At 44.1% G+C, this 60,948-nt stretch overlaps 1 protein-coding gene and 1 long non-coding RNA gene across 3 annotated transcripts; one reads left to right on the top strand and one right to left on the bottom strand.

The window, feature by feature from the left end:
• Positions 1-1,692: 1,692 nt before the first annotated feature.
• Positions 1,693-26,509, bottom strand: LOC114232369 (sperm acrosome-associated protein 7). Of its 2 annotated transcripts, none has more exons than XM_054720298.1 (7): positions 26,345-26,509; positions 22,259-22,461; positions 16,451-16,552; positions 15,482-15,574; positions 11,789-11,836; positions 2,771-2,851; positions 1,693-1,856 (listed from the first exon to the last, which is right to left on the bottom strand). In XM_054720298.1, exons 2-7 carry the CDS (start codon positions 22,368-22,370, stop codon positions 1,744-1,746), a joined length of 549 nt encoding a protein of 182 aa, XP_054576273.1. In that variant the 5' UTR covers positions 22,371-22,461; positions 26,345-26,509; the 3' UTR covers positions 1,693-1,743. The 2 variants fall into 2 exon arrangements, with proteins under 2 accessions (XP_054576273.1, XP_054576275.1); XM_054720300.1 differs by having other exon boundaries at positions 22,286-22,461; positions 26,345-26,508.
• A 215-nt stretch (positions 26,510-26,724) lies between these two features.
• Positions 26,725-37,719, top strand: LOC129150107 (uncharacterized). The gene is made up of 3 exons (XR_008556835.1): positions 26,725-26,913; positions 32,292-32,489; positions 37,528-37,719. It is a non-coding gene; the product is annotated as an uncharacterized LOC129150107 (long non-coding RNA).
• Positions 37,720-60,948: the final 23,229 nt, after the last annotated feature.

Below are 60,948 nucleotides of genomic sequence, written 5' to 3'. Positions count from 1 at the left end.
CTGTGGTACAACTGAGTGGACACATCCAAGACGTGCCAGGCAGGAACATGATGGTTTCTGTGCACGGCAGCTCTAGCACATGACACAGAATGTGCTGAGTGGTAGGTGTAAGGACACATGCCTCATGTGTGCATGAACATGTGCATGCATGCATGTTCACACGTGTGGTGTGTTCACATGTGTGCACACATGTGATGTGCAGGTGAGTGTGTTTGCATGAGTGCACGTGTGTGCGTGTTATGGGGTATGCATCCAGCCAGATTGTAAGCTTCTGTGGGTGGTGGCCCTGGGGCTGCCTGACACTATTTCCATATCCAAGGCAGAACGAGAGATAGGACCACACAGAGCAGAAACTACTCCCTCCCTCCCCCCCCCCCGTATTTTTAAAATAAGGAAAAGGCCACCAGATTATTTTTCAGAGAGACTGTGGGAATAATAGGTCTGCTGGTTCACTCTCCTTCCTGCTCCCCCGGGGAAAGAAGCGCTTTATTCCTGATCACACCAGGAGACATATTTCTCTCTGCAGGGCTGTTTCTAGAAAATGCAGTTCCCTGTAGCAGCACAATCTCTGGAAGAAGAGAAAGCTGACTCTTAGAATCAAAGTGATGACAATGGTGCCCAACACTGATAGCAAAGTCCTCCAGACCAATGGACACACGCGGCGACATGCTGGGTTTGGGGCCAACACGGGGCTGGGAAGGGCTTGTGTTAGTCACTTGGAGGCTGGACTCAAGAGAGAAGCTGCCAGGCCAGTGAGAGACTCGGTGGACCATCGCATTCAATCCTCCCTGCAGGAAAGCCTTCGTGAGGGGTATACTGAGGAGTTCACAAGCAGCAACTGGGTCCTTCAAGGCTCTGGTGTGGGAATTACACAAAAGCAGCATCTTTTGGAAAGATGAGTGAAATTCCTGCAGCGGGTTTAGCTGCAGAGCATATGCTTTTGAGACTACATTAAAGGGGTGTGCTGATGGGTATTCAGTTAAAATACTAGTGAAGACAGAGGGTCTAGAGTCAACTACATGTAAGCATATTGTCTAGATTCTTTAAATGACTACTTGAACTACTTACCTTTTCTAGTTTTTTATTTTATCTTATTTTTCATCTGGCGTTTTAAGTTTCTCGGTAGTATCACTACAGGTGAGAAGATGCTTTGGGTCCCTTGGCCTCAGAAGATGCAGGATTGAAATCAGTTCTTTTAAGCACAACCATTGGCCTATGATGCTGACTTATTGATGGAGGTACCTTCATTTGGAATTAAAGTGAAAAGTAGGGGAGATGTTGGGGGAAAGTTCGAATGTATGACTATCCATCAACATTTCAGCTTGTTTTATGATTTAGAACAAGCATGTCAAACTGGCAGCCTGCAGGCCGCATACCTCATTTATTTGGCCCGTGTTAGCCTTTGAGTTTGACATGCTTGGTTTAGAATATAACAGCCAGAGACAGTAGCTCTCCAGTTATGCAGGCGCCAGAATTGCTTGGAGTAATGTCGCAGAGCAGGGCCCTGGTAATTTTGCTCCTAACAATTTCTCTGGAGTTGTGGATGCTACTCATCCAGGAACCTTATTTTGAGAGCCACCAATCTGAGAGACAGAGCTGCGAGCTACATCCTGACACCTGCAAAGAAGGCACTGGGCCTCTAGTACATGAATAAAAGAACTTTCCTTCTACCAAATGGTTAACCAATACATATGTGTACACATATGTTCTTTATTCCTAAGAATGGGGTGGATGGATGTGTTCTCATTCAGTCAGGATTTCATTCTTTACGGAGATCTCTCGGAGCTGATGGCCACGCTGACCACTCTCTGCTCTTTGAGCTTTGCTTGTCCTCTTCAATTTACTGGAAAGATTTCCTGTTTGGAGAAATGAGGTTTCCTTGAGAAATTTGAGGTGTTCCACTCATTTCCATGAGCATGCAGTTCAGAGCCTCTCATGGAGGTCCCCCAGCTGCAGACACTAAGGAAGCCTGAAACCAGCTTCAAGCATCCCTGGTGCAGTGTGAACTGGAAGGAGATGGTGAGAAGGAGGAGTCCTGGGTGGGGGAATGAGGCCAGTTGGGGGCAGTCTTAGGGTGTGTGGACCGATGTGTGGGATGTAGAATGTTGGAGATAATGAATCATCGATGTGACTACAAAGTCTAACTCAGAGATGCTGGGAGGACAGGAGGAGGACTGGCCTGGATAAAAGGCTCAGAGATGATCTGGAAAGTTCCAGGGAGAGCATGGGGCCAAGAAAAGAAGCCATGGGGAATATGTGTGGACCAACTTAGCAGTTAGGAAGTCATATCAGAAAAGGCAGTGGGAAGGGGAGGAGATAAGGGACCCTCAGAAATATGAGACTCAGCCCCAAGCAGGAGGCTGCCTGCAGTGAGGGGAAGATGTGACCGGTGGTTTGGACCTTCTTGGATCTGGTCACAAGGGACAGCAACAGCTGCAATGTATATGTTTGATAGCAGCTTCACCTGCCCCAGTTATTCCTGAGAAAGAGGGACAGCCTCTTGCTCAGTTAGGTTGAGGAGGAGAGGAAATACCCATATGTGGCCCATGACTCCTCAAATCTGGACTTGATGGACCAGGTGTCCCTGCATTGACAACCACCAGGAAACTCCTGTGGGGCTCACAGCTGGTCTGCCCTGGAACTGCGTCACCTGCCCTTTCAGAGAGCTGTTCACAAGGCATGTGCATCCGTTGAGTAGATGTTTTACTTCTCTTCATACTAAGATAATAATCCCAGAACTGGGGTCCACTTATCTATTATTCCAGTTTACCTGAAAATTTTCCAATTTTTTTGAGGATTTTGTCCAGAACTGATAAACTTTCATAGGGATCATTTTTTGAGTTCTTTTTGTCTGTGGGAAAAAAAATAAAATACAATGATTAAGCTTTGGTAAATAAGTAAGGCATAATTCCAAAAGTCTTTTCTTTAAAACTTCTGAGCAAGCAGCATCCTGTTCACAGAGTCGTGATGGTCACATAGCCTCAGGTGAGGCCCTCAAAACATCCTTTTCTTCCATGAGCCCAGAACCAAGAATGTGTGGCTTGTGCTCAAGCCTGGGTGGACACGTACACCTTCATACTTTCTCTCTACACTCAGTAGCACAAAACTACGTTGTCACTCGGGTGTAGGAAGGGCCCTCGTTCCCAGTGGTGAGGACCAGTTCTTCCTATGGAGCTAATGCTCCTGAGTGATTGGACCTGTCCTTGGACCTGGACACAGTTCACAAATGGGTAATTTCCCGCCCTTCCTTCTGTCAAGCCCTTTCTACCAATAATTGTGTGGGACTGGTCCTGTTGCTAGGGAAGAGGAACAGTGTGGGGTTGCACAGGGCTGGGAGGGACTCTGCATGTGCCTGGTCCCAGGGCTGACTCCAGCCTGACAGAGTCAGGGTGGAGGTAGGCTCACTTTAGAGTCAGAGTCACTCCCTTTCTGGGCACAACCTTCACTGTGCCCTGCAGCGCATGCTCATTCTTCTCCTTCCCTACCCTTCTACTCTCAAAGGGTATCAAGAAGATCCACCTCCCTTCAGTTTTCCCAAAAAATCCGTGTGAGTACAACTTGGAACATTTAAGAAAAACTTTTAAGTTTAGCACATTTATATTTGTTGGACACATGAATAACAACTAGTTGGGTCTTCCATTGGCCTGTGGGTTCTTGGAATAGAACAACCCCTTGTTTATCTATCAGCACTGAGATGCTCACTCACTATTGAGTGAGTGAATCTTTTGTTAAAGCTAATGTTAGTAGAAAATTAATGATTATGGCATAAAATTGCATATGCTTCATGAGACACTTAAATTTTAACAGAGCCCAAAGTCTTTTTTTTTTAATCCTCACTTGAGGATATTTGTCCATTGATTTTAAAAGAGAGTGGAAGAGAGAAAGACCGAGAGAAACATCAATGTGAGAGAAACACATCGATTGGTTGCCTCTTGCATGCGCCCTGACCAGGGCTTGGGCTGGGGAGGAGCCTGCAACCGAGGTACCTGCCCTTAACCCAAATCAAACCCAGGAACCTTTGGTCCACAGCCCGACACTCTATCCACTGAGCCAAATCAGATAGGGCAAGCCCAAAGTCTTAAACTAAAGTTTAGGCACAGTCAGGATTTCAGGAATGGTGTTATGGACCATGAGGACTTCTCAGATATGCTGGGAATCACACAGGGGAAGTTGGCTGTTTTGGCAATCAGAGCATCCTCGTGCTTAGGTTGTCCATTATTTTCCACTCTATATTTGCCCCTAATCCTCCTTATGTCCAAGTAGAAGTGGACATAAAACAAATAGCAACACTTAAAATCTGTGATGTAATCACTGGACCACAAACCTCTCCAGGACAGGCACCAGGAAGAATTAACTTAATGTTCCGCCCTCGGACCTAGAAGCTTTTATCTGGCACACAGTAGTTGCTGACTAATATCTATTAAATAACTTCATTATTATCATTGTCATCACGGTATACAGCCACATGTGGCCCAAGGGTAGTCACAGATCCATGGATTTGTTTCTCTTAATACAAAGCACTGAAAGGTGCATTGAGACAGCATTATTATCATTATTATTATTACTACTATTACTTGCAACAATGTGCTACTTGAATTCCTGTATACATTTTTCTGTCTAGAACAGTTAGATTCAAGGCAAAAAACCCCACTTTCAGCCCACGAATGAGAAAACAGAGTGCTCCGGTGTTACAGCATAGAGGCAACCTGACAAAATTGAACAGGCATCAATCTTGGCCACAAGAGAGAAGAGTCTGAAATGTCATTTTATCTCCCAGACCACAGCCTCTTCAGAGATAGGCTCAAATGATGGATTTTATATTCTAATGGGTTCTGGATACTGACCACTCAAAAACGACCTTTTGACCAAGAAGGTGGGTCCTTCCTGTGGCAGCAGCTGCCTCCACCACCACCATGGGAACCATGTTTTTAGTCTCCTCAAAAACATGGGTACCACCCTCACTATCCAGGGCCTGGGGTTCAGGGGCCACATCTGACCACAAGAAACAACAACACAGGAAAAATAAGGCTGTCCTGGGTTCTTTCTTTTTTAAAAATAAATCTTTGTTGTTCAAATTATTACAGTTGTTCCTCTTCGCCGCCCCCCCCCCCCAATAGCTCCCCTCCACCCAGTTCCCACTCCACCCTCTGCCCTTACCACCCCCCCCACTGTCCTCATCCATAGGTGTACGATTTTTGTCCAGTCTCTTCCTGCACCCCCCACACCTCTTTCCCCCCGAGGATTGTCAGTCCACTCCCCTTCTATGCCCCTGATTCCATTATATTCACCAGTTTATTCAGTTCATCAGATTTTTAGATTCACTTGTTGATAGATATGTATTTGTTGTTCATAATTTTTATCTTTACCTTTTTCTTTTTCTTCCTCTTCTTAAAGAATACCTTTCAGCATTTCATATAATACTGGTTTGGCAGTGATGAACTCCTTTAGCTTTTTCTTCTCTGTGAAGCTCTTTATCTGACCTTCAATTCTGAATGATAGCTTTGCTGGGTAGAGTAATCTTGATTGTAGGTTCTTGCTATTCATCACTTTGAATATTTCTTGCCATTCCCGTCTGGCCTGCATAGTTTCTGTTGAGAAATCAGCTGACAATCGTATGGGTGCTCCCTTGTAGGTAACTAACTGTTTTTCTCTTGCTGCTTTTAATATTCTCTCTTTGTCTTTTGCTCTTAGCATTTTAATTATGATGGGTCTTGGTGTGGTCCTCTTTGGATTCCTTTTGATGGGGTTCTGTGCACTTCCTGGACTTGTAATTCTATTTCTTTCACCAGGTGGGGGAAGTTTTCTGCCATTGTTTTTCAAATAGGTTTTCAATATCTTGCTCTCTCTCTTCTTCTGGCACCCCCATAATTCTGATGTTGGTATGCTTGAAGTTGTCCCAGAGGCTCCTTACACTATCTTCATATTTTTGGATTCTTTTTTCTTTTTGCTTTTCAGGTTGGGTGTTTTTTGCTTCTTTGTATTTCAAATCTTTGACTTGATTCTTGTGATCCTCTAGTCTGCTGTTGGATCTCTGTATATTATTCTTTATTTCAGTCAGTGTATGCTTAATTTCTAGTTGGTCCTTTTTCATATCTTTGAGGGTCTCACTACATTTATCGGCCTTTTCTAGAAAATTCTTGAAAAACCTTATAACCGTGGTTTTGAACTCTATATCCAGTCATTTGCTTTCCTCCATTTCTTTCATTTGTGACCTGTTTCTTTGTCTCCGCATTTTGGCTGCTTCCCTGTATTGATAGAGTGGCTTTGTGTGCTAGGTGTCCTATAGGGCCCAATGGCTCAGCCTCTCCAGTTACCTGAGATGGACACTCTTGCACTCTTGGTGCATCCCTTTGTGGGCTGTGTGCACAGTCTTGTTGTAGTTAAGCCTTGATTGCTGTTGGTATCCTCACTCTACTTCTTAATTAAAATAAAATGGCAAAGTACTTACTTTTATTTTTTTTTAAGGCAGTCAAGCCCTGGCCTGGTGGCTTAGTTGGTTAGAGCATTGTCCTGTACAATAAAGGTTACTGATTTGATTCCCAGTCAGGGCACATACCTAGGTTTGGGGTTCAATCGCAAGTGGGGGTGTGTATGGGAGGCACAGATTAATGTTTCTCTCACTCCCTCACTCACTTTCTCTCTCTCCCTTCTTCTCTCTAAACATATCCTCAGATGAGGATTTTAAAAAATGTAGCCAACATTCAGCAGGGAAGCACCCAACTATTTCCCAGGTACTGCTGGTCTGAAGATCTTTGCAGGCAAGTGGTGTTATGGGTCACCCTGAAGTTCATGTTGAAGTCCTGCCTCCCGCTACCTCAGAATGCCACCTAATTTGGAAATAAGGTAATTGCAGATGTGACTAGTTAAGATGAGATCATACTGGAGTAGGGTAGTCGTAATCCAATATGACTGGTGTACTTATTAGAGGGGGAATTTAGACATAGAGACAGATATACACAGGGAGAACACCACATGATGACAGGGGCAGACTTCAGATGATGCATCTACTAGTACAAACCACGGAACATCAAAGACTGTGGGAAAGCCTCAGAAGCCAAGGACAACATGGAACAGATTCTCCCTCACAGCCTTGAAGGAACCAACCTGCCCTTGATCTCAGACTTGTGCCTCCAGAACTGAGAAACAATTGATTCCTCTTGTTCAAACCACCCAGGCTGAGGTTCTTTGTTATGGCAGCCCCAGGAAACAAACACAGATGGATGATCTGGTTTCCACTTCGGGTGATGGGTCTCATTTTTACTGAAAGCTAGCAGTTCCCTGGGAGCCTGATCATCTGGCAAGGAAGAAAGCCCTCTGTGTAGGTAGAACACCGCTGAGTGTGCCCTCCAAGAAGTCGGCCCAGCTCCAGCTCCAGCACAATGAGGAGACCCCTGAGCAACATGCAGGAAACCTAATTTCCAGATCTCAGGACTTTCAGAGATGAGGGAATCACCTGAAGCAGCAGCTGCATATCCGTTAGCTCTTCACCCACGGGAAGGAAGCTGCATTATATCATGACCAAGTTTCTCTCTCTCTCTCTCAACAAAAGTTTCATCAACACATGCACTCTATTTTTACTCTTCTTCTGTTTTAAAGGTTGGTGCCAACCCAACACATTGATTTCATAATCCACTCACAGGTAACCACCCCAGTTTGAAAGCCACTGGCTTGAAGGTGCCCCTCCTTTCTTTGAAAAGGGATCTAACTAACCAGGTCAGGCTGAGGGGAAGCCAGCTGGTGTCCTATTTCCCAGGAAGAGGATAGATTCCTCTCTAGTTGTAGCCATTTCTTGGTCTGATCTCTTCTCTGTTTCTGCCAAAGTTTATCTTTGTCATTTGCCTTCAGTGGACGTGGAGAAAACATGTCCTTATATTTTCTTCGACTGCTTTTCCAGTTCAATTTCTCCATAATCATCTCTTCCTAGTGTATTTCCCTGGCCCATTTCCCAGGCCAAATTCTAAGCACCTGGGGGTGAGGACCTCAGAACTCAGCACTTTTTGCAAAGCAGAGCAACACTGTCAAATTGTGTTTGAGTTGCTTGTATATACTATAGTCTGTAGAATATTATGGAATTTAGCCTTTTCTCTGTGTTATTGAACCTAAGTTATTGCCACACATTTCCATAGAAACATCTTTGCCAATCCCAAGATTGTGACACTTCATTCATTCATTTATTCATTCACCCATTCATTCATTCATTCATTTATTCAATCAGCAGACACCTGCTCTCTATAAAATGCTGGGTGGCATGGAGGACGCAGTATTTCCCCAGGAGGCCACATTCTACTGGGGGTGGCAGTGGACATGCAAAGGGACTCGTGCAACCCAATGAGGTAGGCACTGATACCAAGCATGAAGGTGCTGTTCTCTCAGGAAACCAAGGTCCCACCAGCTACACCTTACATCTTTCCCTTCATTTTTAGGAACCAAGCTAAATTGGGAGCTGTCTTAACACATCCATTTAGCTTTTTCTAAAAATTAAAAGATCTGACTCAGGCTGTAGGAGGAAATAAGAGGAAGCAAAGCACTAATTGCAGATAAGGCTCCCAGGGATGCCTTTTGCCAAGGCTCAGACTCTGTTTCTGTGAACCTTCCCCCTGTTGGGAGGGTTGGACTTCATGTTGCAGTTTGCTTTTCGTTAAAAGGGATGAGCCTGTAACGCAATGTCACTAGCTGTCCGTGGGCTATGTGTTCCGTTCACCTCTGACAACTAACTTGTTCTGGGGGATCATCTAGAGCTCTCCTGGTTCTGGTATTCTGTCATCCTAAGTGCATCACAAATCCAAAATAGACTGTTGCAGAGCAAAAGGAGAGGGAATCAATGCCTGACTAGGAAGTAGGGAACATTATATTAGTGTAATGAAAAATATCATTATACTAATATGAAAATGGTGGCAGTGGATATGAGGGGAGAACTTTCCACCAACTCCTCACCGTGCAGACACACTTAAAGTTGCCTAGTCTATTTGGCCAGCATGCAGAAACACCTGTTGGAAATTATGGGAAAACCAGCACTCATGTCGAATAAATTGCAATGAGGTAGAAATTGCTTCACTATTATTGTTTTACTCAGGAAATCCTTGGATTTACCCTCATAGTTAACAGGACATTTTTGGTTCACTATTGCTTCTTACATTTTACTTCTCCAGTCCTCCCGTATTAAATCCTTGATGAAATTTTAATAAAATCCTATCAATGTGTAACTCTCACATTTTCTACCAAATGTCAGTCACATCAGTAATGTAAATGGGCTTAACTTATACATAATTTTTTTTGGCAATTCTTTTTAGAGAACAAGATCCAAGAATAGTCTGTATACTTAAAGTGATGCTGAATGATTAAAGGTGGGGAGGGTGGGTGGATGGGAAGAGATCAACCAAAGAACTTGTATGTATATATGCATAACCCATGGACACAGACAATAGTGTGGTGAAGGCCTGGGGCAGGGGTGGAGGGGCAGGGGTGGGCTAGAAGGGGTCAATGAGGGAAAAAAGGGGACATACACAATACTTTCAACAATAAAGATTTTTAAAACAATGAAAAATAGTAAAGAAATAGACAAAGATATGTTAGTAAATTGAAACAATAAGAAAGCAAATAGCCTTACTCCTTTTATCAGACAGTAAAATCAAGCCTAAAGCACTAAACATGACAAAGAAGTGCTCTTTTTAATACTAAAAGCTAGAGTTCACAATGAAAATATAACAATCATGAAAATCTATGCAGAAAATAACACAAGAATCACACTTATGAAGCAAAAGCTGCAGAAAATGCAAGAATACATATACAGAAACACCTTTATAATAGGAAACTTTTGTATGCTGTTCTCAATAAAAGATTAAGGTGATAAGTATAAGGAGAGAGGACACTTAACAGAATCAATAAGATAGATATTATAAATGTATACTAAGTACCCTTTACCTCTCAATAGTAGAGAATACATCTCAAATGCTCATGGAATATTCACATAATTGATTATATATTAGGTCAAAAGAAAATGTAAGCCAATTTCAAAGTAGAGCTAGTAAAAACAGTATTCTCTGATCACAGTACAATAAAAGTAGAAATTATTAATAGAAACAAAGAGAAAAGGCCCTAGGAAATTAGAAAACATTTTTATTAGACAACGTTTGGGTAAAAAGGAAGTACAAACTAAACCTATAGAATTTCTGAAAAAAATAATGTTAATTAAAATACTATGTATAACAATCTATGGAATATGTTTAAAGGAGCAGAGCACTAAACACTTATTGGTAAAATAAGAAATTACTCAGCTCTAAAACCTAGAAAGAGGGCAACAAAGTGATCTATAAGAGAGCATAAAGAAGGAAAAATTAATGATAAAGACAGAAATTTAAAGAGGTACAGAAGGGAAAGGAAGTGGAGATAATTTATTAAAACCCTGGATTTTGGAAAAATTTATAAACTAAAACAACTACTAGTTTAACTTATCATGGGGGAAAAAAGCATAAATTTACAAAATAAGAAATAACAAGAAGGAAATAGCAATGGAAACAAATGGCATTTTAAAATTCACAAGACAATCTGAAGATCTCCATGCAAATACATTTGAAAAATATAAGAAATAGTTAATTTTCTGGGGAAATATATTGATTGATAAAATTAACTCCATTTGATTAAGAAAGCTGAAATTAATCACTTATCCTAGGAAAAAATATAAAACATTCTAAGTAAGTACCCCAGGGGAAAAATAACAGGATAAGATGGATTCACAGGGCATTTCTAACAAATCTGAAAAGACCATATGGTTCCAATGCTCTAGAAATTGTCTAAGAGAATCTAAAAGGAAGGAAAAAAATTTAATTCTATAATATAAAGCAGGTATAACACTGATACTTCAACCTGATAAAGATTGTACAATAAAACTACAGACTAATGTGACTTGTGTATTTGGGTGCAGTAATACTAAATAAAGTATTAACAAGCAGAATGCAATACAATTTTAAGAAAATAATCAACATGAACCAGTGGTGACATGCAAGGTTGGTTCAATATTAGAAAATCTTGATACATCACATTAATAGAGCTAAAAAATGATTATCTCCAAAGATGATGAAAAAGACTTTGACAAAATGTAAAAGAATTTAAGGATACTTTCTTTACATGTGAATATACATATATCTCTCTCTTGTAGCCAGAATTTTACTTATTGAGTAAATACTAGAGGCATTTCTGCCAAAATCATGAGCAAGGCAGTGATGCCCACTAACTCTACTACAGCTCAAAAGCTAAAGGTAATTAAAGATGGATAATTTTGACTACACAAAAATTGCAATATTTTTTGCATGAAAAATTCAGAAATAGTTAAAAGACAACTAACAAACTCAAAAAATATTTGTCACATATAGCTCAGACAAAGGTGTAGTATTCTTAACATAAAAAGAATTCGATATTGAGGATAAAAGACCAAAAACCTAGTGGGAAAAGTAAACGTAATAAACAGAACATTCACAAAAATGTTATAAAAATGAACATTAAAAAATGTACAAAATGAAGAAACATGATATAAAAAGCCACTAAATATATGTTAGTCAAACTCATAATTATAGAATTTCAGATTAAAATAACACTTAAATATCACTCTTCACTCATAAGTCTGCTGAAAGTTTAGCAGTATGAGAACACACCATTGGGAAGGCTGGGGGGAAGAATCTCCCATCCTCTGTCTCTCCCACGTCCTACAGAGTGCAGGCAGGAGTAATCACCAGTTTGCATTTACTACTATTGAAAATTCTGACCTCTCTGCTGGAAGAGAGATGTGACTCACCATGATCCTCAGGACCACCGACTTGGTAACTATCATTAGCACTGGATTCTGTGAAGGAAAACATGGGGGGAAAAGGAGAGACATATTCTTGATTACACATTTATGAACATTTTGGCCCACACTTCATTTTAAAAAGTTAAAAAAGGGGGAGGCGGGAAGAGATTAACCAAATAATTTATAGGCATATATGCATAACCCATGGACACAGACAATAGTGCAGTGAAGACCTGGGGAGGGTGCAGGAGCAGGGAGGAGGACGTCAATGGGGAAAAAAGGGGGGACATCTGTAATACTTTCGACAACAAAGATAATTTAAAATAAAAATAAAATAAATAAAAGGATAAGTTGAAAGTTAATATCGTTTTTTACGATTTATTAGAAAATGTGTTTTGTAAAGTTATGTAAATATGGAGTTAGGTACCCTATGACTATTAGTCATTCATTTTTTGACCGAGCTATTCCAATTCTAAGAATTTACCCTGGAGGTCATCTCCAACAATAAGAAAATACATATTTCTTATTTCTTTATTTGCATATGTGAATGCTTTCCCCTATTGACACAGAGGCCTCACTCTCCTGCACATCTCCCCAGGAGCCCCTGTGTCCCAGAGCCTGGCTGGTGGTAGGCCTTACACTTCACTCCCATCACTCCCTCCCATCTAGACCTCTTGGTGCTGAGAGGCTGGAGACTCCCCTGCACTTACTAGACTAAATTAATTGTGTGCAAAATGCTTTGAGACACTCCTGGGCAATGTGCTGGGTAAGTACAAAGCACTATTATGATGATGCAGTCACATTCCCTTGAATGAGCAGAGACACTGCTGAGAGATCCTTAGAAGAGTTAAGATGAGTCAGTACAGGCCATTGATTAGAATGCTGCTTGCATGTTCCTGGGAAATGATTAAGTGACAGGCAGATGGCACACCATAACCCAACATGGAGAAAACCAGCAGATTTGGCATTCCAAAGGACAACTCTCTGAAATGGCCTGAATGAACATTCTTAAACCTTATTGCCTAAGAATAGGGAATTTACAAATGCTGTTTCATGACTCTTGGGAGTTTACTTATTGGTTACACTAGTTTTTTGCTTTATTTATGGCTAGAAGTCCAGTGCACGAAATTCATGCACTAGGGGGAGGGGTGGTACCTCAGCCTGGCCTAAGCCGTCAGTCGGACATCCTTACCACTGCTGTGGAGGCGGGAGAGGCTCCTGCCACCACTGCTGTGCTCGCCAGCGTTGAGCGTCTGCACCCTGGTGGTCAGTGTGCATCATAGTGACTGGTCATTCCGCTGTTCGGTCTATTTGCATATTAGGCTTTTATTATATAGAATTTACTTGGAAGATCATTTTTGGTCTCATTTATTCCCCATTCAGCAATTGTGCAACAGGCAGGGTACAGGTTGCTCAATTCTGATCTTATCTGATCTAATCTGATCTTTTCTTTGTTTAAAAGCCTATGCAGACTTCTAGTTGCCTTTAGAATAGAGTCCAAAGTACTCAGTATGGTCCACGGGTCATGACCTGCCCCTGCTCTCATTTAACTTCATCTCTCACTGCTCTTCTATCTCAGCTCTGGGCTCTGCGCCAGACTAGTTATTGCAGCACTGTTTGTCATTGCAGAAGATTAAAACATGTGAAAAGATCACACACTATGGTTCATATACACAGTGGTGTACTTTGCCGTTGTAAAAAATAGAGGAAGATCTCTATCAGGTGATATTGAGTGATTTCCACTTTACAGTGTTTAAATCAAAAGAGTGAAGGGTGTATACCCCTCATGTAACAAAGTAGGGGTATATGAATATGCATGTATCTCCTCATCTGTGCAAAAGGAAATACAAGAAGGGTAGAACAGAATGAATGAGATAGGTCACCTATGGAATTGATTGGGTGATGGGCGAGTGGTAATTTTATATATATACTAGAGGCCCAGTGCACGAAATTTGTGCGTGGGTATGGTCCCTAGGCCTGGCCTGTGATCAGGGCCATCTTCCCTGGCTGCCCGCAGCCGGCCCCTGCCCTCCCCTGCCACCCACCCCGGTTCCCTGTTTGCCATCGGGCAATCGAAGCCTGATGGCTGGGGGAAGGGACCGTGAGGTCAGCTGTTCCCACCTGCTCACTGGCCCTGCCCCCTGCAGCGGGTTGCCCTCTGTGTGTGGGGCGAATGATGGGGTGGGGGCCTTGGCCTGGTGCCACCCGTGTCCCCTGCCACCTACCCCCAGTTCCCCATTCACCATCGGGCGATGGGAGCCTGCCGGCCAGGGAAAGAGACCAAGAGGTGGTCAGTGCGCCTCATAGTGACTGGTCGAGCAGTTGTGCTAGTTGTTCCACTGTTAGGGTCAATTTGCATATTACCCTTTTATTATATAGGATACTTTTTTTTTCTATAATTATGATTTAAAAACCATGGTAATGCTTCAGGTATTCCAATAAAAATCAACAGGATGTGGGAACCAAAAAGAGATGAAACAGTAACAAATGACCCTGACTTTATCAGAGGTGAGTAACACACAATGAACAGGCAAGGAAGGAAAGAACTACTGTAGGTAACTTCGGAAACCATTATGTTACTATAGACTGTGAGACTAGAGACGAAAAACTACCCACAAATATTGTTCTCCTGTTGGTAAATCTGATTTTCTTGGGAGTGTGGGATAACAATCCTAGAGCTCTAGGACTAAGCAAATGATTAAATATATTGTGGAAAATGGAAGCCAGGTTTCTAACAAAGAAGGAACAGAAGGAACCCTGAGAGAACCCTGCGCTGCTGGGGTGAGATCAGAGGAATCAAGTGGTTTCAGAGAAAGGAAGGAGGGAAGGAGAGAGGCATAGAATTCAATATGATGTATCTGTGTGTGCATCTGTGTGGTCTGTGTGTGCACGCATCTGTGAATGCCTGTGTGTGTCTGTGTGTGCCTCTGTGTCTGTGCGTGTATCTCTGTGTGTTCATATATTTCCAGTTTCGTCTGCTGGGAGAGCCTGGAAGCGATGTCCTTCTACTGAATTTACTCAGCACCCAGTTCTTGGTTTTTAAGTGCAGTTCTTCAATAAAAGAAACCAGATTCCAGGACTGAGACAGGGGCGATACAACAGGCCCTAGAACACCTCATGGTGCCAGAAAGTAGGGATGTGCTCAGGAAGGATGGGGCATGTTAAAAGGACAGAGGAACAAAATGCAAGGGACAGCCAAGGCAAATCTGGGATAATTTGGACAAGAAAACAATGACACTGGTTTTCATTTCAGCAAATTGTCTGCTGAAGGGATGCATTTCCTCCACTTCTGGGGGGAACGGGGGCGGGGGGTGTGTGGCGCGCACCTGGGAGGGCACTCTCCATTCCCCTACCCCAGGGGAGGAGCAGTGACTTAACTGAAACTTTGGGAGGGGATGGGCAGTGTGACAGCGCCTTCCTTGCCCTCTGGCATCCACCTGCCTGCAGGGACGACATTCCTGCTAGCTCCTCTAGGCCCTAGTTTTCCAGGGTCAGACCCTTGTACAGGGGTGGGAGGCTGGTGGTCTCTGGGCCTTGACAGAGACTGGAAAATCTGTCTGACCTGGTGAAATGGCCATGCTCTGCAACCTTGCTTTTCACCCTCCAAAAAGGAGCCATCTCCACCTGCCTCTGTTGGGCCCTTCTGTGCTCCCCACTAAGCTCTGAACTCAGGCACGGGAGTTATCGGGTTGCACTTACCATTACTGAGAATTTTGTCCTCACTGCTAGGAGAGAATTGTGCATTATCTGGCGGTTCAGCATCAACTTGCTCATCCTCATCAGTGTCGGCATCTTTGAAGAAGAACATGGAGAAAACGAAGAAATGTTTTTTTGATTAGACACTTATAAACATTTTGGTCCATAATTTATTTTAAAACATTAGGGTGGAATGCTAATCGAGTTTCCATTGGAAATGTGTGTTGGAAAGTTAATGTGTAACCAGAGAGTCAGGCATCATCTGAGTGCCTTGAACCCAGCAGTTTGGGTCTGGGCAGATGTTGGGTGAGCTAATGCAAGGACTTAGAATTTCTATCTGGATGCAAACTTTCAAGAAAATGCTGGACTTCCCTGCTGCTTTATGAATTTTCATGCGCTGCACATAGATTTCTGGTGCCCGGCTTTCTCCTGAGCAGATGTCAACCAAATATTCTGTCTTGGTCCTCAGTGTGCTACTTTATTATTTATGTTCATTTTGAACAACATGAAGCTGTATTTTTGGAAAAGTATGTTCTTTGCTTTTATTCTCTACCAGCAGTGTGGCCTTGGGCACATCCTGTTTTAGACCTTAGTTTGATCCCGTCAAATGGGGTCATGGTCACTGCCCTGCTCTCTAAGAAGCTTAGGTGAGCATCACACATGCTGGCTTATGGAAAGTTCGTATTTTCCTGTGCCCCCTGTTCCTACAGTGGCTGACCCCCACTTGTGCTCATGCACCCCAGAGACCACCTCAAAATGAAGGGAACGTGTCTCTGCCCATCTAGCTTTGACGTCCCCAGTCTCGGGAAGGTTATAGAAATGGTTTGGGACAACTGCCTCTTTCACATCTCCATCTGCTTTGGCCCCAGATGGAGCTGGCCTTAAGAACGGGAAAATGATGGGATTGTGCGTTTCATACCAAAGGCCCCTGGGAATACTGGTAATTATAGGGTTAAAAAAATGTATACTTGCTTTTTCCCTTGAACGTTGCTGGTGGTAGTGTTGTTGCTGTCCTGGGTGTTCCTGCCCTGGATGATTTATTTGGATTCAATATCTCTTGGACTAGAATTTCATCTTGGGAAAAGCACACAGGACACGTTAAAGCCAGTGGTGCAGAACCCACACCCTTTTGCTCTAAACAGACGGAAGGCAGTCTGTGGATGTAGTGACCGGCACCAGGAAGCCAGGGACTCCATGGACACGGGAGTTGGCTTCCTAAAGAGCCTTGTCTGGGGTGGGGAGACCAACGTCTAAGTAATTTCTGAAAGCCTGAAACCATCCAGATTCCTTGGACAATAAACATTGACTCCCAAAGACACGAGGCTGGAAACCTGGCCCCGCAGGTAGTCATCCTTCTTTCCGACCCTGCTGTCATTCTGTTCCCTCCGAGTCTTTCCCCAAGCTGTCCTCAGGTAGGCACGAGCGGCGTTCCTGATTTCTACGTCATGCGGCATTGTTTTCTCCTTTACATCCTTCTGACTCCTCCTGGGAGATTCCTAGTATAACGTAAGAGTCCAGGGCTTTGTGCCAACCAGAGCTGAACCACATTCTGGTTCTACTCTTACAGGAATGTGATCTTAGACATGTGTCTCTCCCGTCTTCAGTTTTCTCTTCTGTACAATGGGGTCTGTATTTCATTGGGCTTTTTATGAGGTTCGAATAAAGCAGTGAAGGTAGGAAATATGCTCCTGAACTGTGGTGGAGGCTAAATAAATAAACGGCAGGTGTGAGTCCCCCTAATCTCTGCAACACAATGGTCACATTTTTAGCTTTACCCTGTTCAGTGTGATGTTAGCAATGGTTATGGTGTCATAATAGTGGTCTTTATTATGTTGAGGTATGTTGCCTCTATTCCCACTTTCCTGAGATGTTGTGTTTTTTTTTAAATCATAAATGAATGCTGGATTTTATCAAATGCTTTTTCTGTATCTATTGATATGATCACATAATTTTTATCCTTCATTTTATTTATGTGGTGTAGCACGTTAATTGATTTGCGGATATTTAACTAACCTTGCATCCCTGGAATAAATGCCACTTGATCTTTTTAAAAAAATATCTTTTTACTGATTTCAGAGAGGAAGGGAGAGGGAGAGAGAGATAGAAAGATCAATGATGAGAATCATTGATCGGCTGCCTCCTGCATGGCCCCTCCTGGCGATTGAGCCTGCAACCCAGGCATGTGCCCTGACCAGGAATTAAACCGTAACCTCCCGGTTCGTAGGTCAATGCTCAACCATTGAGCCACACCAGCTGGGCTCCACTTGACCCTTTTAACATATTGCTGAATTTGGTTTGCTAATATTTTGTTGAGGATTTTTGCATTGATGTTCATCAGGGATATTGGCTTAGAATTTTATTGTCTTTGTCTGGTTTTGAAATGAGGAAAGTAGTGGCCTCTTAAAATGAGCTTGGGAGCCCTCCCTCCTCTTGAGTTTTGTGGAATAGTTTGAGAAGGATAGATGTTAATTCTTCATTGGGTGTTTGCTCAAGTTCACCTGTGTGGCCTTCCAGTCCAGGACTTTTGTTTGTTGCAAGTTTTTTTTATTATTAATTTTCTTTCATTGGTAGTAAATTGTCAGTTGAGATTTTCTGTTTCTTCTTGTTTTAGTCTTGAAGGATGACATATTTCTAGGAATTTATAAATTTCTTCCAGATTGTCCAATTTGTTGGCATAAAATGGCTCATAGTATTTTCTTATAATCTTTGAATTTCTCTAATGTGAGTTGTCACTTCTCTTTCATTTCTGATTTTATTTAATTAGATCCTCTCTCTTTATTTCTTTCTGGTTAAAGGTTTATTAATTTAGTTTATCTTTTCAAAGAACCAGCTCTTGGATATGATTCTAGCCTCAAACCAAATCACCGCTCCCTTGTGCAATTTGCCTCAGGTTATCTGGGAAACACACATAGACAATCACCCAACCCCATCCATATATGGACCAGATGTTTGATAATAGGAGGCTCCTTACCAACTAATCTGGGCATATGCTCCTGAGATTTTGATCTGGGTGACATTTCAATAGCTAGACCTAGTGGGGTAATAAAAACCCTAATAGTTTAACAATGATCATTGAATTTGCACTGCCTTCTTTCTAAATAGATTCTGCTTTGCAGAGCCCTGCACAGAGTTCCTGGGTCTGGGTTCTCTTCTGGAAAGTGGAGGGCAAGGTGGCTTTGAGGATGGAATGACACTTTTGCCTGTGTGCTCTGAGCTGACACCTGTGCTCACATGCAGTGACCACTGGCACCATCCCTCTAGAAGAGTAAAAACTGTCCTTGCTCCAAGGATGACTGTGCTTGTGCTCTGAGGAGAGCAGATGAAAGGGACATGCACTTCCTTTTGTGTAGGCAGATAGACAGACATGAGCAGAGCAAGGATGATGGGCCTGGTACAGGTCACCAGGGCACAAAGCCCTGGGTACCTACAATGGACAACTGTAGCCTGGGACCTCACCCCTAGAGTAACCTTTCCTCCCCTAGCATATAGCTGTTCATGTGGTTTGGACTCAACCTTCCATATCCCTGGATGTGGTTTAGACCCCAGATCTTTCCTTCCTAGAGATAATATCTAGGCCTCAGTTGTATTTCAGCTCCCATCATGAAAAGCAGCAAAACCAGACAAGTGACACCATGCTGACCTCCGGACCAGCTACAAGAATAATGACCTCCTGCCCTGGCAATGACCAATTAATCAGAGGAGACCCTGACCCTAAAAGGATATACCTGGAAAGCTGTAGAATATTCTATTGAAATCTTCCCCTAGAATCTCCCCTAAAATCTCTACCCTTAAAACCCTTAGAAGGGAGGACCCAGTGTGTTCTCTCTGCTGGAAGCACCCCTACTTTTTTCCTTCCCCCTCCCTGTTCTCCCATGCGTGTCCCTTTACTTTCCTCACTTCTAAGCTCCAAGGGCCTTTCCTTTGCCTCTATAACTTCTTTTCTAAGCTCATTTCTTTGACAAATTACTACTTCTACCTCTGTGATTTTCTAAATAAACTAGAGGCCCGATGCATGAAATTCATGCAAGGGCCTTGGCCCTGGCCCCCACCTGCCACCTCTGCCTCAGCCCCTGCTCACTGTGGCTTTGTCTGGAAGGAAGGACATCCGGGAGGATGCCTGATCTAATGAGCATATTACACTTTTATTATTATAGATGTTCTCTTATAGTTTGAGTCTTGGCTCTGAATAATTTCCTAGCCAGAACTCAAGTACCAAGATGGTTGAACCCAGGTCCTGTCTGACCCCATGGGTCTCACACCTGATGCTGTTCCCACCACCGCCAACAGTGGCAGGCTGATGAGAGAGGAGACAGCCCCCAAGGACTGGCGAGGCAGGGCCACCTTCCCCTTGCTGCAGCTCAGAGCGTTTAAGTGGCGTCTGCAGACGCTGAAGTTCCAACACTAAACCAATGACAAGGCTGATTTTCAAATGGGTTTAATGATGGACAATCTGCATACCAATTGACTCATCTGCGCACGGAGGGCTTAGAACAATACAGGAAAACGATGTAAAAAGGTCTGTGCTGCGATGACAATCGCTTCCCAGTGTGCTGACCTTCGGTAAATGAAGCAAACAAAAGTACAGTTCTCTTTGGAGAAGACATTAATGCGTCATTAAGAATGGGTACAGCTGCATCGCGCAAGCACTTTGTTAAAAATATTCTTTTCATTTTGTGTCTGTCCCGTAATTATAATGGAAGTATTGTGCAAGTCAGCCAGTAAGCGTATGCAGAAAAATATTTATGTTTTGTAATATCTGCACGGTTTCTAAAATGTATTGTCAAGGGTAGCTGCTGTATCGGGTTTTGCTTGTTGTCACCTCTTACTGACAGTCTCTCCGTTTTGAACCGGCCCAGCACCCACGTTATCATGATAATTGGTTATTCTTTCTCCATATTTGCATGACGCCCATCCTGGCCACGAGGAAGGGCTCACTGTTGAGTTCTGCGGCTGTGATCCAGGTAATTTGAAGAAAACAAGGCTGTAACTTCCTCCATCACGAGGCCCATGGCGTCTGCTCCCCTTCCTCTCTTCGTGGTCAGGCCAACCGTGTGGCCAGTGGCCACAGTGTCCACCGAAGCAGAAAGATTTCAGCAGCAGAGTAAGGAAAACCAATGTTCTTTTGAGAAAATGTTTAGAAACCTCCCCTAATTGGTCTTTCAAGCGGGGCCAGACCTTGGATGGAACCTAAGGTTTTCCGTATCTGACAAGGAGACCAGATCTGGGGAGGGGAGAGGCTGGCTTAGGGCTGCAGCAGGAGCGTCCATTTAATCCCTGGGTGTGGAACTGGGAGCCAGAAAGGCATAAATAGGACGGAACTGGCTGGAGGGATGACAACAGCCTGGAGTGACCACACATCCCTCACCTGTTAGACCCTTCATCACCCCAGCACCTCAAAGGACACTGTTCTTGGTAAGTGCCTCAAAACGAAGTGTCCTTATGAAAAGAAAGCTGGAAATGTTAGCTTCTTTCATGACATAGTCAGGCCCAGGTGACCCCCCGCCTTTTCACCCAGACCAAGGCCAGGCTGGACTGCCCCCAAGGCCGGTGTGGGTGGGAGGGAGCATGCACCACTGGGCTCAGGGCCAGGACACACGTGTCCTGCTTTCAGGAGAGCTGCTCAGGATGACACTTCAGTGTTGCACACCTAACCTTGGGACCTGGGGCTGGGGGATCCTCTCAGGCCTCTTTTCTTGAGGTCCCATCTTTGGTGACCTCTGTGGGAGGTGGAAGGGGGAGAAGGGAGTAGGTGGTCTGAGCATGTAATTTCTTGGGCAGAAAGGGGGGTCATGGAAGTTCCCCCTTTCTGCTGCCTTCTGACATCTCTGCCATTGAGTCATATTCCCAGGAGGCCATCCCCCATCCACTGTTTCACTGTCCCATTTCTCAATACGTTAAGTGATCAGGACAAAAGGGTCAAAGCCAAAGGCATATGGGTACTGCTTGGGTGTGATTGGAACCAACCACCTGCAAAAAGACATTCTGAGACCATGGGAGAGATTTGAGTATGGGTCAGGTATGAGCCCATATTCTGTCTTTTATATAATCTTTTGTTACTCTTATCAGTGTTTAAAGACATTGTAGATATGTAAAAGAAAAAGGCCCTTATCTTAGCAAGAAAACATTTTCATGAAATCTTAAGACATCTTGGACAGGCTAAAATATTACCCGTAACAACAAATGTGTGTGTGTGTGTGTGTGTGTGTGTGTGTGTGTGTGTGTGTGTGTAGAAAAAAATAAGATGGCAAAATGTATATAACTTGAAACTGGGTAATGGAGGTTATTTATACTGTTTCTCTACTTTTGGGTAAGTTACAAAATTTCCATAATAGCCCAGCTGGCATGGCTCAGTGGTTGAGCATTGACCTATGAACCAGGAGGCCACGGTTCGATTCCTGGTCAGGGCACATGCCTGGGTTACAAGCTTGATCCCCAATGTGGGGCATGCAGGAGGCAGCCAATCAATGATTCTCTCTCATCATTGATGTTCCTATCTCTCTCTCCCTCTTCCTTCCTCTCTGAAATCAATAAAAATATCTTTTAAACACACACACACACACGTACACACACACACACACACATTTTTATAATAAAAAATTAGCATACATAACGTATGCTATGCTACTCTCTCATGGAGTTCCAGATTTTAAAAAGGGCTTCAACTTACTCCATTCCCCCGGAATAAGTGGTAAATTTGGGGAGATGGGGAAGAAGGAACCTGTGGGAGAAAGCCACCACCTGCCTGATTCAGAACCCAGGGAGGAAAGAGCATGTTTCTACCTGCCACACGATCCACTGCGACTATACCTGAAGACGTGTTAACCGGCTGCTCAGCTCTGTGACAGCAGTACAGCAGCAGGACAAAGAGGGTCACTCCTCTATTCGCTGCCATGTTCCCTCAGCTGAAGGAGGAGGACCTCCTCTTGAAGGCCCCTCAGCTCCCCTCGCCTTAGTCTCCAGGATACTGTGGAATGTTTAGGAACCTGTGACATCACAGCAGGAAATGAGCCGGGTCTTGTCCTGTGTGTGGGGAGGGTTGTGCCCAGGGTCTTTGGGAAGAAGTGGCGAGTGTGGTGGGGGCCCTAGGGTAATGAAGATCTCCTCTACTTGTTTCAGTTGCCTAGTCTGGTGCCTTCCTCAGTTATGCAGACCCTGAGGTCTGAAGGGGTAGGATATTAACCAGGACTCTTAAGTGCAAGTGGCTCAACAAAACCAAGTCTGCTGAAGTGAAGAGAGGTGTATCAGAAGGAGGGTGAAGAGCTAACTGAGTTACATGACAAATGCTGGAAGCATTAGTTCCAGGGTGTCCTTGAAGAGCAGTGGCTGATACCCTAGGCCCGTGGTCAGCAATCTGCAGCTCACGAGCCACGTGCGGCTCTTTGGCCCCTTGAGTGTGGCTCTTCCACAAAATACAATGGCCTAGGCGAGTCTATTTTGAAGAAGTGGTGTTAGAAGAAGTTTAAGTTTAAAAAATTTGGCTCTCAAAAGAAATTTCAATCGTTGTATTGTTGATATTTGGCTCTGTTGACTAATGAGTTTGCCGACCACTGACCTAGGCCTTCCCATTTTCAGGCTACTCTCTTGCCTCGACCTGCATGGCGAGGTTCAGGATCTGAAGGACGGGCTGACACACAAATGAAAATGCTAGACAAAAATATGAATTATTAAGGGGTGAGGCCAGGTGGAGCCTCTTTCTTGAAGAGACACATCAAGTCCTGGTCTTGTCTGCTTTTTATTCAGTTTTAGATACACATCTTGCCCTGTGTAAAGCACGGCAAACAAGTAGCAGACAGATAGTCTCAAAGGTCAGTAAAGATCAGTAAGGTCCAGTACACATTTACTTGGAGGCTATTAGGTCAGGAGATTACTTCGAGCTACCGCTACCTTAACACGAACAATAGGTGCCTAGCATAATCACTGCTAACGCTCAAGGTCCATCGGCCTCCTGCGTTCTTTGGTGCATGCTCATGACAGTGTTGGCATGCGGTGGCTTCCCATACTCTCTTCCCCCTTTTTCTCAGCATCAGCCCCAATCTCTCCCTGGTGGTAGACTTTCATCACAAGAAATGAACATGACTGCATGTCTCACGATATCATACTGCTCCATTCCCTAGTGATTCTAGAGTTTTCTTCAAAAGCACAGTGAAAAAGCCCCAAAGAAAGCATTAGGGTTAGCTCACCTGGATCACACCCAACCCCAGCACCAATTTCTATGTCTGGGGCTCACAGTGGCGCAGCTGGTCCACCCAGGTCAAGGCTCTTCTGTGGGCAGGGGTGGGGTCTCAGGTGGACAGCCATCAGATCACAGGGAGTGCAAAACCAGGTAAGGACCCTAAAGACAACTGACCCACCAGGGATCTTTTGGCTTTTTAATTTTTTTTTTTATTGCTGATGTGGGGAACTACTGTAGGTTTTTATTTAAGTTTCTTCCTAATAGATGTAGTAGAATCCAATTTACCTCAGGGGATGATCATGGAGCACAATACAAATGTTTGCAGTGTCCATTTGGCATATTAAGCATGATGGGTTCCATGTCCCACTTGAGTTAATGATGTGATGACATACAGACCAGTGACCTGGACTCTTGCTATTCAAGTGTGATCCTTGGACCAGCAGTTTTAGCTCTAGACAGTGAAAATACACATGAACAATGGCACCAAGAATGAAAGTAGAGCTCTGATCCCACTTCAGTGACCACTCAGTAAATGAAACTACCATCCACAGTAAGCAGTCCAGGTAGTGAACTTATATTCCTTGGTAAACCAGTCCAGGAAATGAAACTATCATCTACAATAACTAGTCCAGGAAGTGAAACTACCATCTGTGCGGGAGGAAGAATTTTCCTCTACTCTTCTAGGGTCTTTCAACTGGTCTAATAATTAAATATACATGAAATTGATAAGAGAAAAATAACCAAATTTAATTACATATGTACATACAGGAATCCTACATATAGGAGAGAGTCAGAGACCCCACATACATAGAGGTTCAGGGACAGAAAGGTAAAGTGAGGCATATATGGTGTTCTAAGCTAAATGCCGGGGTGTTTTCCAGTATCTAGAAGGGTTCAGGAATATGGAGAAGGGCTACGTGTAAATTAATAAAGAACCAGACATGAAATATAAATTTGGAAGGCATTTTGGGGAGCCAGAGGAGACCTACCTTCAGTAACCAAGTTCCCTGAATCTCTAGACCCCTAGATTTTTATTAACACAAATTGCCCTAAAGCAAAACAGATATACTTACCAAAGGTTAAGGTTTGGTATAGAGTAGGCATTGGCTGTTCCAGTGGCAGGCAATAATATATGCAAATCTTTAGGTTTGGGGAAATGCTTTCGGCCATTCCAGCAGGAGGCAATAACATGTATTCAGCCCTGCTGAATATAGAAGCCCATCAACCTTTTGAGGACTTCTTGCATTTTATTATGACATGCTGGAATTAGCCTCCAGCACTAAGGAGTGAGGTAAGTTACCTGAGTCTTCTTCAGAGGGGAGGAGGGTAATTCATAGGATGATAAGAAAAGATGTTCAATAATTAGCTGTTTGCCCTCCCATTTATCTAGGTCATAAAAAGCTATTTCTGGTAATAACTCTAATTATGGGCAAGACCCCTTTTAAATTCTTGAAGGGAGAGATAAAAATGTTTCCTTGAACATGCAATGTCTTGATTTCCTTCAGCTTAAAATAAGCCCCATGTTTTATTTATTTATTTACAATATACAAAATAAATCTATTACCAGATTGTAGATACAAAATAACCATTTACATGCAATAAACATTAATATTTCAAGAAAAAAGATTTTAAATACAATAATATTACCAAAACTGTACCAAGATAGTGGCTAAGGGCATTTCCCCAAACCTGAAAAGGATGCATAAAATGATTGCTTGCTGCCAGACAGCTAAGGGCATCTTAATCTACATGTTATTGCCTCCTACTGGCCAAACACCTGAACAGCTGGAGGTAATTTTTCCAATCTGACAATGGATTTTGTATACCCAACCCTATCCTTTGAAGTGTATATCTACCTTGCCTTAGGACAATTTGTGTTAATAAAAAGCAAGGGGTCCTGAGACAAGCAAGAACTTAGTTCCTTTAGCTAAGACTTTTCTGACTCCCCATAATGCTTTTCAAAATTATGTCTTGTCTCTGGACTCTTTAATTAATTTACACACAGCCTTCTCCAGATATTTCTAAACCCTTCTAGATGCTGGATCAAGACCTCTGGCATTATTCATCATATTCCGCAAATGAGTGAGATTATGTGATATTTATCTTTCACCGACTGGCGTATTTCACTTAGCATAATGCTCTCTAGGTCCATCCATGCTGTTGCAATGATAAGAGTTCCTTATTTTTTACAGCAAGTAGTATTCCATTGTGCAGATGTACCACAGTGGAATCTGCTGTGGGCACTCATCTGCTGATGGGCACTTAGGCTGTTTCCAAATCTTAGCTATTGTAAATTGTGTTGATAAACTCCATGTTAAAAGAGCACATCTTGGTGAACCTGTTCTGAACCCTTTCATATCCACAGTAACCAGTCCAGGAAATAAAACTAGCATATACAGAAACCATCCAGGAAGTGAAAGTTCTATCTATAGTATTTAGACCAAGAAGTACAACTATCTGCAGTAACCATCCAGGTAGTTAAACTACAACCCCTGCAACAATTGGCCCCAAATGGTCCAAACCCGTCCAACCACTGACAACTTTTCTAATTTTTACCTCCAATTTCAACTTAGGACTAACCACAGAAAGCTGGGGTGCAAGTGGAAGGGTATAGGAAGCAAAGCCAGAGAGATTGACCCTGGGCAGATGTGTCTTAAATAGCCATGTAAAACAGCATACGTTTATTATCTTACCTGTTCTGGAAGCCACAAGTCCAAATTAGGTCTCATTGGGCCAAAATCATGATGTGACAGTGTTGAGTGCCTTCAGGGGGTTCTATGGAATCTGTTTCCTTGCTCATCAGCTTCCAGAGCCTACCACATTCCTTAGACTCTGGTCTCCTCCTCCACCTTCAAAGTCTGTGCTGTCTCTGGTTCCCTCTCTTCTTTCTGCCTTCCTCAGCCATTTATATAGACCATTGTGATTACACTGGGCTCTGTGATGGTTAATTTTATGCATCAACTTGGCTGGGTCATATCTACCTAGACATATGGTCAAATATTACTTTGGATGTTTCTGTGAGAGTGTTTTTGATGAGATTTATGTTTAAATTGATAGACTTTGGATAAAACAGTTTACTCTGCATATTGTGAGAGGGCCTCATCTAATCAGTTGAAGGCCTGACTTCTCCTGAGCAAGAGGCAATTCTGCCAGCAGATGGTCTTCAGACTTGAATTGAAACATTGGCTCTTCACTGGGTCTCCAACCTGCCAGCCTATCAGCCTATCCTATAGATTTTGGACTTGCCAGAATGCTTAATCAAGTGAGCCAATTCTTTCAAATAAATTATCTATCTATCTATCTATCTATCTATCTATCTATCTATCTATCTATTTATCTATCTATCTACACACACACACACACACACACACACAGACACACGGCTCTGTTTCTCTGGAGAAACCTGATTAATACAGGCATGAATAATCCAGAATAATCTTCCCATTTCAAATTCAGATAATTAGCAATCTTAATTCCATCTGCAACATTAGTTACCCTTTGCCATATAGCTCAAAATATTCATAGGTTCTTGGGATTATAGACCTAAGGACAAAGACATTTTGGGGGTATCATTATTCTGCAGACAACAATGCCTTTTGTCCATTTTTCAATTAGATATTTTTTACTGTTGCATTTTGAGAGTTCTTTATATATTCTAAATATAAATACTTTGTTAGATATGTGACTTGTAAAAAATTTATTCTATCCTGTAGCTTGTCTTTTCATCTTCTTTACAAGGTCTTTGGTAGAAAAAACAATTGTTTTTATTTTTTATAATGTCCAATATATTGAATTTTTTAATGGATTATATTTTTGAAGTAATGTTTAACTCTGCACCAACCCTTAGGTCTTGAAGATTTTTTCCTCTCTACTAAAAATTTATAATCTTACAGTTAAATCTATGATTGATTTTGATAAAGTGTGGGGTTTAGTTCAAAGTTTATTTATTTATTTATTTTTGCTTTTATATTTACAATTGCTCTCACACTATTTTCTGAAATGTTTATTTTTCTTCCACTGAATTACTTTTGCCTTTTTGTCAAAAATCAGTTGGCTGTAATTGTGTGGAGATATTTCTGGGTTCTCTATTCTTTTTCTTCTGTTTCATTGATCTATGTGTTACGCCTTCACCAATATTACACTATCCTGACTATTAGAGCTAGATGTAAAAAAACTGCTGGTACTTTGATGGGAATTGTGTCAAACCTGTATATCAATTTGGGGAGAATTGTTATATTATGTGTGAGTGCACGCACGTGTGTATTGATCAAGTGATACTTTCTTCATTAGCACACTAATATGGTCAATTACATTAAGGCATTTCTATTGTTTTAGCCTTTTTTCACTGATTCTTTTCTGTATTTATTCTGCTATTGAGTCCATTTTGTGAGTCTTAAAAATATTTCAGATACAGAATATTTTAGTTCTAAAATATCCATTTGCTTCGTCTTTATATTTTCTATTTATTTGCTGAAACTTTCTGTGTCTTTGTTGAGGGTATATATATTTTTTTCATTTGTTTCAAGCATGTTTGTTAATGCTTGTTGAAACATTTTTATGATTACTGCTTTAAAATCCTTATCAGATAATTCTAACATCTGTGTTATTTCAATGTTGGCATCTGCTGATTATCTTTTCTTGTTCCATTTGCTATTTTCCTCGTTCTTGGTGTGATGGATGGTTTTCAATGGAAACCTGGACACTCTGTATGTAATGAGATTCTGGATCTCATTTAGAACTGCCCTTCAGCAGCCTCTGATGTCACTCTGGTGCCATCACATTCCTGTCAATTGGAGAGAGAGTCTAGGCTCCCCTGCTTATACTCCAGCACTACCAAAAAGGGTGCGTTGGAGGGAATTGTTATAGCCCAGTGATGATACAACACAAGTCTAGGCTCCTCACTCAACTTCTGCTGGCAGGCTGGGGCAGGACTTCATTGTTTCCTGTGGTGTTTGGCTGGAGAAGAGCTGTTACTGTGTACACATTGTCTGCTGGTCTCTGGTTCTTTGGCTGGTGAGAGCAGGCTTTTCTTATCTGGGTGTATGGGTATTTCCAGGTTGCTAGCTTCTCCAGCACCCTGTTCAAATTCATGAGGCAAACCAAGAAACCAGGGACTCCCTGCCGTGCTATTCCTTGGGTCCTGGGGTCCTTTCTCCATTTGCCTTCTCTGTACCTTCTGGAGACTTCTCACATGTGTTTTGCATGTTATGCTTAGGGCTTTTTGTTGTGCTTACCCAAAGGTATAGGGAAAAACACAACTGCTTCAATTTTGCCAAAGTAGAAGTTCATGCATGCTCTCTTAAAAACATTTGGAGGCACGTGTCTCGCTTGGGTAAGCTTTTGTAGAGGCAATGCACGCTGTGGTTAAGAGGTCAGCTCGAGTCACATACCAGCAGGCTGACTTACTTCCTAGCTTGGCCACTGACTAGCTGTGGATTTACCCTCTGAGTGTTAGCTTCCGCATAATCCCACGAGGATAGCCAGCCTCATGTGTCAGCTTGCTGGGCTGTGTCCAGCCCCCTGGGGTTATTTCTGTCTCCACCTGGCTGTGCCCTTGCCTGTCCATGGAGGTCCTTATAGGTGTTTTGTCTTTGGGCCTCTGCTCTTTGCTGCTTTGTCTTGACTTCTGACATGTTTAAGTCCAACGGAAGATTCTGTGCTGGCTGGATGCTGAGCAGGTGCAGTTGGCAGGATTTGGGGTTCTGGTATGGAAGATTCTGAGGCACTTTTGGCCACAGAAGAAACCCGTGGGGTCACCAGCTCACGGTCCTTCAGTGAGATCTGACAGCCTGGAAGGGCTGGGGTCTGGGGAGAGAACCCAGAGGCCAGGGAGGGAGCTGCAGCAGATGCATATTTTTCAGGTTTCTGAGTCCATAAAGCAAATCTGCTTCGAGAAAACTTGAGAGAAAAAGATGGAATGCTTTGACCCACTGGGAGGCCTTGGAATAGTAGGATGAGGTGACCAGATGCCCCAATTAAAGATTGTTTTTCAAAGCACGTTTGTAGTTGTTTTTGCTTATGAAAATACCCTGGGGACCCATAATTTGGCAATATACATATAATCAATTGTTTCAAAAACAGAAGTAATGCTGGCTATTATAATGTAAACTGTTTTCTAAATGAAAGAATTAAAGGAATGTAATTGGAGAAGTATACAAACAGTGGTTAATATGCTGCTTCTTGCAAAGACATATTACAACTTATAATCTTCCTTTATGGTGTATGTTGTCAGTGTTTAATCAGGCGTGTGAATGTATTCAGGTGTTAAACCCGTTCTGTTAGCTGGGACGCTGCACTATTATCTACTGAGCTGTTTATGTTATATTGTTGTTGGCTCTCTGAGCTTCTCTTTCTCTTGCTCCTCTTTCTCTGGTCTCTGCAATCTGTATAATTGTCTTCTTACTTTTGTCTTCAGAAAGCTTTAAATAGAGGAACTGGGAACGATTAACTGTGTCAGATCACAAAGTTCTGGTGCTTTACAGATTAATTACAGAGACTTGCTATGCTGATGCTTTAAAAGGCGGAATGGGACCTGGGTCTAGCATGGAGGCCACTATGGGGTGGCCGCCAGTGGCCCTTTCTACTTATGCTTGGAAACACCACCCTTGACCTCAATGGGCTCTAATAACTTCACATTCCTGAGATCCCTCTACTGGGAATTCCAGGGTCAGCAACAAAAGTGAAATGCCAAAGGGAAGTGCTGCCTCTTCTGAGGAAGCAACAGGGAAAGGTTTGCCTGAGTAAGGAAATCCCTTAAAACATTCATTCATTCATTCATTCATTCATTCATTCATCCATCCATTCATTCATTCATTAATCTTCTTTGTCTTCTTATAGAGTGTGTTTTTTGGGAGGATCCTGTTTCAGTATTTCTGTTACAGGAAATCAGATTGGTTGTACATTTCTACATGCAATAAAATCCAGTCTCTCTGCTATGGCTGGTCAGTTTAGATGCCCAACTGTGAGCTCTTCAAGAAGTGTTCATTGGGACTAATTCCATATTTTTGGGTCCTATTTTACATCAGTCTCTCAAATTCAAATTAGGATTCCAATATTGCTTTAAGAAATAATTTTGGCAAAATGGAATATAAGAAACAAAATGCATTGCGGTGTTTTTAATATAAGATGGAATCACCTTAAAATTCAAGGGAAAAAGTTGCCTGCATAGGATTAAGTATTAACTGGAAAATTAGGAGAAAAAATGATCAGGGGTTAGATATAAAATTGTGCTAGAAACATTTATCTATACTTAATCCTTACAAAACATAGTGCTATGGAATAGGACCTCTGTTAGCTGTGCTTAAATGCAGGTTTTCTTTTCTTTCTTTCTTTTTTTTTTTTTTAAGACCATCATAAACTGGAGGGAATAAATAGAGAAACAGGGCAAAGAAAACTTAAAGACACTTAGCAACCTCCGACTAAAACATGTGCTTACGCCTAAATGCTGTTTTCCCAGTCACTGCTGAAAGCAGATGATGGTTAAATACCTTGGCATTCTTTATGGAGTGAATTAATAAATTCACAGTTATTAGTCTTATTGGGACTAAGGGTGACTAAGAATTAAAACAGGGAATCCTAAATGTCTAGGCCACATGACCATCTTTAAGATTCTAAAATCATGACTTGAAATAGAACGACTCTGCTCACACCCATGGCTCTAACAGCTGTGTATACTGAATGGTATGAAAATAATTTTTTTTTTCTGATTCTTGACCATTTCAGTTACTCATTGCTGTTATCAATAGCCTTCTCTTGGTGAACTTGTAAAATTGTTGCGATGGAAATAAAACTCAGAGAACCCTAAATGAACAGAGCAGAATCAGGGCATGCTGTGGGTACCATCTCACCCAGAGTTTTCTTCCATAAAAAGGGGATAGTGTTGCCTCATGACAAAGAAGAGAAAATTGGTGCTACACCCCATAGTTAATGTGACAACATGCAGCTAATGAGCACTTAATGATCTCTAGTCTGCTCATTTTTGTCATCCATTTGAGAATGTCACTTGTTTTATACTTTAGCCCTATGGTGTAGGATTAGCTTCGTGCTAAAGTGAATTAATCAAGGTTTTAAAAAAATCTGAACAAAAGTGCTAGAAAATGTGTACAGATATGAAGAGACTGAACATATATGCACCTGTTCGGATAATGTGTAATTAGCTTAATAGAATTTTTGGTTGAATGTGTGAACTGGCAGTAAAATTTTACTTTTTTCGTAAGACCTCTACCTTAACATGGAATATATTTTTTAACCTGAAGTCATCCTTGGAGAATTATTAAAATTCCTGGGAAATAAATTACTCCCTTTGGGCACAAAATGAACATCACTTTTGAAATGGAATTAAGTAGTTCTATTTCAAAACCTGCTGATCCAATCATGTATGTATTTGTTATATATACACATATATATGTATATACACATATATGCACACACACACATATGCACACATGTATATACATACACACACTTTTAAAAATTACCACTTCATTTGTTTCCATTATTTCGTGTCTTCCCATAGAAGTTCTCTTTTCTGTTCTTCATTTAGGTAAGTGCATTCCAGGACTCAGAGATTCCAAAAAAGAGGTAAAATTTGTCAGTTAAAAATTTTTTCAAAGATCTTTCTGTCATTCTAATGTTGTACAGATAAGATCGACTTTGCAAAGAAGTTCATTCTGATGGCTATTATATTGCAATGACTGAGTGAAAAGTATTTTTCTCATTTGCTGATTTCCTGAAGAGGACACCCACAGCCTTGAAAGAATCCCTGAGTCTACTGCTTCCTTTCACACTGAAATTACACATCCCCAGCACCCACTCAACAAAGTTTATGCTTCATTGCAAGTAAGAATTCATGTTTTTTAAAACAGTACAGAATAAATAAAAGCCTATGTACTTTGGAACTACCAGGAAGGGTGGAAGTAAAATGTTTATCCTTCGACTTACAAATGTTCAGAACAGAATAGTCGTTTTGCTATAGCCTTTATGGACTCCCAGTGACCACTACAGAAATTCAACAGGGAATCTGCAGTTCACAGAACCAACCATAGATGGCGACACAGTACGCAGCTCCTTAAACCCATAGAGGCACAACTAGTCTTATTGGCTCAGGTGCCTGAATTTTTACCATTAGAGAGTTGTTCCTTTGCTTCAAGTATTATAGCATTGAGGGTACCATTTCTAAATTAAATACTTTTGGAAGGGATAGAAATAATTTACCAGCCATTGATACCGAAGAGCTACCTAACTTAGAAAATGGCTCCCCGAATGCAGTAACGAGTTGGCATGTCTGAAGGCATAGGATTAGGGTGGAAGAGTAAAGATGGGTGAAGGTCCTTACGGGGTGTGCTCTGCTGGAGGACAATCCAGAGCTCTTGGAGTGGTTGTCTTGGAGGGAGGAAAGGCTGGCTCCTTAAAGACACCTTCTACTCAGTTCTAAATGTGACTGTAGGGCTTTCTTATATCTCCCCCTGTTTAACTGAGAATGTGGTGCATTTAAAATTCACATGAACATGAAATTCTATGGTAATGTGAGTCAGGAAGCAAAGAAAGGCTGCAGAGACTATTGCAAGTGAAGCCTCTCTTTCAATTTGAAACGGAACACTTAGAATTTGGAATTTTCTAATTTTGTTATCCAGTAGCTCTTGGAGGTGAATGGGCAAGACTTATAATTCCATTTTAATAGATCTCATCATTAATGTCTGCTCATAAAAGTTACTTCATTGCATTAGTGTACCTGGAACTGGAATGCAGAGTTGCTCTGGGGTCTCCAGGTGGCCCAGAGGTTCAATGCAAAGTTGTTTTGCACAAAGAGATCTGCAAAAATAACCGTGCCTTTTAGTTTTGATTTCCTTTCTATTGATTTACACTAGGAACATTTAATTCCAAATCTTGGAGATGGCTGACATGGTCATTCAATTGAGGCTTTGTAGTGAAGAGACCATTAAGAAAGTGGAGAGGGAAGACCATACAATTTCCACTAGGATGGGGAATCAGGGTTAATTTTATTCTGAGATCAAATTCGTGCCAAAAGCTTAGCAGGTCACAGGCCAATGCCATCACTGAAGTATAAAGGACCCAATGTTTGGAGCATGAGTAGAAAGATGCACCCTCTGAATCTCTATTCACGCAGCACACGCACAAGTTGGGAAATGAAATTCTGAGGACAACAGGAAATAGAATTGGGCAACTGCTGCCTAAAACGCTGTGCTTACCTATTGCAAGTTGAACAACAACCAATTGTTCCATTTGTGTGTCTCTTCAAGTTTTTATTTGAAATAATTGAGTCCAATTTTTAAAATTAATCTTAATCTTAAAAAAAGATGCTATTTCCTTAGATAGACACAAATCTGACAATCGCACGATAACTGCTCTGCCTCCCCGGAAGTCATGACCTTTATATGGAGAAAGAACTTCGTAGAGATAGACCTGTTGCCCAGGCCATGCTTACAGGGTCTTTCTTTGCCAATCACCCATGGAAGTACTCTGTGGATAGCTTGGCCCCAAAAGAGAGGTAATCTTGACTTAGCATAATGATGTGAATATTTACATTATGAAAAACCTAGATTATCTTACAGGACTTTTTGGGGGGAATTTGAAAGTTTTCACTTTGGAGGGAGTGAAATCTCATGGAAGTTTGGTCTTCTAATGTTTTCAGATGTATTTCTCTGCGCTACAAATTTCACGTTAGGAGTCACTGTCAAGGGTGAGGCTAGCTAAGGTGTGTACGCTCCTGGAGGACCCACTGGGCCATGCATGCCAAAGGCTGCCGGCTGCCGACCCCACTGGCTTTGGAGAAGCTTCAAGTGGCCGTGCCTGCTTTGGGCTGGGAGGGCAGCCTCAAGTTCACCTGGGACCTGCCTTGCCTCCGGGCTAGTAAACACTCCTTGTTTTGGGAGTGGGCTCCCCTCTCAGATTGTATGTAGAGGAGATGTAGAAAGGGAGAGAAGGCAAAAAGGAGGCCAGGACGCAAAGGGGCACTGTATGGGCAGGAGACAGAGGAGGTAGTGACCAAGGTTCCTTAGCTCAGGGGCACCATTGAACTGGGCAACCATGGGGGCAGAGTCCCAGTGGTGGTGGCAATGATGACATCTCCCCTATCACAACATTAACCTTGAATAATACACCTGATCAGGTGCTTTGAAGTAAAAACACCTGCAGCTTCTTTGAAAGCCTACACATCAGGCCCCACAGCCCCAGGTGTGGGCCAGTGGCACCACCCCGCCTTCCCTTTCCTGCAGTCCTGCCTCCTCCCACTCTGTACCCCCTCAGCTCCCTGAACCCCTTTTCAACCACCCACTGCATCTATGTGTATGAGAGAGGCAGGGGATGCGATGTTTAGGAGCCAGACAGCCAGGTTCAAATCCTCTGCAACCTCAGGCAAGGACTTGGGCTCCTTATGCCTCAGTTTCCCCATCTGTACAATGGGGAAAACTCTATACCCCTGGTAGATGTGCAGATTAGAAGAATGACAGCTCAAGTAGTGTCATCAGGTAGCCATGCGGTGGGGTCAGAGGTCAGGTCACTTCCCCAGACACCATTTTTGGCAGCTCAATGAGCAAAAGCTTGTTGAACAAGGCCCCTCCGAGGCTTGGGAGTGGTACTCCTTATTGGGCTCTTGGGTCAGGGACTGTCTTTTTGATACCCTCCTCCTCTCCCCACACAATTCTCTGACCCTCACCTGACTCCAAGCTGGCTCTTTGACTAGGCTTCAGTGAGCCACCCTGATGCCAGGCCGGGTTCCTTCAGGTCACTAGGTCAGGTGTTGGTGTCAAACCTTCTCCTGGCACAGCTCCCTGCTGCCCCTGAGGCAGGTCACTCTTTTAAAGGGTTTTAAGAAATGATTAGAGCTTTAGAAGAGCTGGATGCCATCTGCCCTCCAGGATCTAATCTGTCTCCGGAGAGATGACATGCTCTACTTGTGTTGCAGAGAAATGGTCACTTCCAGAGAGTATTTCAAATGACTATTTGATATTTGGTAACCTCTCCATTTTTTTTTTCCAAATTTAACTGAAAACGTCTTTTCTCTTATACCAAATCTTGTCACTCTTTTTTTACCCCCTCATTTTTTTAAAAAAAATATATTTTATTGATTTTTTACAGAGAGGAAGGGAGAGGGGAGAGGGATAGAGAGTTAGAAACATCGATGAGAGAGAAACATCGATCAGCTGCCTCCTGCACACCCCCTACTGGGGATGTGCCCGCAACCAAGGTACATGCCCTTGACTGGAATCGAACCTGGGACCTTTCAGTCCGCAGGCCGACGTTCTATCCACTGAGCCAAACTGGTTTCGGCAACCCCCTCATTTTTATTCTATCTGTTGCCCACGGATTTGACTTCTGAAGGTGTTTTAAGATTTTCTCTTCTGAAAACATGACCTGGAATCCACCTCATTGTACCATTAAGTTCCGATAGTGGAGCAAGGTCCACCCAGCTCCTTGTGAGAGGGTGAGAGAGAGAAACTCAGTGGTAGTCTCCGAGGTGAAGTGTCCTCAAAAAATGAGGTTACTAAGAATTTCTGAAATAATTTTTGCTATTGTTTGGCTGAAAACAAGGAATGTGTGAGGGTTAAGCAACGAGATCGATGCCTTCTTTCAAACAGCAAGCAGTCCTTACTGCGCTGTCATCGCCAATGCCTGGCGGACGCCACAGTTCCAAGGACAAGAGCTACGAGTTTGGCTGCACTCTGAGGCCTCCGAGAGCTCCTTGCTCTGAGAATGCTGCAGCTTGTATTAAAAGTCAACATTCTTGCTATTGACTGCCCTAGTGTGCTCAGGTCAGGACGCAAAAACTTTGATGGCTTCATTAAGCTAGCAGCTCCTCAGTGTAGGCGTTAGCTGACTGTAGATGGCCTTCTTGCTTTATCCAAAGGGTTATTTATTTTTCATGGAAAGCATGTGTGTTTTCTGCTGAGAGAATAGAGAGCTGCCTTATTGAACACACCTATTAGCTAGTAATTTGAATGTGTTACAAAGAAAGACTATGCCAACCCCATCGAAAACCAATACCACCATTTTTTATAACAAGCATGTCAGAACTTCCTCTTGCCTGGAATGAAAGTCGTTGCTAATATGACTAACCAACACACGTGAAACACAGTATTGCAGTTAACTTTAATAAAGGAAAATAATCCTATATAATAAAAGGGTAATATGCAAATAGATGGAACAGCAGAACAACCAATTGAAAGCATAATATGCTAATGATATGCTAAGGCTGCTCAATCACTTGCTATGACGTACACTGACCACCAGGGGGCAGATGCTCCGACTGGGGTCCAGCCAACCAGGACTGAGCGAGCAAGATGGGCCGTACACATCCTAGAGCCCTCCTGCGGCCCTTCCCCAGCCCGATCATGCACCAGTGGGGTCCCTCAGGCTGGCCTGTGCCCTCTTGCAATCCGGGACCCCTCGGAGGGTGTCGGAGAGCTTGTTTCAGCCTGATCCCGCAGGCCACTTGCCTTGGGAGGGCACCAGATGCAGGGCTCATGGCTGGCGAGCGCTGCTGCCACAGCACAAGCCTCTCCCGATTGGGACTGATTGGGCGCGAGCCCGCGGCAGGCACAGTGGGCCGGGATGAGTGGGAGCGGCAGGCAGGAGCTGAAGGTGGCATTGGACTGTGGGTTTGGCCTGATCCCTGCAGGCCACCCAGAGGGACCCCACCCGTGCATGAATTTGTGCACGGGGCCTCTAGTCTAAAAATAAAGTGTAATAAAAAGACATTAACTTATAATAACATATATTTCAAAATGTAAATCCTTGGGCAAAAGGAAATGGACAAACCCTTGTATCTCCTTTAAATGAACCCATTTGAGTTTAAGAGAAGTAGAGCAATACTAGTATTCAGCTGACAGTTGTTAACACTTTTGTTTGATATTTGCAGGGCTAATGGATACATTTGTAATCACATACATACTTACACACAGAGAAGGCCCCAGGAATGTACACGGTACACAGATGCAATCTGCTGGTGCATCAAGTGCATCAGCAATGGTGGGATTTTCCATCCGTGGCATGATTGTCCAAACTGGCGAACAACTCTTGATAAAGACCTGAATAAAATAAAGTACCTCTCCCCTTGATTTACAAAGTCATTGCATTGCTAGAAAATCCAGTTGATGCTAAAACCATGCAACAAATATTTTGTGTTTGTAGAAAAAACCAGAGTTGGGTTTGCTGGGTATCATCCCAATTTTCACTCACCAAGTGATCTAAATGAAAATGTGCAGTGGGGCACTCAGAGGCCACAGCCTCGCCCTGGGAGGGGCTCAGACCTGGGAGCATGAGGCCCTGAGCTATCACCAGCTCACCAGGCACTTCACATCCAAAATATTTCTCAAGGTTTGTGGACTTTTTTGGAGCTCTAATAACATCTCAAATGTTGCTCAAAGGTCATTTGAACAACTCAAAATGCTTCACAGTCGTGCAGATGAAGCTCTGGAGAGACATTGAAGCAAGGTGGCCCTTGAGAGCCTGAGCAGTAGACCTTCTTCCTCTGCTCCTTGGGGATTCAGTGGCCAGGTGGAGCGTAGACTAAGCATCTCCATCAGGAGGCCATAGGCCCAGTGATTAAAACCCGTCACTCTGAAGCCAGAGGCCCGTCTTTCAAAGCCATGCTGTGCCTCTCTCACTGGCAGTGCAGCTTGTCTGTAGCATCTCAGAGCCTCAGAGCACCTACCTCCCAGGGCTGTGGGGACTAAAGGAGAGAATCTGAATAAAGTGCTTAGTGTGGTCCCAGTCCCTGGTAAGTGCTCAATGCATGTTCGTTACAATCCTGTTTATTTTCCCTCCGTTGTTGGCAACATTATTCAAATATAAAAACCATCTCTAGCAAGAGCCTTTTAGCAAAAGCTCCTATTTTATTCAAATTGAACAAGAGTCCACAACATCTCTGCCACCTGGCAGGCACAGACCCTCTGAGACGGAGCTTTTATTGAGTTACATACCAGGGTAGAAATGCTTTCTGTCTTCTGTTGAAATGGAACTCCTCAAAACAGAGAGAAATCTAGAAATTGTTTCATGAACCCCAAACTTCCATCCCAGACTCGGTTAAAGTTTTAATTTTGCCGTAGACATGAACGAGGAAAAGTAGCCGGTGTTGTTCCCTCACATCTGATTGTGGATGCATCTCAACGATGCTAGCATCCACTAGTGTCTTTCCCTCCCTGTGTTCACAGCGTGGAGTCTATTCCTCCACCTCCATGAAACTGGGCTGGCCTGTGACTTTTTTCACCAATAGAATAAGGTCCTGAGAAATATCCTACTCTCACCTGGTCTCTTGGAAATGCTTGTACAGAGACTGCCATCTGGTAAGGAAGCCCAAGCCAGCTATGTAGAGATGGGGGGAGGGTAGGTGGAGAGAGAGCGAGACAGCACAGCCCTTACATACATTCCAGCCTGTGGACAACTCCAGTGCCAGCCACCATCTGATTAATCCATGAGAGGGATCCCCAGTCAAAATCCTCCAACTGAGCCCATCAACCCCAGTACCTTGGAAACAACAGTATGCTGTTATTTTAAGTCATGACCTTTGGATGGTTGGTCATGTAGCACTCGATAGCTGAGTGTAAGGTTTGTGATGAAGGCTTGGCATAAATATTATGGCCAATGTCAGGAAATACAGTGTTTGTGGAGGCTCATTTACCTGAAGTAGGGAAGATGAACTCTGTTCACAACAGAACTGTTAGAATCATTCACAACCGTGCACAATGACTGCAACCATATTTAACCATCAACACCTACTACAACCATTTACAATCACCCACAACCATTCACAACCATGTACAAGCATCTACAACCAAACAAAACAAGCCAATGCCCCTCCCAGGTCTGGCGGCCACACTGGTGGGCTGAGAGGATTCATGAAGTCTGCGCATCCGTGGTTTTGTTTGTCTCTGTCATCAGAACCACAGCACGTCTACCCCTATGTTCCTACCGGCACATCTGGCTGCGAAGAGCAGCAGAGGAGGCAGGAGCTAGTACCATGAGGGTTCCAGAAGCAGAGTCCACTCTTCCCCACCTCTCAGTTCTGTCTCTCTCATTCACCAAGAGCCAGCAGCTGGGCAGAGCTGGATTTTTCTGCATGTTACCAGTAATGCGCCACGTGACTACCTGCCCCTGAAAAGGCCAGGCGCTATTTTGTCAGAAGGTTGAAATAAAGTCTATTTACATTGCTTAGAAATTTAGGGTCCCTTTTAACAAGAGAATGTATCCAGCCCCACAACAGTGATGGACATTTCGTAGTTCAGACTTTATTCCTTGTTTTCTGCCTGAATGGCAGATAACAGGTACATAGATTGTATACCCTGAATTACACTTTTTTTTAAGGTAAATAATTCAGACTCTTTAATGATTACAGTTCATACATTACTGAATGATAATATTATGACATTTTTCTCAAGGTCCTTGAAGATCACCAGACTAAAGGTGCAACTGAAATATGTAAAATACGATTATAATTGTTATTCATTTTTTTCTTATTAGAGTAAATGATATGGTTCCATTCAATAGAAATGTTCTACGAACACCTTCTACTAGAGCCAGAGGGAATAATATTGCAGGTCTGCTATGTAAAATCTGAAGGTATTGAATGTCTGGTTGGAATCTCGTGCCATGGGTCTATGCAGAAAGGGATGGCTGCAAAAATGTTAACTTCACAATAAAAGAAAAATGAAACAAGTTTCCTTTTAACATCTATAGTAAGAGATATCTGTGTTCTGTAAGACAGAAAATACACCTATATAGGGGTAATTTATTTAAAAAATTCTTAGTTTTGTAACATTAGGAAGCAGAGTGGTAGCTGTTATACAATAATTATATCCACTGTGCTGTTTTGCATTACTCCATTTGAATAAGAACTAAAGAATGCTTTTTACTATGTCAACACATTTTAAATAATGGCATATTACCTTTAATTTTCCCATTTGAATGTAAAGTTTTCCTTTGCTCAACACTGATTTGTCAGTTATTTCTACATGCAACTTTTACTAAAATATACAGCAAATTCTGAAATAGCTTCAGAATCCCAGTTTAGCTGTCACTGATGTCATACCCCTGTCAGTAATGGCTGGGGAAATGCATAGGGGATTTCTTGGCACCTTATTTTTATTTATAAATTCCACTTCATTATTGCAACAAGACACCACAGGTAGTGCATTTGTATGGAATTACTGCCTCCGTTTCTGGTTAAAGTCTCTGAGCCTTTAGCCATAGAGTGCAAAATACCCCCCGATGTGTTCAATAATCACCCAGAAATGCACTGCACGCTGGGGCTTATGGCTTCCATAGATTTAGTGTGATCGTTTTAGAGGGGAAAAGGGGCTATAATGACTATGTGTGTGGGGAAGAAACTCAGGAAAGAATTAACTATGAAATAATGTAATTGCCTATAGGCCTTGAACTTTTGTTTTTAACATGCAGAAACTTTTAAGAAGGTATTATATCTTGCTGCATACACTCTCTCAGGAGATATTAAACATCAACTTGGAAAATGCAATTTGGCGTGTTGCATTGGAGAGACCTCAGGCTAATTTCTTAAAAGGGTTAAGCTGGCATGTTCCATATTAAATTACCAATGTCATTCAATTCATTAGAAGAGTTTATGGAGTTACAATATGTCTGTAATTTATAGCCTGCTTACTGACAAAGCTTAATGCTAACATATGCCTAATTTGCCAAGGTTATCTCAAGTTCCATTCATCTCCCCCACTAACAATACGCCTCTGATTCCATGCTTCATGGATGAGGTACATGCGGTTTCATATTTAGCGCTATCAATCACAGGGAATTGCCTCCAGCTCCTCGCCTCAGTGTTCAAAGTGATTTCTCCGCAGCCTCTGATGAGTGATGAGAGGACGGCTCAGCCAGTGGAGGGCGTCCTGATCCAGCGTCCCCAGCAGGAACCGGCCAGCTGAGAGTCCTGGTCTGCTCTGGCCTAGTGCTGCTGGCCTCCTTGGAGCCACCAAAGGTGATTGATTGGGAAGGGCATGTGCTGTCCAGGTGGCACACGTGTGGCATAGCCTGGGTGTCCTGTCACCACCAAGGTGTTTCTCCCTGGTGGGGGATTGCACCCTGTTACAGGGTGTCTGCACACATTTCACAATTTGGATGAGAGAGGGGCAGGGGTAAACTCTCCTTCTGCAAGAAGATTTCCAAATTTCCTTGTGTGGGGCATTGCCCCTGCTTCTTCCGTTGCATGCAACGGTCGGTCTCTGCTGGGGACACTAAGACCTGAGCTCATTGCTGGGGCCTCCACCTAAAACGTCCTGCTCCTGGCGGCCGTGTTCTCCCTGCAGGAGCGATTTTGCCAAAATGTCTGCTAACCTTGTGGATTTCTTGGTGAGAAGTATCAACTGTTCAATATAAGAACTACATCATGAATATGGTTGGTTGTTTAGTTCTTGCTGTGGGGAAAGAATGCCTTCAAAGTCAATACCCCAGATAGAAATGAGTCTGTGGTGTAAGTTCGAGCCTGAGCCGGGACCTTCAGCATCTGAGGCTCTCGCTGCTGTGTCTCTGCTCCTTCTGCACATGCACCTCGCACTCAGCAACAGGATCCCAGGCCAAGGGATGGTGAACCCGTGTTATCCAAATTCCGAATGTTTATCGTATCAACTCAGGCCTGTGAGTGATGTGGGAGCAATCCAACAAATAGAAGAAAATTGTTCTAGAACGTTCCAGAATTACCGGGAAGACACTGACTTGATTTAATGGAAAAATGTGACTTTACAAGTATTTGTCACCTCTTGTGCAGGAGACCAGCAACAGCAGTCACGAAAGATGAGCTTACAGGGCGCACAAGCTCTCAAGTCCAAGGACGCGGCACACACTAGCCTGGGCTTGCCGCACAGATCCCGGACTCCTGGGGGCCTTCCCTCCCAGGGAGCACCCTTGTTCTTTTTCACAGCCCCAATTACTTTGGTCAGACTTTTATTTCTGTGTATATTTTTTCCATTCGACACTTATTGTTGATAGTTTAAAAAACCGATGCCTGATGTGGTTGCCAGGGGCTGGGGAGGGAATGGGAGATGTGCAAGGAGTGCAGAGTTTTGGATTTGTAGGATGAAAACGTTCTAGAAATCTGATACCCAATGGTGTGTGTAGTGGAGCAGTACACTTCAAGACCGTTAAGAGGGTACATTTTGTGGTGTGTGTGTGTTTACCACAATTAAAAAAGCTTGGATTACCAACTCACAGGATTGTGGTTGTGATGCCATTACAGTGACTCTCCAGAACACACACAGGCCTGCGGATCCAGTGGACTGATGGGTAGGAAACTCCTGCTTTGACGTTAAATCCGTGGTCCATTGTGTCCCCGAGGAACTAGGGTAAAATCTCCCCCCTGAAAGAAAAAGCACATTTGTTGATGGCCTGGTAGAAAATTCTAAGTCATGATGCAAGAGACGCACATCGGGGACAGCTGGGAAAGACTTTCACATACGTCTTCTTAATCAGAAGTTGGAGGCATTTTAGTTTTTTTTCTTGAACCATTTGCTCAAGGGCCAGAGGCGTTTGATTTCTTCCCAGCATCCCTGACAGGGGCAGGGGAAGGGAACGGTGCTGAGATCCAGTCTGTGGGAAGAAGCTATTTCAGTTCTGGGTTATTACATGGCTAATTAGACAAGGTCACTGAGCTCCTTTTAGAGCCTGTCAAGAGAGGCATCAGTGGTCCTTTAACATCGGTTTATTATCTTTCAGGATCCGTAATGTGAGGCTGACCCACCGCGGCAGCTCGCTCACGTGGGGCACCCCTGAGCTTCTTATCTGTACACGGTGGGTCTGAGCCCAGTCCGGCCCCTCTTCTGGGGAAGCCAGTGGTTTGGCTCCAGGTCAAACTTAGAGGCCTGAGAACCAGGGGCCCATGATGTAAGTCCCAGTCTGAGTCAAAATGTCCAAGAACCGGGAGCACCGATGTCAGAGGGCAGGAGAAGAGGGATGTCCCAGCTCAAGCGGGGCGCAAATTTTCCTTCCCCTGCCTTTGGGTTCTATTCAAGCCCTCAGCAGACAGGATGATGCCCACTGTGTTTGTGAGGTCGATCTTCTTTGCTCAGTCTACAGATTCAAATGCCAATTTCTTCCAGAGACACCCTCACAGAAATAATGTTTAACATCAGTCTTGGCATCCCTTAACCCAGTCAAGTTGACACATAAAATCAACCATCTCAGGTATAGATATAGTTATTTATTTGTATTCACCCCCCCCTCCCGGACATACTCACAGGGGTTGGTAACAGCAGAGGATCCACTGGGCTGGGAGCTATTTGGCCAGCCGATATAACGCCCACAACCACCATTTACTGAACACATTTGAAGAGCAAGGCACTGTGTTGTGTTCTTTACATGTATTATTTCTAATTTCCACAATCATCCTGCAAAAAGATTTTACAAATGAGAATGACACCATGCTGCAGAGAGATGAAGCAACTTGCCAGAGGTTCCTAGCTCTACGGCAGAGAAAGCCAGCTGGGAGAAGACCAGGCGTCCCGGGCAGCTGTGCTGCGCACCTCCGGGAGTTGTTCGGCAGCTGTTCCCTGTGCGCACCCGGCGTTGCTGGTGCTGCCTGACCATCGGCGTGACTGTTTCTCCATCTGGCTTGTCCTCCCTGTGAAGTGCAGGTGGGCAGCTAAGAGCGAGGTCCTCTTCGAGGCAAGCAGATCTGAAGCATTGGGTCCTTGAGTTTTGGGCATCTTGGGATACATGGCTGAGGACCAGGGATCCTGGCCTCACTGGCTTTTTTTTTTTAAATATATTTTTATTTATTTCAGAGAGGAAGGGAGAGAGAGAGAGAGAGAGAGAGAGAGAGAGAGAGAGAGTGAGAGAGAGAGAAAAACATCCATGATGAGAGAGAATTATGGATCGGCTGCCTCCTGCACGCCCCCTACTGGGGATCGAACCCGCAAACCAGGCATGTGCCCTTGACCGGAATCGAACCCGGGACCCTTAAGTCCGCAGGCCAACGCTCTATCCACTGAGCCACACTGGCCAGGGCTCACCGGCTTCTTACAGTGACCAGCAATTGGGATAGAGAAAGGACTCGTGAGTTCAAAGGTCCCAGACACAAAGGAGTTTATAATTCAGCCTCTTGGCCGGGGCGTCTTCAATCGGGGAGACCCCATCAATCCCCCAGGTCAGTTGGGAGGGACCATCGTGAAGCCTGGGAGAGATCAGGCCTAGCCAGGGAGGAAGCCATAGGATTAGAGAGAAATGGTTCAACAGATGGAAGGTATCATGGAAACCTAATCTACACAACTTAAAAAGAAACCTTTTTGTAGGTAAGGGGACAAAGGATGATAGAGGGGTAGATGGGGTCCTAAGGTAAAAATAGGGACTTTTTTAAAACGCCGTGGGACGCGGGACAAATTGTTAAAAATCGGGACTGTCCCGCCAAAAGCGGGATGATCTGGTCACCTTATCCTGAGGCGCCCACGCTAGGTAATTGGAAGGACCGTGGTGCTATTTAGAAATCAGAAGGCCAGAAGACATGTGGTCTGGGCTACGCTGGGTAAGTTGTCCATTGAAAGGGCAATTTCTTGGAGGGGGCGGCTAGAGGCTTTGGGATGAAGATTTCGGCCCCCAGCAGCCGATATTTCTTTTTCTAGACACTCCACGTGGTTGGCGCGTGCGCAGCGTGGGAAGGAGGACGGGGTATGGGGGATGACCTCTTCAGGAGGGCGCCTCTCTGACAGCTGACTCTTAAGCTCTGATTTCAGGCCACAATGTGACGCTCCTTTTCGTGGCATTGAGACCAAGCATCTTGGCTCTAAGGAAAAGGGAAACGTTTTTAGCTATGCGTATGTCTCAGTGCACAAGGGCTCAAAGCCAGAGTTTCAGCCTGTCCCGGACCGCCCACCTCAGAACCAAGGGCACGATTCCTTCTCCAGACGGCCTTGGTGACACTGCATGGTTTTCTCTGGGGCCATGCCATCCTTAAATGACAAGGAGGAGCGCGCAGTGTGCGTGTGAACTTGCTGAACGGGGCGAGGGAGCGTTCTTTCAGAAGATGACATTAGGATGAAGAGGGGGGGACTTCAGAAGCCTGGCGCTGGGCGTGCTGACCGCCCCCCCCCCCCGAAGCTTCTGGAAGCCCCCTTCTGGGAGCCAAAGTCAGTTCCGAACCTCGTCCCACTAGCAGGTCACAGCCAGTCTCGTGTGTGTGCCCCTTCAACAACCCAGCACTTGAAAACACAGCATCCGTCTTCTGCGAATGATGGTTGAAAACCCCAGCCTCCCAGCAGAACAGGCCACACAACATCTTCCACTTCGGCTCAAGGAGGGAGAAGATTCATTGAAAAAGAAAAGAAGATAAAAAAATAAAAATAAAAACCCCGTCCAGTCCCTGCCTTTGACCAGGCAGCCCTCGGTGACAAAAGGCCTTCTCTTGTTTCACTCCCCGAGGAGGGTGAGGCCCTCCTCACGGGCGGGAGGCCGGCTGCTGGGAGCAGGCTGCCAACTCTGCAGCGGGCACAGGCGCTTCATTATTGGTAAGTTTTCCTGCTCGGGGCGTGTTCTTTGGCAGCCGCACGCCAGCACCTGTGCGCTCAGACCTGGGGCCCGGACATCCCCGCAGATGTCGCGGCTCTTTTGTTGATTTCCTATTAGTGGCACTTCATAGGCAGGGGCCGGACAGCTTTGCTAAGCGCCCGGCGATGGACAGCAAACATTGTTCCTGCAGTGGGCAAAGGGTCAGGCTGTTTCTCCTGCCTCCAAAGCTGAGCCAGATAATTGCTGGTGATTAGCAATTTTAATGACCAGGTGCGAGGGGTCGGGACCCCCTCCCGTGATTGGGTAGGTTGCGAACAATCGTGTAGATGTGACCAGGGACTGTATTTTCCCAATATGCTCCGGGTGTTTTAAAGTTAATTAATTTAGAGCAACTAAAATCACCAGAGGCAGCCTGGAATCGGATGAGCCAGATGCAACAAGTTTTCGGTGAAACTCTAGCTTTCAGTGAATCTCGCACGCAAGGGCTGTGCGGCGCTGTGGCTGGAGGGGCAGCGGTGCTCACGGTCTCTCCGGCCACATCAGTTCTGTTGGAACCAGCTCACCAGGAGGCGCTGACTTTTTAGGGGGTCCTTCGGACCACAATGAGCAGGACACCAATGTCTTCCTCCTTCAGCGTGGAAGGGTTGATCCTACAGCCAAAGGGCCCTTTCCCTTACTTCCCCTGCTTGCCTCGTTAACGCCTAATGCAAGTGTTTGTTTGATGTTGATAAATGTCCCCCCATGCCTTTCATAGAGGCCTGGAAGCCTGTTCATAACTTTCAGTCTCTACTGAGGATTTCCTGGGGCCCCTATGGCCCTGAATGCCACCTGCAGTGCACACCCCTCTCTCTCCAGGGGACTCCAGGATTGAAGAGCAGGAGCGAGAACTTTCACTCAGAATGTTGTTTTCTCTTGGTGGGTGTGCCAACAGGGAATGGTTTAGCTGAAATGCTCAGGAGACAGAAATCAAGCAGCTATGAACACACCCTTGACTCAGGCACTGAAGAGGGAAATCGGGAGAGAGGATGAGACACGCTCTGGCAGTAAATTGAGAACAAAAACATTCACAATTAACAGAGCCTTATTCTCTGACCCCTTTGACAGGGTCTCAGGAGGGAGGAGAGAGCACGGCCCCTCCCCTCCTGTCCAGCTTCGTGGCGGTCTGGAGCCCCCATCAGCCCCCATCAGCCGAGAAGTCCTCTGGGCCCCCACACCAATTCGCCCCAACGGGGAGGCAGAAGGCAGGTGGGCTGCGAGCCCTCAGCCCATGTCCTATTCCAGCCTCGGTTTTCTTGGCCCTGTTCTTAGCAGCTTTAATTAAAACTATTTTCCTTTTCGGCACACTTATTATGTTCCTTGGCCACAATACAGAACACTTGCTGCAAGTGCTAACAGGAGTAATTCATTAATGACGGTGGGACTGTAAGTGCCCTGCTTCAACTTCCCACAGAAGGCTTTGTGGTTTCCAGAAAGAAAAGACAGGCGCCCTAGCATGTGTGGGAGGGGCCCTCGGGGGTGGAGGGCAGGCTCTTGGAAAACTGAGTGGCACAGGACAATGACCCAAGGAAGGTTTGGAGGCGGGGGTGGGGTGAGGGGGGTGAGGGGGTGCACCACTCAGTGAAGCTCATATGAGCAGGGCCAGGAGGTATGTGTGCCAGGGTAGCTGGTCCCAGGTGGTCCGGGGAGCAGCCTCAATGTTTTGCATGTGCGTAGAACAATGAAATGCCAAAAGGTATATACATTATGTTGTGTGCATGTTATGCCTGTACACTATGTATCATATGTATGCATGCTATTTTATGTTATATATGCTCACATATTTGCATCATATGTGTTATGTTTGTGCTATACATGTCTATGCATGTTGCATGTATGAATTGTGTGTGCATTATGTATATAGTTATTTTATGTGTACATTAAGTATATTGCACATGTGCATTGTGTTGTGTATATGTTTATATATTTTATAATGCTGTTTGTTACATTCACATGTGTTATGCACTGTATGTACACATGATATACTACGAATGAATGTTATTTACATGTGTATATAATACATATCACACATGTATACTATGCATGTTATATTTGTACATTATACATAGTACCTGGTCCTGTTATATGTGTTTGTGAATCATGTATGTACGTGATGTGTTATGGAAACATTATTTTATACATATAGGTTACATATCACGTGTGTATGTTGTATTATATATGTTAATATTAATGTCTGTTTGGGTCCTAGCCCACCAGGAGGTGCTGATTTTTTAGGGGGTTATGGTCCTTCTGTGATATTCATGAGGTTGAAGAGGTGATTGGAGAGTAAAGATATCAGTGAGGTTCCTGCTCAGCCGTGTATAAAATGAAACATTCATCCCTACTATGTGTCTCTTACTCCTTTAATCTGTGACTTAAAAAGCACCTGCCTTAACATGTAATTCAGTTTGTGCATCTTTCCCCGCCCTTCAGCAGCAGCGGTTTTCCTGGTGCCCCTGCCCCCATTGGTGGTACATGGACCACCGTGTGTCTCTCAAGCGGCTGTGTAAGCCCCCAGCCCCTCCCCTTTCCCCAGCGGGTCTCCTGTGCCTGCGCACTGTGCGTGTCCGTGTGGCTCTGTCACCTCCCTGTCAGAGAGGGGCCCCGTCTCTCCCCTCCCTTCAGGAGCCAGTGGAAGGCTTTACGTCACCCCTGATGTCTGTCTCTGGCAGGCTGAGTCCATGAGTCAGGGCCCCCTTTCTGTACACATAAACCGCCCCCCCCCCCCCAGGCCAGCTCTGTTCCCTGCCTGCCTGGGCCCTTGTTCAAAACAACCTAAGATCTTGCAGCTCCTATGGGAGCTTGCATTTCAAAGATAAGTTTTTAAAGAGAAAAACCTCTAAAAGTCAGTGGATGCCCTGGGGGAGGTGTGTGATCCGCTGGGTGGGAGGGACTGGGGGTTTTAAATGGGGACACCCTTCCACCCTGAAGTTACATCATGGAACGCAAGCAGCTCTGCATCTGAGCCGATGTTGGGCTCCCGGAGCCTGACCCAGGGCCAGTCTGCAGGAGGCTTCTCCCACCAGGGGCCTCCCATTCACCCCCAGTCAAAGCGCTGTGTGGTGGAGATGAGAAATCTCGAAAAAAAAACAGCTCGTTAAAGTAACCAAAAGTCTCTGCATGTTGTATAAATACAGCCCACGCCATCTGCTGCTGTTTTGTATCTTTTCATAGACAGCAATATGGTGGAGAATTGTCTCTAAGGCTTCTATAAAGACCAGCTTTCCTGTCGTTGGGAAAAAAAAAAAAAAAAAGTATCCATTCACATAAGGAGCGTTTGTCTGTTTGGCCCAGCACAGTTGAGGTCTTGTGAGCAATTTAAGCTGAAGCGGCAGAAAGAACATTGCTCTAGAGGAGTTTGAACCCAGTTGGGAAGTAAAACGTATGTATCTGGATACATACATTGAGGGGAAATTGCCCAGGAGTGGTTCAGTGCCAGTATCAGGCACCGGTTCTCTGAGATCAGATCTGACTGAGCCCACATTGAGGGCTGACAGTGAGCAAGTGTCAGAACAGGGGGCTTTGCAGGGACTCAAGGCCTTGCCAGTGGATGTGAGAGAAGGAGGTGCCTGGAAACTGGGTGGGTGGAAACAGGACCAGGTGCAGGTCCCAGGGTGAGTGAGGGGTGTTGGGAAGTAGGTTGGAGTAGGGGAGGGGCTTGGGGTCTAGTGTGGGCAGGAGGGGCGTGCAGGCGCCACCCTGGGAGCATGAGCATGTGTGGGTGGCTGCAGCGTGGAGGCAAGAAGAGCCCTCCGTCCCTCCTTCCCTCTGTCCCTCCGTCCCTGGTGGTTTGTGAGCAGGTACTGCACGGATATGGGTTTCCAGCAGGCGAGGAAGCCCAGGGAGGCTCAGTTCAGGGACAGACAAAGCTAAGACAGGACTTGTGACAGAGCCTGGGGTTTCAGGTATGGAGCAGAAGGGAAGCCTGGGGCCGTGGCCCACACATAACACCAAACCTTCTGGGGGTTCAGGGTGGTCCCTTGATGAAGGTGGTAAGAATGGGGGGCTGCAAGGTTCCTGAACCTGTTGGTCCCCTGACGTGCAGCTGGAGGCCTGGGCTGCATTGGCCCCACACTTCCCTGTCTGGTCAGAATTTCTGGGGTGATCGCCCTGCCTTCACCACGCCCAGTGGACTGCCACCTGGGCGATCAGGACAGTGATCATGTCCAAGGTCCAGGCTCTGGCCCAGGGCACAACCGAGGCACCAGCTGTGGAGCCTCACAGGCTGACTCGATGGTGTGGAGACCTCTCCCCGTGGCTCACAGGCCAAGGCAGAGACGCTGCCCCTGACGCATGTGCCACTGGCCGATGGAGGGATGGCCAGTGCATTTGAGGCTCAGCCCTGGCACTGAGCACAAGCCCACACACCAAGACTGCTTCTTCTTAGGAAATATGGTAATGACTCATTTGAAAACAGGGTCTTGATGTCCTAAATATAAAATTAAACACGTGTAACCTTCTCTCATGACAGGGACATTGGGTTTAGGGCCTTCTCTGCATGATGTCACTGGGGCTGTGATCCGTCCCCGTGGTGGCCCTGCATGGCCCTACTCACCAGGAGGCGGGATGAGTGGTGATGGGAATGAACGCCTGTGTGTGTGTGTGTGTGTGTGTGTGTGTGTGTGTGTGTGTGAACACGGTACTTTTTTTTTGGTCTGAGTGTCAGCCAATGCTTACCTGAAGACTTGCTTGGTTGGCAACCCATAAAATGTTCTATATTCTGGGGTCTGCTACTGACTCACTGTAGGAAACTTTGCATGTAGTGTAAGTTTTAGAGACGGCATTCTCTAGAAGCCAAAATAGACTTAAAATTGACATTCAAATTATATGTATATTAAGTACATTCAGAAGTGTGCTTAAATTAAATACTATAAAGGATTGATTTAGTTGTATATGATTGAGGTCTATTCTTATTTCGTTATAAAATTGTTTCTGGGAAAGAAATCTTCAAAATGCCAAGGCCATAGCAGAGATCAGGCACAGAGAAGGAAGAAGAAGGAAGAAGGGAAAGAGGGGTTAAGGTGATGGAGATAAGGCAGGAGTGAGCGCTGTAGAGAGAAATGGCATCTTAGACAAAGGTCACCTGAAGCTGTTTAGGTGGTTGCCTGTGCTCGGTTGCCTGTCCCTGCTCCAGATTGAAAGTTGGTCATAGTTGGTCCATTGGCCTCTGTCCTTAAATGAATCCTGGTTTTTCTGTGGTGGAGCCCTGGGCACTAGGAGGTGGTGCAGGGACGCCTCCCCACGGGGCAGATTATCCCCAGGCCGAGAGGTGGGTTTAGGGGAGGACTCTGGCTTTAACTCTGCTTTTCATCACTTTTGCAGGTTGAAGTCTGACCCCTACTCTGTTGTTGGAACACAAATCTGGGCTACTTTATTGATATTAGTTACCTGCTGTGCCTCCGAGCACCTACCGGCTTCCTTGCTGTGCTCTGAAAATGCAGGTATTGTGCATCTGAATTATAATCTTGCTGTGATAATACGCCTGTATTGATTCAACAAAATAAGTTGTCTATTTTGTTTTCACTTCAACATCTCTAAGGAGGAAAGATTGACAATCAGGAACATACATATTTTGGGCTTCACATATCTTGTGGCATGAAGAAGACTAAAAAAAAAAAGTATAATAATTGCAAAATAAAATTTTACCAGGACATGCAGTCTGTTTGAACACGGAGGATGAACTTCTCACAAAAAGCACTTATTCCAGAACAGTGTTAAAATGTTACCATCGCCTAAGCACCTGAAAGGCAGAAAATAGCATTACATTAAAGGTACAACAATCCAAATATAAATATGTAGAAACTACTGCCTGGAGTCATGAATGTTTTTATGCTTTATAAAATTGTATAAAAGGTTGTATTTCTATTTTGCTTTATTCTAGAGATTTTCTTTGGGCTCCAAGGGGTTTCTCTGATTTACCCGGTGTTATTACGAACAATACCCCCTAAGGGACTGTGGAAGATTCTAACGTCAGATTTCTACGTGAGTTTGATGTTTTCTGACATGTTCAAGTTCCTCTTTAAAGGTAGGTTTGGGCTGGATTTTAGTGCCTAATTACAATGACGATATATAACTGAACATTTTGATAAAACAACCCCACTGACTAGGCTTACTTTTCTTTTTAAAGAAAAATAAATATGTTTGTAAACAAATAGGAAGAAGGTTTTCTTTGAAAGTAATATGACTAAGTTTTCTTTTTTTTTTTTTTTTTTTTTTTTTAAATATATTTTATTGATTTTTTACAGAGAGGAAGAGAGAGGGATAGAGAGTTAGAAACATCGATGAGAGAGAAACATCGATCAGCTGCCTCTTGCACACCTCCTACTGGGGATGTGCCCGCAACCAAGGTACATGCCCTTGACCGGAATCGAACCTGGGACCTTTCAGTCCACAGACCGACGCTCTATCCACTGAGCCAAACCGGTTTCGGCTGACTAAGTTTTCTTAACTGATATCACTTCTTTCTGTGATGAGGTCCCCTCACTGGTGTGAAACACGTTTTTGGAATCACAGATTTTCATTAATCCCATGATTTTTGGGTTGGAATTGCAGATTTATTATTATTTTTTATTTCTGATCATCATGGTCTATTGGCTTTTGCTTAGCAGACCAGAAAAAAATGAGGACCGGCAGGCCCCTGGGGTAGAATTTCAGGGGAAAGGTGTCGTGGAACTTTGTTTTTCCGCTCATGACCAGCATCCGCGTTTCCTCATTTTGGCAACAGAACTCCAATATCCTTCTGAAAAGCCACCCCCTTTCACTGCCAGCTGCATGGGTCTCCAGGGTGAGCAGGAGGCCAGCAGAGCCCTGCACACCCTGGTGGCCACAGCTGACCCAGGAGGGGCCCAAGACTCCAGGCTGCCCACGAGCCTTGCTGGGGTGCTATTGGAACCGACAAGAAAGCTTAAAATCTTTACTTCAGTCTCACTGAAAATTTGCAAGAGGGGTACAGGTGAGGCCTAAAGAGCTTCAAGACCACTGGATTTCCCAAACGACCTTCTGCCACATTTGCTTGATCCTTCTCCCACTCACTCTCTCCATACATGTGTTATGTGATATGCACATATGCATACACATCCATACCTTTTCCTGGACTATATAAGAATAAGTGAGGCGTTCTACTTTTCTGAGAACTACTAATCTAGTGGGCTTTAATCCAGGAAATGCCGGTGATGATCCTCACCACGGCATGGGGCAGCAGGCCTGAGAACAAAACCAGTGCAGATGAAAGCAGAGCAGGGGATAGCCACAGAGGTCGGCATTGTTTGAACACTTGGATCCATCCATGCCTACAGTTGGGCTTTGCGATTACACGAGCCAGTGTATTACGGTTCTTTCTTAACCCAGTTTGAACTGGATTACTTTTTGCTCACATTTAAAGTCCTACAGCCCAGGAATTGGGACTCTAGGGTGCTGTCATCATGGGCAGAGTTAGGGTGGCAAATTCAGGGATGATGTTGAATGCATGAATGACTTAAAAAGAAATCCATTTCTATAAACTACTGCTGCTGATGGGCCTCTCTGGGCAGACATGTCATACCTGTCATGTGATTTCCAACATCCAGCCTGGAACAGAAAAGACACTCAATAAATCGTTGAGTCAATGTTTGTCTATTGGGCAGGTAATTGAAATAGGTCCACCCCTGCCTATGTTCTAGCATGGAAACTTTCACTGAAATAAATTCAAGGTGTTTTTTTTTCTTTTTCCACCAAGACTTTTGACCAAAACAGGACTCATTTTCTAGACAGATACAACTTGGCTACACCACTGTCATTTTCCTGGCATCCTGGCTGGCTCACCTGACATAATGATCATGGCAGGAAGACCCTCACCTTCCACACTCGGCTTCATTCTCATAACTACAGCCTGGGTGCTGCCCACTGAGACGACCGAACTTCTCACAGTGCAGTCCCCCCCTGAGGTCTGTCAACAGTCTCTACAAAGGATGGTGAGTTGGCTTTGGCAACCGTCTCTTCATGGGAACATTGCCATAGTGAATGGTGAAGATAATTCATCTCATGAAAGGAGTGACTCACAGTGCTTCTAGACACATCTGCCTTTGCTTGTATAATCTATATATATAAAAGCTTAAGCGACCGTCTGACCGTCTGACTGTCCAACTGGTAGCTATGATGCACAATGACCACCAGGGGGGCATATGCTCTGACCAGTAGCTATGATGGACACTGACCACTGGGGGCAGATGCTCAATCCAGGAGCTGCCAAGCTGCAGTGACTTGGCAGCTGTGGTTCTCAGGTGATGCACCTGGAACTAGAGAGGAGGGAGCCGGATTCCGGGGTACATTACCCGAGAACCACCCTCTTGCAATCCAGGACCCCTCGGGGGATGTTGGAGAGCCGGTTTCAGCCTGATCCCTGCAGGCCAGGCTGAGGGGCCCCACCGGTGCACAAATCTGTGCACCGGGCCTCTAGTTTCTAAATAATTGCCCTTTTCCTTGTGTGAGGTAGCACTCTTACTGTTGCTCATCCAAAATATGGACTATTTAAGAAAGGTAGAAGGGAAAAGAGAAAGAAAACGTCTCCAGCTCCAAAATGGAAAATACTATATCTCTTAAGGAAAGTTCAAAATTGAAGATCTGTAGACTATGTGGGCTTCTGTGATGGTAATTATCATGTTCTTCCAGCATGAGTAATTGCATTATTGCTCACCCCAATATCATCATCCCAAGAGATGGATGTGTATGTGTACAGGTATTATGGATATGAGGGAAATGAAGATGAAATGCCAGAAATCATGGAGAAAGGGGCTTCCATTGGCCCTGAATTCTTAAAGAGAGATTGACTTAGACCCAACCTCTTTTTTTAAAATTACTTTATTGATTAAGGTATCACATATTTGTCCTCATCCCCCCATCCCATTCCCATCCCAAACCCCTCCCCACGCATGCCCCTATCCCCCTGTTGTCCGTGACCACTGGTTAGGCTCATATGCGTTCACACAAGTCTTTTGGTTGATCTCTCTCCCTTATCCCCACCCTCCCCTACCTTCCCTCTGAGATGCAACAAGGAGGAATTGACAGGAGTGCTCCAGCCATGAAGACAGAAGAGAAACAGTCCAGAGATGGAAGACGCTGATGATGCCTTGCCATACTAGCAGTCAGCAGCTGTGCGTCGCTGCAGGTTGCCCAGGACCAAACCAGAGAGGGTCAGACCTGCATTACCACCATTTGCCCAACCTCTTTTTTGCCCACATCGTATAAATTGAAAATCAGACTCAAACCCTGTAGAGAATCTTACTGACGAAGATCTTTCTCAGCCACCATTCAGTGTGCTGACCCTTTGCTCTCTGTTTCAGTGGCTCTGATGATAAGAAGGCCAGGCATCACCACAGACACCTTGTCTATTCTGGAAAATGGGGGTTTCCTGCATTTTCTGCCTGAGAGCAGGGTTCTTCCCCTTCTACACCCGAATAAAATGTGGCTTATGCTCATCTATCTTTGCCTTGATTGTGATTCCTGACTTTTCTTTGTAATAAAAGCCTACAACACAATTAACTCTCAGGTACAGATAATATCTAACTTAATATTTTCAATGAATTAACATTTAAAACATAAGCCAGTAGAGTTTTCTTGGGGGAAGGGAATTTTGAGGACAGTAGAGACAAGAACAAACACATTTGTTGTCCAGTCAGTGGAGGGAATAAGCAGTATGAGCACTTTGGTTCAAGTACCATCTGTGTGTGTGTGATTGTGTGTGTATGCAGCCTAAGCCTTCAGTAAATGAAAAAAAGATGGGAAGGTGAGTTAAGAATAGTAGTAGGGCAGGCACCACCTCTCCCCTGACACCAATAAGATGCACATCTGTGAAAAGAAAAAGACTATTTGGGTCTACAAAAATAGAAACAACATCAAAATATATGTATAGGAACTTTCTAAAGCCTGGCCTGGATTTGTAAAAGGAATAATAAAATTCCTTTAGATATTTTTTTTGTTTCTTGAATTTTAATGAAAAGATTGATTTCTAGTCATTATTTATCTATTGTCAAACTTTAACAAACAGCTGTAGTGATAATTGCTGAATTTCTACTCTATGTTTAGAGGAAACTGTCAATTCACAAACATGGAATTGTGCTATTATCTATGTCTAAGGCATTTTTCTGTAAATATACAGATTTAGTGTTGGTTTTCAATAAATATACAAAGATGCTAATTATCACGAGAACTCTTTGTTACCATTCAAAAATACATAAAAAATAAATACAAGAAATGTCATTTTTCCATTAGAAATTCAAAAATATTTGTGTCGAGGCGGCCTCTTACATAATATTTGGCAATTGCACTATCATTACGCTGTATTAAATTTACCTTTTGTTTTCCAGTCCTTGGAAGCAGATTTTCTCACCCAGTCTTCCTTGGTTGTCTCTCCTCACTTTCTTGGGAGAACTCTTCTCGCTGCCCGAGGGGCTCTCTCTGGGGCTGCCCAAGTCTTGGTGAGTTATGGGGAGAACCAAGAGACTCTTGGATTTGAAGCTCCCAAGCTACTGCTATCTTTGCAATGTCTTCTTTGTGCAAAGTTCCACTCAGAGGAAAGGCTAACTCTGCAACAGACCTGTGAGCTGACCCTGAGAGCATGTGCTTGGAAACAATCCCTGGTCAGTGCCAGGTGGAAGGCTGCTCAGTGCCTCTGGTTTCTGAGGCTGAGCTTAGAGCGGGCTAATTCAGTGTAAAGTAACTTTTGTGTGTGTGTGTGGTTTACATCTTTTCCTGGTCCCCGCCATGTTATCAGAGCTACTCAACGTGGGCTGTGTGTGCCATGGGTGCTTTGCGTGTTGTCTCTGACACATACCTCATAGCTCATACAAAAAATAATTCAAGCCCTAGCCGGTGTTGCTCAGTGGATAGAGCACTGGCCTGCAGACTCAAGGGTCTCGGGTTCGATTCCGGTCAAGGGCATGTACCTTGGTTGCAGGCACATCCCCAATGGGAGGTGTTCAGGAGGCAGCTGATCGATGTTTCTCTCTCATCGATGTTTCTAGCTCTCTGTCCCTCTCCCTTCCTCTCTATAAAAAAATCAATAAAATATATTTAAAAAAATAATTCAAAATGAACAAGAAGGTCTAAAGCAGTTATGCTATGCCTTGCCCACCATTGTATGCTCTGTGTATGTGTGTGTGTGTGTGTGTGTTTGTAGGAAATAGATAACTATCTTTTTATTTTGAAGGTCTTTAGATCAAGAGGAGCTGTACTCAAGGTGGTATACTTAAGGAACTACACATAAGAACTGCCATCCATATCTGGACCTACTTTAGGTGATGACAATCTGGACTTTAGCTGAAACTTTAATGGGTCTTAGAAGAAAATGAATGAGTATATTTTGTAGAATGATGTGAATCAGTGGGAACCACAGGGGGACTGTAATGATCAGTTTCTAGGCCCCAATAACTCTCCCTTCCTCTCACTGATGCTTTCTGTATTCCTCTTCAGTACTGCAAAGAGCTGGCCTGAAACCTTCAATGCATATTACTAAGTGAAAGAAAACAATCTGAAAAGGCTATAGACTATGTGATTCCAACTATATGACTTTCTGAAAAGATAAAGCTATGGAAACAATAAAAAGATCAGTGGTTTTCAGGGGTTGAGTTGGGGGAATAAATAGAACACAGGGGATTTTGAGGCAGTGAAACTATTCTGTGTGCTACTCTAATGTCATTATACATTTGATTATTGATACGTATCAGCTGATGTAAGAATTATATGCAAGTTTTGAGCAGGAAACTTCCCCAGTCATTACAGGGCAACATCAATAGATCTTGCAATGATTTCATCTTTATTTTGTCATTTATGTAGTCATCAAGGGAAAGCAGTGGAAGGACATTAAAAGTGTTAGGATGTGAATGCTGGTTTGACTGCAAGTTATAGTCAAAGTGCTCATGCATCTGGACTTGTTCAGATGGCCCTTCCGTCCATTATTGCCTTCGTTTGCAGGTGTGTCCTAACATTGTGCTGGCCCCTGTAGGCTCACAGAGGTCAGTAAAAGGGTATGACTCTTAGGAACCAGAGTTTTAATCAACTCAAGATGACTCCATTTCCCTCGCTTGTATGTTCTTACCCCATTCTTCATGCCTTTCACATAGTAGGTGTTCGATAGGTGCTAGTTAAAGGAATGGTCTGGGAGCCAAGGAGAGCTATACAAGGAGAGGTATGCATTTCCTTTTGAGTCTTTTAGAAATCAAATATGGGGGAAATTTAGAAAATTCAACACAAAGGTTTTCCACTTAGGTAAAGCAAAACCAGAAGATGCTCAAGATCATAACTGTCTGGGTACAGGTAGGGTGCACTTACTCCTCCTTCATGGCAGACAGAGTAGGAGAGAGCAGGCTGAGGGCCAGGCAGGGGTAAGGATAGTTTGCCTCCTCCACTATCCTTTGACCTGCCTTTGTGAGCATTTCAAAGGCAGGCGAATACAGATGGCCTATTTGAGCCATTTCCTGATAGGAAGGTCCATTTACTTTCTTCCTGGCCCCTCGAGTATGCAACAAAATCCACTGGGAGCCTGGGAGGATGTCTCCCCACTGCCCACCCTGTCCCTGGATCTGGGATGAAAGAGGCACCAATGGTGGCTTTCAGCATCAACACAAACCTTGCCTCCTCTCTGGGTACTGCTAGTTAAAGCCTCAATGATGTATTTCTCACCTGAACTCGAGCAATGGTAGTAAGCAGGGGCAGGTGCGAAGTTGTTTAGAATCAGCTCCAGGTGAAAGAAAAGGGAAGGAAGCCATCGCCTTTCCGTCTATTTTCAAGCAGGTTCCCATTTAGGACAATGTTGGCATTGCCTAGAGAAATACCCAGCCTTCTGGGGAGGGTGGTAAGAGATGGAAGGCAGTGGATGGACAGTAAGAGTGTTAGGATGTGAATGCTGACTTGCCGGTGTATGATCAGCAGCATGATAACACGAATGCTCATTTTTGTTGCCGTAATTGACAGAGGAGAAAGGTAAGTGTCAGCTGCTCCAGGCAGCCAGAGCTTGCTCTCCCTATTTAGCCAGAAAAATAATGCAACTACGGAGCTGGTTGGCCTGCGGACTTAAGTAGCTTCTGTAATCGGGGGCCACGCTGGCTTGCTAATCCTTGATCTTAGCTGGACGTGATCACAGCCCCATCCTGGGCTCACTAGGGATAGGCTTACTGCTAATTGGCAGGCGTCGGAGCTGTGAGGGGCCCGGCAGAGGAGATAGTGTGAGACGGCAGCAGAGGACGGTCTGCCATTTCAACCTGCATAAATTGCTCACAGGCCCACTTGCCAGGGAAAACATTTCTAATTTTATTGCTTGCTATATTAAATGTAATGTGCATTGTTACCACTTGTTATTAGAACATTTGTAAAATTTATGAAGTTATGAACACCAAAATTACAGACACCTAGCTCACATGGCTATTCATGGTTCTTTCCTCCAACCCAGTGGTTTTCAGCCTTCAGCTCCTGTGGTGGATAGTTTGGGGTACTGTCCCCAGTTCCTTCAGGGCGAGCTGCCAGGAGGTCACCTGTTGAGAGCCACTGCAGGGTCCTTCCCAGGAAGTGCCTTGGTTGAAGGGGCAGCTTCGGGGACAGTGTTGCTGGGAGGAGGCCAGGCAGCTTGCACCAGGCTCCCTCCATGTGACCTTCCCCTGCTGTGTTGGCCAGTCTTGCAGTCACATGAGTCATTCGTGCCAGCACCTCCTCACTGCTTCCTGGGAGCCATGATGGGTATGAAATGACTCAGAAGCGAGGCCCTTGGCTACTGTAGCCTGGAAGACACATACAAGAGTCGGGCGAGTAGAGGTGTGGCGTGTCACTTTGGTTCAAGCAAATTGTTCCCTCCGGGAGCTTAGTGTCCTCATCTGTAAAATGAGGTCTCATCGGCTTGTGAAAATGAGTGATTGTGTATATATGGTGCCCAGCACATAATGAGATTAGGTAAATGTTAACTTCTTATCGTCATCATCACCATGTCATCTTCATCATCATCGTACATTGACCTTTGACCAGAAAACACAGAGGGGCTCAAAGACAAAGAGAATGCTGTGGAGCCTCCCAATTTAACCAGCAGCATTTCTGCTTTGCAGAACTGATTAGAGGAGGGCAAAGCCTCTTTAGTAATTGATAGAGATGTGGTACTTCATGTGAACTTGGAGTAATTGCAGATGGAGAGGCCAAGAATTTTATGCAGATAGCAACAAGGTCCCTGACACAGGGAAGCAATATCCCTGCACAGACCAGCTTAAGACAAGATTAGTGTGGAGCACAGGAGGATCAAGAGGATCTGCATGGAGCAGATAAGAAATCTGGACCAGGCCAGAAAAGAGACGATTCCCCAGACGCCCTGTGTGAAACTGAGGATGGAACCGACCACCGGTCAGAATCTCACCGTGCAGTGCTTACAATTGTTGGCAAGCCACGATGCTCCAGTCAACTGTAATGAAAGGTGCGCATGATTTTCAATGCGTGGAGTTTGGGTTCTTCGTGGAAAACTCTAGAAAGGAATTTGAACATCATTTGATTTACTGCAGCTGAGGGGTCATAGGTACTCCCAATTTTTCCTCTGCCTTTTGCCCCCTGCTCCTTTTGTAAGTGAAAAAGTGTCCATATTGTGGCTGATGAGTAAAAGATGCTAGTGGTACTTCTGTGTTGAGGAACAGGAACACAAGTTTGGAAATGCTTTAGACTTTAAAAATGTGAATAGAATCAACTAACACTTTGGTGCCTATGAAAAAATAGCATCTCTTATGAAAATTACAGACCAACTTTGCTCACGTGGACAAGTGCTCCAATCCTAAACAAAAAGTAGCAA

Source organism: Eptesicus fuscus, chromosome 8 (genome assembly GCF_027574615.1).
Source record: "Eptesicus fuscus isolate TK198812 chromosome 8, DD_ASM_mEF_20220401, whole genome shotgun sequence".
In the NCBI taxonomy this organism is placed as follows: Eukaryota; Metazoa; Chordata; class Mammalia; order Chiroptera; family Vespertilionidae; genus Eptesicus; species Eptesicus fuscus.
The sequence above is the reverse complement of the archived record's forward strand: the minus strand, read 5'-3'. Positions and strand labels throughout refer to the sequence as shown.

Excerpts from the sequence above, each read along its gene's own strand:
- LOC114232369 (XM_054720298.1), bottom strand. The coding sequence starts at position 22,370 with ATGGCAGCGAATAGAGGAGTGACCCTCTTTGTCCTGCTGCTGTACTGC. Across the intron at positions 16,553-22,258 it reads CGCAGTGGATCGTGTGGCAG|ATGAAATTCTAGTCCAAGAG; the intron begins GTAGAAACATGC and ends GCTTTTCCCAAG. Across the intron at positions 1,857-2,770 it reads AAAAATTGGAAAATTTTCAG|GAAATCTTTCCAGTAAATTG; the intron begins GTAAACTGGAAT and ends TTCTCCAAACAG.